Here is a 70,020-nt window from a genome sequence, read left to right as displayed (position 1 = left end):
ATAGGTTCATGACTCGTACGACCCCAATCAACCCTAGGGTCGACCTGTGAGTCTAGCGGCGTTCGTCCACAACTCCTCGCAGTCACGCTAGACTCACGGGAGAAGCTGGTACGCTTGCTTGCCTTCTTCCTCTTGTTACTTTGTTACATTGCTACATGTGAGCGGTCTTATAATCCGTCTCACATAGGATTTTTTATGATGTGAAAGAAAGAGAGAAAGATATCGTTGTTACGCGAAACAATTGTTTTTGTGAGTTAAAATTTAGGACTATGAAACAACCATTATATGATTGTATGAGTTATATTGTCATACAACTCACATTTTACTTTTGTTATGTATATAAATCGTTAAGGAAATGCGAGTTACTATAAAACAACTTAATAGACATCATTGTACAGGTTGTTTATTAAATCGTCTTAAAATTATGTGACGGGACACTATATGAAATCGTCTACAAGATAATATCAATGTACTAGCCCATTGCAGCGTTGCCGTTACGGGCATGAGGCGTCATTGTCAACTCGTCATGGTGGCAAAGTTCGGTGTATGTCTTTTTAGCTTGTAGCAACACAACTCAGATTCTATTTCTCAATAAGGAGAGATAAAAAAAACATGCTTATCGCGAGAAAGTAGGTTCTCAGCCTCGGGCTGGCCCAATAGGAGACCTTTCAGGAAAGGAGAGAACATTGGTCCGGGACGCATCAGGCAGGCATCGATGCGCTGTGCGCCTGTGTACAGTGCACTCAGACTCACGCCTCGACCTGAGAATACCAGATGCCAAACTGCCCAAATTGCGGCATGCTGCTACTCGTGTCAGGCTTGTATTTTGTTTCGACAGCCCACCTGCGCGGCCTGAATTTGGCCGAACTCTTCGCATCATTTGCGGAGGTATAGACACTGCTCAGGGAATGCCAAACTCTACGGGCTACGGCCGGTCTAGACACATGCAGATGCAGCAAACACCGGTCCTAATTTTTCCAAGTGCCCGCTGCATATACGTGCCATTCAGCCATTCTCTTTTCAGAGGGTGGGGCAGCACCGATTGTATTGATCCGATCCGATCCGATCCGATCCGATGCCTGCCGCCAACACGGACTCCTTTTTCGATCGGCATGGCTCACAGGATCAGTGCTCCATTTGGGAGAAAGGTAGGTCGAAGTCGGTGAAGATCTGATGATGGGCCTGGTTTACTCTTTCTCGACGACCAGCACCACCAAACGATGGACGACCAAAAGTGGCGTTGGCCAAGTCGCCCGCCAAATACCACTAGGCCACCACCGCGGAACTTGCGAACCTGCAGCGACGAAGGTGGCTTCTGCTCCAGCGGAACAAAATCGGACGGTCTCCGACGGCCTACCATATAGCTACCTAAACCCAAAATACATTGTGCACAAAAAAAACAAAATCCAACAGAGTAGGCATACCAAACACCTATTTTGCGTAGAAAGAGAGAGGGAACCCAAATGTGCGTCCACCCTCTGTCTTCTCTTTCCTCAACCCAAATCTCTGGCGCGTAGGAGGCGCCGGGGTGGGGCGGCCCGCGGCAGCAGCGGCGACGACCTCGATGGGGGCAGAGGCTTCTACGATATCGTCCTCCTCCTGCTCCGACTTGGCAGGTTCCGCGTAGTCAACCTCGACGGAGGACTAGAAGGTGGAGTTGGAGGCAGCGAGCGGCAGAAGGTGTGCGGAGCAGAGGCAGAACAGGCGTCGGGGCAGGGCCGACGCGAGGAGGACGAGGAAAAGGGAGGAAGGGGCGGGGCTGGGCTTAGGGAAGGGGGTGGCAGCGAGGGCGTGGAGGGACACCGCGACGGAGGAGGCCAGAGTGTCGCCGGCGCTGCGAGGCGGGTCCGCAGCGGGGCACGGCCGGCTCGCGCGAGGCACGCCCGTGGCGAGGAGCGGCCGGCGCGCGGTGGGGCGCGGTCAGGCGGACCACGGCGGGGAGGACTCCTTCGAGCCGGTGGCTGCGGCTGCTCCTCCACTGTGGGCCCTGCCTCGCGCGGATGCGGTCCGGTGTCGGCGTGGCTTGACCCGCTCGCACGGGGCGCCCCGGCGGTGATGCGACCCGCCTCGCTCGGATGGCGGCACCGATGGCCATGCTTCTCGCTGCTCGGTGCTCGACCTTCCCTAGTCCCCCCCCCCTCCCCGACGAATGCCTCGGAACTCTGCAGTGCCGAAGGCTTCAATTTCTAGTTCTGGGGGCTGGAAGGAGAGGAGAGGGAGGAGGGGGAAGCAAGCTTCGAGGCGCCCAAACTCGGCGAGGCGTGCCCGCGGCTCGGCGGGTCCATGGCGGCTCGGCGATCGGCGGGGAGGGAGGCGGGGTTTGGGGCTTGACTGCTCGAGGGCTCCTCTTTTTTTGCGTTGGCCGTTGGAGGAGGGACGTTTTGGGTGCGTGACCCTTTAGGTGACACAAACCATGAAACATGTCTTATATTTGGATCGGTGTTGTTAGAGATAGTCTGATATCTCATATGTGCACCCAAGTGCCAAAACCGCCTAAAGGCATAGAAAACGCTGATCATATTCGAAATACGGTGGCTTTTCAATTTCCCATCGAGGCTGGCAATGCCCAGAAAAAGGCCTGACGAAAATGTGCTTAAAATATCCATCTGCCCATGACTTCATGAGGCTGTGATGATTGATGCGAGTTATCCAGCGCATTGCTCGAAGACATCTATCTGTGAGGGACGCTAAAAATTTGAAGAAGGCCACAGGGGATATTATAGAATAGGAAATACGCAAACGTGCCCGCAGAGGTACGGCTGGAAGTTCAAACCGTTTCCCACCAACCGTGGAGTCTGAAATTTGATGGGAACTCGGATGAGCCCTTTTTTGCATAAAGGCCCCGAAACATACACAAAAGTTCTGCATCGGCCCGGTCCGCACGGAAAACGCGCTGCATCAGATAAGCAAACCATATAAAGCACAAACCGAGGGGGTGATATGTAATAACAGAGCTAAGATTGAACTAACCATAGTTAGTTGGCGTGGCCTCTCCCACGGGACCGAGACCAAACCAGCGTTCCTCAGACTGTCTCCAATACCTAATTCTGCACGCCTCGACCTAAAACGAATAGGAGATACTTCAACAAAATATTTATATATAAGATCTATTTTGAATTATCTGATAGACATAACTTAATCTAAATATGAGTATCTTCTCTCCTGAAAATCTATTTACACATAGAATTATCTTTTGAATCCTGAAGAAAATGTCAAATGAATATTGAACTTTTTATCCATAATGCTTAGAATATGTGTTGTATTTTGGGTGGTGTCGTTGGAGGAGATAGCCTCAAACGGAACGCGGGCACAGCACAACCAGACCACCACCTCGAGCTTCCCCCTCCCCCCCTTCCTGCTACAACCGCTTCGTTTCCTTGTCCAAATTCCTCCCCAAATCGAGCTCCGATTCGACGGCTCCTGCCCGAATCGCTCACCAGTTCCACCCCGAAATTCGCCGCCGGACTGGCCCCGCCGATGGAGTGACCAGTCAGGGTTCCGAAGCCGGCAATGGAGGCGCAGTGGCTCGCCGAGTATCCGCACCAGGGTGCCGACAAGCGGCCGCGCAAGCGGCCCCGGTTCGCCTGGGATGTCGCGCCCACGCTGTTCCAGGCCCCCAAGGTATGGTTCTGGCGCTGCTTGCTGCCTCGATTGGTTGCCAGTCTTGGGGTTGCGATGGTAGTTTTGGCTAGATCTGGGCGCGGTTTCCGGCTAGATTTGGAGTCGGTTGGTTCGATCAGGGGATGGAGCTCGGAGAATTGGGGATCTGTAGCTTTGTTGTTGCGGATCATCATGGAGGTTTGGCCAATTAGTCGTGTATATGGTCGGAGCAGGTCTCTGGTGACGAGCAATTTTTGAGAAAGACGGGGAAATTTTCTGACCTATGTCTATGTGTTACCTTGTTCTGGCTTTTGGAGCTTACTAACATAACTTTGGAATTGATAACCTTTTTTTTTCAGCTAGAATATATAAATGTTGCACGATGAATTTCTCAATTATAAGGACTAATAGAAATAAAATAGTTATTAAATTTAGGAGCTCAATATTATTGCACCAATAGCTTTTGTGGGAATATGCAAGAGCTATGTACTTCAGTTAGTGTCTACCGGATAATGTCGAATGACACTTCACATAATATCAAGTCATGTAACTGGACGCTAGCTAAACATTTCAGTACAAGAAATACAATATCAACCTTCTTTTTTTTCTGTTGAATTGGTACTTTCTATCCATATTTGTTGTCAGTATAAGAAGTTTACATGGCTTGGTATTTTTGTAGGCAATTCCGATGCTATATTGTGGGCAGGAACTAATTAATGGTAATTTCACGACTGCATTTCTTCCGCCGCCACCGATTTATTACACCGGGCCTCCACGGAATCTTTCGCCTCCTTGGAGACCAGATGACAAGGATGGGCACTATGTTTTTGTAGTTGGAGAGAATCTCACACCAAGATGTATATTTCTGCAACTCATTGATGTTCATTTATTCTCCTTGCATTAGGTTGCTTGTTTTTGGTTCGCATCTCTGAATAGTTTGTTTAGATGTATTTTCTTTTGAATGTTATATGTTACTGAAAGCTGAAGTCATGGAGTTTTCATCTATGTATTGTGGCTCTACATAAATAGCTTCATGCTTCATAAATTAATCACTGGTTGAATGCAAATTCATGAACGTTGGTTCAATGCCGTTTCATGTTCCACGTCCATCATTCATCGAATGCAAATTTTGCTGATGATTGTGTTGACTGCTGCTTGATCCTTGTGTTTGTCCTAACTGATACTTCATAATTTTGGTTCTGTTGGGTATGCCTAATTGTTTTTGTAATAATTATTACTAACACTGCTTTCCTGGTCATGCAGATAGGATACTTAGCAAGATGGGTGAAGGTTAGTGTGCTCCTTCTGGACTACTATATAATCTATATTCTATTCTGCAGTGATCTCTGTTCTTAGTTGGAATGCTTAGTTTCAATTTGAATTGTACAGGACAAGGATGTCATGATCTTTTATGCTCTCAGTCCTGACAATTTCATTGCTTGCATACCATGCTATATTTATTGTTTCAATCTGTGTCACAGGGACATTTGGACAAGTTTTGGAATGCTGGGACATGGAAAACCAAGAAACAGTGGCCATCAAGATTGTGCGCTCCCTCCAGAAATACCGAGAGGCTGCTATGATAGAAATTGATGTGCTCCAGAGACTTGGGAAGCATGACTTTACTGGCAGCCGGTAAGAAATCTACCTCCCTTGTTTCACTTATTGACCCTTTTGGCGAGTTGATGGATTTGCATCGATGGTTCTATGCCTGCAGTTGTGTGCAAATACGGAATTGGTTTGACTATCGTAATCATATATGTATAGTAAGTACATATGCGTCAAGAAGGTTATACTTTTCTTGTTTTTGATGATCAGGTTATGATATTGAATTGATGATCTCTTCAGGTATTTGAGAAGCTTGGGCCAAGCCTATATGACTTTCTGCGAAAGAATAGCTACCGTTCATTTCCTATTGACCTTATCCGAGAATTTGCCAGACAAATATTAGAGTCTGTTGCATGTGAGTACTCAGTTTACTCTGGCAGTCTGGCTACATTTCAATGCAATTATCAAGTCTTTTGAATTTCGAACAACATCATTAGAATTGCAATCATCAAGTCTTCTGAATTTCGAACAATATAATTAGATTAGATTATTAAACTGCTATGGTTTGGCATGATCTTGTTAAGCTGGGTTTGCTAGTTCTGGTGTGCTTCCCTAGTACCCTTCAAATGAAGCTGATGTTTGTTTTACCTCTACAGTTATGCATGACTTGCGACTTATTCACACGGATCTGAAGCCAGAGAACATTCTTCTTGTTTCATCAGAGTCTATCATGGTGCCTGATTATAAGGTTGTTACTGAACTCCTAACTTTTTGCTTACCGATTAAGGTTCTTTTTAGGACATATATCGATTATCAATTTTCTTTAGCAATCCCTTATTTGCCATTGACGTGGCAATGTCATGTGGGGACCACCTGTGTGGCAGTGACAAATAAATGATTATGGAGAACTGCAACAGCAGGAATTCCTCTGATTCTTATGTGCACAGGAATATGACTACTTATTTTATTAACGGATTATGCAGAATTGCAACTGCATAAATACATCTCTTTCTCTAAATTTTATTTTTATTTGCAATGAAGGTTTCTATACGACCACCAAAGGATGGTTCTTTCTTCAAGAACCTTCCAAAATCTAGTGCTATCAAGCTGATTGATTTTGGGAGTACGACTTTCGAGAGCCAAGACCACAATTATGTGGTGTCGACAAGACATTACCGTGCACCAGAAGTTATCCTTGGTATAATTAACATCTGCTGACCCACACACAAAGTAGCCAGTTTACCTTTATTTTCTACTCCCTCCGTTCCAAATTATAAGTCGCTTTGACTTTTTTGGTACATCAAAATGGATGTACCAAAAAGGTCAAAGCGACTTATAATTTGGAACGGAGGGAGTAAATGACACCATTTTTTTTGTCTTGTATTTGTTTTTTTAATCTTGGCTAATTCTTTTTTAGGTCTTGGGTGGAACTATCCATGCGACTTGTGGAGTGTGGGTTGCATTTTAGTTGAGCTCTGTTCGGTTAGTTTACTAAGACTCTTTGTATTGGAGTACTTGATTAACCTTATCCATCAGTTGCAACTTTGTGGTGCTTGTCCTGAAGTCTCTCTTGCATTTTTTGTTTTTTCATGATAATATTAGGGGGAAGCTCTATTTCAAACACATGAAAATTTGGAGCATTTGGCTATGATGGAGAGGGTCTTAGGGCCCCTCCCGAAGCATATGATTGTCAGAGCTGAGTATGTGTACAACTCCTTTGTTATCTTCTTAATCTACTTTTTTGACATTTTTTGTTGTTGCATGTAAATCCAAGATGAGGTAGCTGGTCAGTTTTGTCTTGGTTTCTGCTCATATTAACTTATTACTCACATTCATTGATTAATGCTGTTTTACAGTCGACGTGCTGAAAAATACTTCAAGCACGGAGTAAGGTTGGACTGGCCAGAGGGAGCGGCCTCACGAGAGAGCATGAAGGCAGTCTGGAAATTGCCTCGTCTGCAGGTACTTTCCTCTCTGATGTACTAATCAATTACTCATCGCTTTTGCCGACTGTTGTTTTTCAGATGGCATGCCTTTCGAAAAGTTCTAACCATTGCAATCCATGCAGAACCTTGTGATGCAACATGTTGATCATTCTGCTGGAGATCTAATTGATCTTCTTCAAGGACTTCTTCGGTATGATCCTAATGAGCGCCTTAAAGCACGTGAAGCTCTACGACACCCTTTCTTTACCAGATGCATCAGAAAATGTGGTTTCTGAGGCTACACTGACATTGAAAATGTCAATGCTGTATTTCTTCATTTTGATGTGTAAGAACTACAAAAAAAGTGGAGATGTTCTACGAAAAATGAAATATGCTAACTTGCATTCTGTTCAATGATTTGAAAGGTAATTGTTGTATATAAGCAGAGTTCTCTGACACTTGATCCATTTTATCTGGGTGTCATTTTCCAATTGATACAAATTCCTGTCTTTCCGATTCATACTAATTTTGCCAGACTCTCAGTACTAGCAGGTAGCATGCAGAAATCTCTAACCAGGTGGTGTCATTTGAGGATAAATGGGATTAAGTGGTTTCATAGAAGACTGGAACACTATATTTAATGGTGGCATATGGTGTTCTCTGGTCAACAGGTAATCATTTTGCATGCATTTAGAATTTGAGTATTTCTTTTGCAAGTTGGCAAATATATTTTCGACATGGCACTTTTGGTTTGTTCGTGTTCTTCTCTTGAATTTGTGATTTTGTCTAGAAATGAAACAATTGCACCCAACTTGTTTTGTATGGCGAGTACTGCTTGAGATTGGTCTTTATATTTTACAATAAGTCTCATGGTCAAGCTTGGTTTTCACTGAGAAGTATACCACTTGGTTCGAACAAGCAGACAAATTGTTGACATAAAAGCTACTCCCTCAGTCCCACTGTGAAAGCTTGGTTTTCACCGAGCTTGAGAAGTCAAACATTTTTAATTTTGACCAAATATATAAAGAGATTATTAATATTTATTGTACATAATAAGCATCATTAGATCAATTGTTGAATATATTTTCATAATATAAGCTTATTCGGAGATACAAATGCTGCTAATATTTTCTACGAACGTAGTCAAACTTAAGAAAGTTTGATTTCGACAAAACCCTAGGCGACTTTTATTTTTTTTGACGGAGTCAATGCTGGAGGTCAACCTAGATAACTTCTTGGCACTACCTAGTTCAAAAGTTACATACTACTATACTAGTAGACAGAGAAGAGGTGTGTGCGTGTGGTGGTTATTCTCATCTGTTACGAGTTATAATTGACCTACAAACAGTTTGACCAATGAAATCAAACCTGCCTGCAAATACTGCATTCCATGATCATAGCATGCAAGTTACTAGGTCATATGCCATCTTTATGTTTTTTTCTAAAGCTCATTTTTTACTATATATATATATATATGTATATGTATATATATATATATATATATATATATATATATATATATATATATATATATATATATATATATATATATATATATATGTGTGTTGGACTGCTTTCTATATGAGCTTTGGTGGCTGACATGTCTCGGAATGAAATCTCGATATTTCCTGGGTATTTTAATTGTACTTTTGTTTTTATATTTTCTGCTGGACCAATGGTCGTGTAATTCTCTATGTTCTCTTGCGATCACTAACCTGATGACCGGAAAAGCTTCCATGTACCTTCTAATCTAACCTTAACATGTGCAGCAAAAGTGGACGACACAATTTATAACCACGGCACACGTATCATGCAGTTTCTTATCCTATCTGGCAGTGTCACGTTTTCTTGCTTTTCCCACAGCGCTGTGTCACGCTACGCTGATACAACTGCTACGCTTTTATAATACAGACAAGCGTGAAGCGTCGCCTCTTTTCCTGTACATGATGCAATGGTGAGGCTGATCTGGGGACCCTGGGTTCCAGGAATTCCAGCTGGGACCGTTTGGCCACGTGATTCTGGAATCCATTTGTGGGGCTATCTGTCGTTGCACGAGCTTGGTTCGAAAGCAACATTACAAAAGCAGTGCCAAGTTTCCAACACGGTTGCGTCATATGCTGTCATGAATGTCTTGCTGCATCACCGAAGGTTTGACTGAAGCTGCTGCCTTCGTGGGAAATAAGGCGTATCTCGCTTTGATCACGTTATGACTGCTTATGCTCCTGGTATAACGTGTTTGACTGAACTACGAAGACCTGCTTTGATCACGTTATGATTGCATAGGATGGCGTCTGCAATTTGTTTGGTCAACAAATAGCTACTCTCTGTTTGCTGCCGGAAATACTTGCTAACCTTTGGATATGCTGCTGTGTTGCGCTGCTGGAGATGAGCAGGCTGTTCGCTCGGTCGTGTTTGGTTTATAAGTGGTTGAAAGTACTGTTGGCTGATTTGGTGTGAGAGAAAATGAAACAAGCCAAACAAGCCCGATCGAACTCCCGAAGCCAGACACATTCCCTGTGGACGCACATACGATGCATCGAGCGACATGTATACCCAGTAGCGGTCACAGGCATGTATGTACGTGCCTACGTGTCAACACCCCTTGGACCGGTTGCGTACTCCGTGCGCTCGCTAGTCGCTGCTGATGGGAGGCAGGCAGCGCTAGCTGCTGGCCTGCTGCTACCGACCAAACAAGCTAGACAGCACGTGCACGCCTGGGAATTTTTGCCATCCGTCTCCACGACGCGCGGCCGCCGTAGACGTCCTACTCAGAGGCGCCCGGCGCCAAAAGGAGCTAGGGTGGGGGAGAAATCTCGCGTGCTTTGTTTGGCCCCGGCCGTCCAGTCTGTTGGATCGATCGCCAAAGCACGTACGGCGAGGCGATCGATCATGCACTGGGACAAGAACGGCCTCTTTCTTCTGACAGTAACCAGCAGTGTCGTCCTTCAAACACGCATAGCTGGATGAATATTCGCCAGCCACGTGTGCAGGACCCCCACATGCATGGGGTTGCGTGTTGGCATCCTGGATTACTTTATCTCAGCACCGCAGTGGAAAATCAGCTCAACTTCACGAAATTTTGGCCTTGTTTAGATGCCATCCAAATTCCAAGTTTTTTCACTCTCTCTCCATCACATCAATTTTTAGCCGCTTGCATGGAGTATTAAATGTAGGTAAAAAAAATAACTAATTGCACAGTTTAGTTCGAAATCACGAGATGAATCTTTTGAGCCTAGTTGGTCCACGATTGGACAATATTTGTCAAATAAGACGAAAGTGCTACTATTCATCGGGTTGAAATTTTTTCGCAATCTAAACGAGGCCTTTGTTTGACTTCCACAGAACAGTCGGCAGCCCTCACCAACCAACGATTCTCCTTGCGTTTGTCCTTTCCCTCGTCCTCGCTCTCAGTTAACAGTAGCCCTGATTTTTCTTCTGTGTGCTACGAATTGTTCGTCTCCGAAGATACCCACGCAATTCACGTTATTCGCATCGCCGGATTGGGTCCTGCGCTCATCGGGTACGATGATCCTTCCGAAATCCAATCACCGTCGCTGTATGCCCCCGCCCACATGCTGACGGGGCTGGGAAATTCTAGTGCAGGTGCAAACGTCGGCTCGGAGTCCCAGTCTATCTTATCGACGCTCCATGGCCGCTGCTCTACCGCGCGGCCCCGCCGGCAGTTGCTCAAACGGCCGTGCTCGGCGATAGGGCCGTCAGCCCGTCACGCTCCGCAGGCCGCAGTCGTGGCGCTCGTGCACGGTTCCTTCCGTGGCGGACTTGTGTGGAGAAGCATGAGACCGCGCGAGCTCGGCGGATGAGCACGGGAAACGGGTGAAGGCTGAAAGCTACTTGGATGTTGACGCAGCGGGTCATTGTGGCCACACCGTACGTCTTCCATCTTGAAAATGGCGAGACCAGAGCCGTGCCAGTTTGTTTTTTACGGCTTGAACAGGCAGTCAAATTGAATGAAACGATGTGGGCTTGTTCGGCTGGCTGTAAAGCCGCTGGTGTTCGATTTGTATGGCTGATTTTTTGAGAGAGAAAAATATCGTATCATGGCTTATAAGCCAGTGAATAAGCTGGCTAATAAGACCAACCGAGCACTCTTAGTAAATCGATGCTTGGAAACGTTTGCCTTACCCCTAATCTCAGACATTTTGGTCTGGATATATTGGTGACTGGTGAGGTTCTCCTCCGGCTAGCTTCGTGCAAAATATATGCCATACGTGGCTCAGCCCTAGATAATAATGAATTTGTTGACCAAACTGTCATCATATGACTGAATTTTCTTATTGCAACGTTAAGTAGCACGAGTAGACGCTTGACGTTTTTTCAGTTTCTATAATGGTGGGGCCTGTTTCCTCGAGGAAATCATGTGCCGCTCGTTCAGTCGTGTCGCGGGATCCGACTCCCCTCAAATCATGCCCCTCCAACTGTGCTGTGTACCGGTAGAAAATTCTGGCCCACCAGTCCAGCCTCCAGGCCCACGAGCAGTCAGATGCCGGTTTCCGACGAGTCGCCTCTCCGGGCTCATCATAGGCTCGGCGCAGCCATCGCGCCCCCGCAAGCGACGAACTCCCCCGCACTTTCCTCGCCTGCCTCTCCCTCTTAAATCGCAGCCGCAGAGGACGGCGCACGCGGGGGCCGGGGGATAGTGCGTTTGCCCGCTCAGCGCCTGCTTGGCAACTACCAACTAACTCGGCCGTCAGTCTCCTCCTCCGGCTCCTCCTGGTCCTCGCCCGCCGCCGTGCCTCGGGAGAGCGCCACGTAAGCGCGGCACCCCAAGCTCACAGGCTGCTAGGGTTGCGGAATGTCTGCGGCAGCGGCGGCGGCGAACGGCGGGGAGGGAGAGGAGCTCCTCCTGCTCTCGGCCGTGGAGGCTGGCCGCGGTGGCGGCGCGCCCGCCGAGGCGGAGGAGTCGTGGCGGCTCAACTTCGAGGGATTCCGGCCGCCGGAGGTCCACCAGCAGAGGCCGCCGACCGGTCCGCTCCACCACTGCCTCGGCGTTCTTGGTCCCCTCTCTCTCGGCTGTATTCCTTTGCATCCATGTCTTTTTTTTTCTGTGTATATGTATATTTTGTGTTTGGTCGATCTGGTCTTACGCGCCCGTGTTTCGACAACTTGGTTTGTTTCGTACGGTAATAATTTTGTTTGCTTTCTGCGACTGGTGAATACCAAATTTGCCAATATTTGATTGCTGCGACTTTCAGTTGCCAATATTTGATTTCTGTGACTTGTGAATACCAAAGTTGCCAATTTTTGGGTTTCTATTAGTAAGAGCTAAGTTGACGCTAGGGCGGACTAGCTTGATTCTTTTTTTTAGTGCAGAGCTGGGGATCGAATTAGGATATTGGGTAGTGTTGGCCTAGATGCGGCCTAGTTCTTACCGATTTGCTATTACGCCACTTTGGAAACCCAACACAAATGTGCACTGTATCATTCCTTTACTATACTTTTAGCTTTGGGGTTCTGGAAATTCCGCTCCTGCCTATTTGAGGAAGGGCAGTCTCCATCACGTGAGGTACTCATTTCTTGGACTGCGCATGCAGAAGTTCTGGAAAATTATTATTATTATTTTTGGTTGGTGTGTGGTGGTGTGTAGTTAAGTGGCAACTGGCAGATCAGCATACATACAGGAGTAAAGGACATCTGGGTGTCACTATTTTTTTTTTTTTGTTGCTTTTCCAACATGTCGGCTTCTATAAGTAGTGGAATTGAATGACAGTCATATTCCCATCTCAGTTACTCCATTTATAGTCATGTTCTCCATTGCTATATGAGTGTGCCTTTTTTTTGCTTTAGCTGTCTGGGTTAGTTTTGTTTAGTTCCAGCAGTTCTATTCTATCTCCGGTGCTATATATTAGGAAAGGCAATTACAAATGAATTTTGAAGCGTGACTTTATAAAAACAAAAGAGCTATGTGTGCATGGTAATTTTGCTAGTCATACCATTTAAAGTCCTTTTGACATTCTTATTTTGATGAAACTTTTTCACATAACTTCCTTCTTAGTATAACATTCATGGTTCTATTGACAGCTCAAGGTCCTGAGGATGTTGTTGCTGAGTACTACCAACAGCAAGTGGAGATGCTGGAGGGTTTTAGTGAGATGGACACACTTACAGATCGTGGTTTCCTTCCTGGAATGTCCAAGGTATGTTATATATGAACTTTCTGTTCTAACATTAGGGAAGGTAGCTTATGTGGATGTTAATGATCAAATTTGCTTCGCTGCATTTGTTTCTACTTCTTTTTAATAGTGAGACTGCATCAATAAATGCCTTATAACCACTTTGTTGACCTTCAGGAAGAACGAGAAAAGGTTGCCAGGAGTGAAACATTAGCCATACGGCTGTCTAACATTGCAAATATGGTTCTCTTTGCTGCAAAAGTGTATGCTTCAGTAAGGAGTGGCTCACTTTCTATTATCGCATCAACTTTGGATTCTCTTCTAGACTTGTTGTCAGGATTTATCTTGTGGTTTACTGCCTTTTCAATGCAAACACCAAATCCCTACAGATACCCAATTGGAAAAAAGCGTATGCAGCCGCTGGTGAGTTTTGTTTTTGTCATGACCTGTACTTCCAAATTTCTTTGGATCATTCGTTCTTTACCATAGTTCATGCATTTGGTTCCACTGAACTTTGGAGAACACAGTTCCATTGAACTATCTCAATTGTCAGTACACACATATTTCAATTGCTTCTCGGGTGCTATTGGTAATTAAAAAATGAATACTCTCAAGGGCTGCGTATCATTGCATCAAGAATGGATCAAAAGATACAACGCACTCCACATGCCACAAAGCATGAAAATGTTACATGCGTGCCACTGACTGTAAACGACCTCAAACAAACTATGGGCAACCGGTTGGCAGCTACATCAAGCTGTGCCAAACCCTAGCACCTGCTAAACACCATAACTGCCCATCCTCCAAAATCTCTCGGTAATTTGTTATGGCAATATGAAAAGAAGCACAAATGATAATTAGTTCAGAAAGAAAACGTGCAACACTATAAATAAATAAAAAAATGCCTATTAAACGATCCATATAAATAATTGAAGGAAAATGTTGCGCGATGTAATATCTCTGTTCCAAGTTATAAGGTGTTCTGGCTTTTTTATTAGGTACATAGATTTTCCTATGCACCTAGATATACTTTATGTCTAGATACATAATAAAAGTTATGTATCTAGAAAAGCAAGAACAACTTACAATTTGGAGCGGATGGAGTATTAAGTAGAATAGTTACTCTAGATCATGTTCTTTCTATAGCAACTCTGGGTATTGCTGTAATGCTAAAATAAAACTTTGTTTGGAGGGCTTCTATCTATTTTACATAATTGTCAATCATATTAGTTTTTTCTTGTGATATAAGCAATCATGTATTTGTAGTTCCTTTTCCACTATACTAAAAGTCCACTAAAATATTTTGTTCAGGGAATACTTGTTTTTGCTTCTGTTATGGCAACCCTTGGCCTTCAGATAATTCTAGAATCAATACGCTCATTGGCGTCTGATGTAAGTCTCTCTCAAATAGATTTAATTTCCATTGCTCTTTGATGCATTACAATTTTTTTTCAGGTTGCTTTAGAGTAGATATTTCTATTGGGAGTTTAGATTTTTCTGTACCATAATTCAATGTTTCTTGTGAACTCTTGTTTTGTGAGTAACAACCATCAAGGCTATCAGTAGTGTATGCAATTTAGATGGCTTAGTTTTATCCTTCGCTGCAGAGTCAAATTACTTGCAGTAAACAAATATTATGTGCTTTGCATAGTCAAAAGTATTTTTTTTCGATATTTTCTTGTGCTTAAAAATTGAAAAAACTGTCATGTTGTCATGGGCAGTTAGTAATTTTCCTTGGTATCAGTCTAAGTGTCTAACTGTAGATCATATTATTGTTTGCCCGTTGATTATCTCATATGGTCATATTTCATTCTCCAGGGAGATGAATTCAGCTTAACAAGTGATCAAGAAAAGTGGCTTGTGGACATCATGCTTTCCGTGACATTGGTAAAACTTGCCCTGGTTATATATTGCCGCTCATTCACCAACGAAATTGTCAAAGCATATGCACAGGATCATTTTTTCGATGTCATCACAAATGTAATTGGCTTGGTTGCTGCACTACTTGCCAATTATATTGAGGGCTGGATCGACCCACTCGGTGCAATCATTGTAAGTACATGAGAAGTTCGATCTCACATTTATCCCGTATATCTAGTATAAGTAGCATCTTAGTATATTCGTTATCCTATATGTGTTTATTAGTTTGGACAAGAGTAGTTAGCATCATTTGTTCTACCATCATAATACTATGACTCATTGTTCTGTGGTAATACTTTGCATTTGCAACTTGCAAGAAACACTCTTTCACCATGATTGTCTTCAGAATTAACTGTCGTCCTCCCCTGCAGCTGGCAATCTACACGATCAGAACATGGTCGATGACGGTGCTGGAGAACGTGCACTCCCTGGTGGGGCAGTCGGCCTCGCCGGAGTACCTCCAGAAGCTGACTTACCTGTGCTGGAACCACCACAAGGCCGTGCGGCATATCGACACAGTGCGTGCCTACACGTTTGGTTCCCACTACTTCGTGGAGGTGGACATCGTGCTGCCGTCGAACATGCCGCTGCGGGAGGCTCACGACATCGGCGAGGCTCTGCAGGAGAAGCTGGAGCGCCTGCCAGAGATCGAGCGCGCGTTCGTCCACCTCGACTACGAGTTCACCCACCGGCCCGAGCACGCCTTGTCCCACGAGGAATAGCATGCAAGTACCGAGCTTATGCAGCAGGAGGAAGGACACGGGTTCGTAGCTGAAACTATTTATGTGTAGCGCAGAAAGCTTCTTCTGTGACCTGATGCTCGTCTCGTCAGCCGTCGCAGCAAACCAGTTGGTTACATGCGATGGGACTGAGCGTAAAGTAGTGCTCTCTGCGACTGCGATGGTGTCCTTGTAGAGTTGTAGATTACGTACGGCATCATGAACTACAGAATCTGATTCCTCCAGTGATGGTGATGAGGACCTATTTTATATTGGTCTTCAGCTCTTTAGTTTGGGGTTGCTTTGTTATCATTTTACCTGAAGACCGATGACTGAGCTCCGTATTTCTGTCAGATAATGTGCTCTCTCTCTCCCAAAATAACTGCACATTTCGCCTTTTTTTTACACAACACATCTCGCTACATCTTGCTTCTTAAGGAGTCATTTATTGACTAGACATACATAAAATTGTATCGGTATTCATATCTTCGAATGAGTCATTTTTTTGACTAGATATACAGAAAACTGTATCGGTATTCATATCTTCGAATAAGTATATTTCAAGATCAATCTGATAAAACTTATTATTTATTATAAATATTAGAGTGAATTACGTCGTGGGTCCATAAACTTTTCTCCACTTCTCACCTAGGTCTATGAACTTTTTTTTCACTCATCTGGTCTATAAACTTTGTCTATGTCCTAGTCATCATCCGAAGCAGGCCGTATAGGACAAAGCTGCCTAAATGTCCGTTGATGTGGCGCTACATGCTCTTTTTTTATTTCATAAATTGATTAAAACTTTGGAAAATAATATAAAATCATAGAAAAATTGAAAAAAGAAAATTCCACTTTTGTTAGCCTCCACATGAGTAGATCTTATGCAATAGATATACAATATGGCATGTTTTAGTTTAAGGTTTTTGCTATAAGTGTAGATCTATGTGTTTTTGTGTTTAATTCATAACTGCAACTCCTATACTCTAATTGTGGTGAAATTTGTATGATAGACTACACACATTGTATGCTTGAGCTACGGTAAAAATTTCAGCTTCAGTGAAGCATGTACGACTGAGTTACATTTGGGATTAGGAGGAGGGAGGAGCACAATAGCTGCACCTTTTTTTCGTTCCTCCAACTTTTGTGTCACCTCTTAGCAGCCCGTGGCGATCACCACAATCCAACTTTTCATAGCTAGTGGCCTGGTGCTGGAGCGTGGCCCAAGTCTTCCAACCTTGGCAGGCTGGGCCGATATCTGACATGGAGACTTACCTGAATGCTTGTACGGAAGGAAAGGTCCGGTCCACCCATATCTGCTGCAAGGCCTGGGCTAAAGTGCGCCAGGTGAGCATTTTTGTTTTTCTTTCATCAGGACCGGGTTGAACAGTTGATGCGCGTGTAAGACATGATGCAGATCCGGGCAACCCACCGACCCATTCCACCGGAGTTGGTGACCCACTACACGAGTAGAACGTTTTCGGTTTGTACACATGCGTGAGTCGTGGCTAGCATACCTGGCTGCTGTTGCTGTTGGAAATACAGGGCAGTTGCTCATGTCCTGTTCGGCTGCTCCATTACGAAAAAGCGATCCACTCTGTCTCTTAGCTAGCATGAGAAGCATGAAAACCCCGTGTCAGACTGTCAGTAGCTAGCTAGCTGGCTCGATTGGAGTAGCTAGCTTGCGTGCCTGAAACAAGGCTCGATTGGCCGGTAGGCGGTAGCTGAGAACGACGTATGCGTACATCGTACACCTGGGCTAAGCACGACACGACGGACGGAAGAGCAGCAGCCAACGATGCGAGCACGTCAGCGCTACCAGCTCCCGCATACGTCGCTTCTCTTCTCGCCTAGTTGCCCAAGCTGATAGCAGATAGCCCCTGTACGATCGAAACAAAGCTCCAATCCACATGTATACGCACAACACGTTGCCTCAATGCCCAACGCGCGCACTCGTCGGGCATCGTCCTAGCTCCTGTCGCCGTCGACAGCTGGAGAGATCGATCGGCCGCCGATCGAACTCCCGAAGCCAGACACATTCCCTGTGGACGCACATACGATGCATCGAGCGACATGTATACCCAGTAGCGGTCACAGGCATGTATGTACGTGCCTACGTGTCAACACCCCTTGGACCGGTTGCGTACTCCGTGCGCTCGCTAGTCGCTGCTGATGGGAGGCAGGCAGCGCTAGCTGCTGGCCTGCTGCTACCGACCAAACAAGCTAGACGGCACGTGCACGCCTGGGAATTTTTGCCATCCGTCTCCACGACGCGCGGCCGCCGTAGACGTCCTACTCAGAGGCGCCCGGCGCCAAAAGGAGCTAGGGTGGGGGAGAAATCTCGCGTGCTTTGTTTGGCCCCGGCCGTCCAGTCTGTTGGATCGATCGCCAAAGCACGTACGGCGAGGCGATCGATATATCATGCACTGGGACAAGAACGGCCTCTTTCTTCTGACAGTAACCAGCAGTGTCGTCCTTCAAACAAGCATAGCTGGATGAATATTCGCCCGCCACGTGTGCAGGACCCCCACATGCATGCAACGCAACCCCGGCCTACCCTGCTTGATACACCTGCGGTACGGCAGTGCCTGTAGATCCAGAATCTTCGATCGTCCTGAGTGCTACTAAGTTTAATCTACAGAAATCTATCTACTCATAATAATACACATGACCATGCAGGCCCCTACGTACTTATATTACACACATAATCACACTGGCGATGCTGATATATAGAGCTCTCTCGAGATATGTACCAGGCCATGCATGCATCGATCGTAGCCGCAGGAGCAACTAATTAATCGAGCGAGAGTTCTGGTTGTCGTCGTCGCCTGAGCTCTTGGAAGCAGCAGGATTCTTCCTCTTCTCCTCCTCCACGACGACACGCTGTTCCTGTTCGTGAGATGGATTCTTCCTGTTCTCCTTATTCTCCACGACGCGCTGTTCCTGTTCACCAGATGGATTCTTCTGCAGCGTCGTCGTCGACGCTTGTGAGCCGCAGCTCTGTTGGACGCGCGAAGGATGATGACTAGTAGAAGACGCTTCCTGGTTCGGGTTCGGGCCTCCTCCTCCCCGATCCTTCTTGTACGTCTCGAAGAACTCCCTGTTCTCCTTCTCCAGCTCCTTCCACACTAGCAATATATATATAAAATAATGCCAAGAAGAAATCAATGATACGGCTAGTAGTTTTGGTGAACTAACACTATACTCTTGAATAAAATTGATTAATCGATTGCAAGAATATAATGCAATGGAAACACAAGAGTAGAATTTAATTAGAAGTGAGGAGAAGAAGAAGAGAACACGCAGCGCTAGAACTCTAGAAGCATACCGGTGGATGTGATGACGGGCATGATTTTGGCGTGCTTCTCCAACGTCTCCATGCACTCCTCCTTGTTCAATTTGTAGCAGATGCACTTCTCGATCAGATGCTGCACCTGGATATCGATCAAACATGTGCGCAATTCGATCGCACAAAACAACAACCTTGCATCATCACCATGCATGCACGCCAACACAAAGGCCACCATCGAATCGTCGTATCTCAATGCACGGCGGCACAGATCGTCCGCGCGCGCACGCACTTACCAGTCTGATGTACGAAGCCGGAGACGAGGAGGCGTCGTCGTTCATGGCCGCCGCCGAGAGAAACCGGCCGGCCGGGCCCCGCTGTCGTCTATACGCGCGGATCGGAGATCGAAGCGAGCTAGCTAGCTTCTCTGACGGCGGAAGCCGCCGGCCGGACGTGTCCCTCTAGACTCTGCTGGAGATCGAGCTAGCTGGGCGATCGCGGGGACGGGGATGGTCGGATGGATGGAGAGCGGACGAGCGAGCGACCGGTGGAGAGCGCGACGAGTAGCGCCGGCGGGGAGGTAGAAATAGCGGCGCGGGAGGAGAGGGACAGGGCCTAATTTTTTTCAATCCGGCCCTTTTTTAAAAAAAATATATGTTTAGCCCCTTGGGAGACGTAAACTCATCTTTGACTCTGGGGTCCGCGCCAGGACTCATGGCGTCGAGGTAATACGTCTTGGCACCACAGATCTTAGCTCCGAGGTGGCTGGCCGTGCACAGCAGGGCATCCTAGGTGGCGTTGACGTGACCGGTACTTCGGCGCTAGAATATATGGCGCCGAAGTCGGCGCCAGGCGCCATATATCTTGGCGCCGAGCTCGTCGCCATGTATTCTGGCGCCGAGCATGAATTTAAAACCCACAACCAAGTTTTCCTTGCCGAGACTGCTCTCATTTCTTCCTCCTCCCTCTCAGTTTCTTCCGCTCCCTAACCCGCCCAATCTCTTTGTCGATGTTTCACCACCGGCAACCCGTCACGGGGTACCCGGGACGGTGATTTGTTCGGAGGGGTATCGGCGTTTGCAGGAACTCGGTAGTAAACGCAGGGAGACAACGATTTATACTGGTTCGGTACACCGGAAAATCACGGCGCCCTACGTCCAGTGTGGGGTGGATAGTATATTGCGCCCTGCGCTATTTGTTATGTTGCGAGGTATGTTGTGGTTGTGTGTTCTGTCGGTTATATGTGTCGCCGCCGATCTAGGGACCCTGCCCTCCTTTATATAGTCTAGGAGAGGCGGGAGTCCTAGTCGATTACAAAGTAGAGATCCTAGTAGGATTATGTGTAACTAGTTCTAGTAGGATTACATGTAGGGAATCCTAGTTGGACTAGGTCTTCTTCTCTCTTCTTCGTGGGAAACCCCATGGGTCCCGTATCGACAAGCCCCCGAGCATCTCATGGATGAGCTTCGGAAGCCTTCTTGTTCTTCTTGGTCTTCGTTGAGTTGTTGTAAATTCGTTCGAGGTTCTTCTTAAAGTGAAACCTTGAGATGGTCTTCTTTGTCTTTTCTTCGGCTGATGTGCACTTTTGGATAAAAGTGCACTCAGTGAGTGTAGCCCCTGAGCCTCTTGCTTGTTGGGACAAGAAGCCAGAGGGTCCCTTTAGTCTTCTTGGTTACTCCGAGTTCTTTTTCGGTGGGTGCAATTTTTCATAAAAATTGCACTCACTGGGTGTAGCCCCCGAGCCTCTTGCTTTTGCTTGCAAAAGTTGGAGGTTCCAGATTCTTGTCTTCAAAAAAATTTTGGGGTTATGTATCCCGCAGCCCCCGAGCCTTCTCCGAGTACTTTTCTTTAGAATAGAAATCGGATGAAGGGTCTTGATGTGTTGTCTTTGTTGTAGTCTTGAGTACTTATATTCTTGGTCTTTTATCCTTGAATTCGAGCCCCCGAGCGTAGTTGAAGCGAATGCCGAGCCCCCGAGCTTAGTGTTTGACTAAGCCGTGATGCTCTTCTAAGTTGTTTCTATTCATCCAGGTTATTTCTAGACTTCTCTGGTTCTTGATGTACCTCTTCCAGGTTGTTTGCACTTCGTCCAGGTTCTTTCTGAACTTGTATGTACCTTATCCGGGTTGTTTTCTGATTTGACTAAGTCGTGATGCTCTTCCGAGTTGTTTTTATTCATCCAGGTCGTTTTCTAGACTTCTCTGGTTCTTGATGTACCTCTTCTAGGTTGTTTGCACTTCGTCCAGGTTCTTTCTGAACTTGTATGTACCTTATCCGGGTTGTTTTCTGATCAATCCAGGTTCTTCCTGAATTTGTCTTGGTACTTGCAGCACCTCTTCGGGGTTATTTTATGATCGATCCAGGTTCTTTCTGGATTTGTCTTGGTACTTGCCGTACCTTGTCGGGGTTCTTTTTTGATCAATCCGGGTTCTTTCTGAGCTTGTCTTGGTTCTTGCCGTACCTCATCGACGTTCTTTGTTGATCAAACCAGGTTGTTTCTGGACTTGTCTGAGTAAAATAGCTCTCAAGAGCGTGTTTTCCCGATCTCATGGTATAGATGTAGCTCCCTTGGTTCGTGGCCGCGTTGTTGATCGCCGTAGCCGAGTTGCTGGGTATTTCGGACGAGTAGTTGGATACCACGTTCGAGCAGTTGGTTGTAGACACGTCGAGCATCCGGAATTCGTCACCGACTAGTTTGTTGGTTCTGAGTAGTAGTCGAGGTAGTCATTGAGCATCGCGGCGGAGTCGGCGGGTTGTTGTAGTGGTAGCCGGAATCCGTCATCGTCGTGGAGTACTCGGAGAGTGTTGCGCTATTACCGGGTTGTCGTAGTGGCCTGCTTGCTTCCAGTCGGATGGCTTGCTTGTTGGCCAGCTAGAACAGCTTGTCGACAGGAATGTACGTATCATGTACGAGCCTTGATATGTACGTGCGTGCACATACATAAATAGTGCACAAACGCCTTGGCCTTGCCTGCTTCTTTGGTCGTTCGTCTTGCTTCATGGTCAGTCCTCCGTATCCGAGTTGATCTTGATTTTGTACCGTTCATGCTGAGGTCTTCGTATCCGAGTTCATCTTAACTTTTTGCGTTCGTGCAGACTCGGTGTACTTTTATCTAGCCTGCAGCTTTGGGTTTTCTTGTGTGCCTTCCTCTTTTTGGCTTGGCTTCCGTATCCGAGTTGTTATGTAGATCGCGTGTTCTTATTGCTTAAATCGTATCCGAGTACTCAGACTCCTTGGCCGAGTAGTCAGTCTTGGCTTGCTTGTTATCTGTCTTGATGCACGGTTGGACATCTCGTGTGTTCGAAGTAGTCGGACATTCGAACGGACAGGTTGCTATCTTTGGTCTCGGACGGCTTGCTGCTCGTGGCTTGGTTCTGATTTGGCTTTGATATTTCAGAGTTGTAGATGTGATGACAGCCTGTATATGACTTGACGTGTGCTTGCACCTTGTTGGATCGTTCGTGTCCCATCATGATTTATGTGTCCAGTAAATTGATGGCTTCCTCATGCAGATCCGTATGTGCATGTGTATTCAGTGTATATATGCATATATCTTAATCTTTTGCTCGCTATTGCTTCCCGGACGTCATATGTGCATGTCGTGGTTGTACTCTGCCCTGTAAACAACTTTGTGCGTTATCCTGACGAAATCCCTCGATTTGTCGAGTACCTTTTTTTTTCTTCCTCTTTTGTGATCTGTCGAGTGCTTTGTCCGTGCTATGACTTGTTAGATGTAGATCTTTGTGTTGACAACCTTTCGCCTGCGCTATGTAAAACGACTCGGCATAGAATGTTGCCTTGACAAACTTCGGCATCCGAGTGCTTTCTTGAGTGACGCTCGTGCTTTTCTGAGGAAAAAGTATTCCTATCTGGATGTAGCCCCCGAGCCTCTTGCTTTTCGGAACGAAGAGCTGGAGGGTCTTTTTAAGCTTAATTTCGATCGACTAGTTTTAGGTGTTAGCTTTTAGCTACCCTCATCGGCGGGCTTAAGCGTCTTTTCAGCTATTTTGCTCTCGACCGGGATGCTCAGGCATGTTTTCAGCCATTTTGCTTTTTGTTTCGGGTGTCAGCTTTTAGCTACCCTCATCGGCGGGCTCAAGCGTCTTTTCAGCTATTTTGCTCTCGGCCGGGATGCTCAGGCATGTTTTCAGCCATTTTGCTTTTTGTTTCGGGTGTTAGCTTTTAGCTACCCTCATCGGCGGGCTCAAGCGTCTTTTCAGCTATTTTGCTCTCGGCCGGGATGCTCAGGCATGTTTTCAGCCATTTTGCTTTTTGTTTCGAGTGTTAGCTTTTAGCTACCCTCATCGGTGGGCTCAAGCGTCTTTTCAGCTATTTTGCTCTCGGCCGGGATGCTCAGGCATGTTTTCAGCCATTTTGCTTTTTGTTTCGGGTGTTAGCTTTTAGCTACCCTCATCGGCGGGCTCAAGCGTCTTTTCAGCTATTTTGCTCTCGGCCGGGATGCTCAGGCATGTTTTCAGCCATTTTGCTTTTTGTTTCGGGTGTTAGCTTTTAGCTACCCTCATCGGTGGGCTCAAGCGTCTTTTCAGCTATTTTGCTCTCGGCCGGGATGCTCAGGCATGTTTTCAGCCATTTTGCTTTTTGTTTCGGGTGTTAGCTTTTAGCTACCCTCATGGGTCGACAACTTGCTTGATGTAGTCGAACAACATGATGAAGTCGTCGGACAGCTCGTCCGAGTTGTTTGCTGATGAGTTTAACCAGACGAGTGACTGTCATGCTGAGTACTCGAAACAACTCGGAACGTGTTGCCGGGTTCCTAGAATTTGGTTGCTTGCTCGTGACTTGTCGGCTTGCTGTAGGTGGTCTTCTCTTTATTGACCGTGTAGCTTGTATTTCTTGACCTTCTCTCGTATGAGCATGTCGTATGTATAAATCAATGCACAAACACCTTTGGTTTTGCTTGCTTGCTTCCTTTGTTAGCTTCTTGCATGTCCGTGATGTATTCGTATACGAAGTTGTAGCAGTATAATTTGTTTCTGGATCAGAGTCATCGGACGGATCGCTCGCTTCAGGCTTGGACTACTTCCGCGCTTGATGTAGTCGAGTTCTTTTGGTACGACGTCGTAACCTGATATTCCTCTGTTCTGCACTGATTCGGTACTTGTCTTGGATAGAATTGGCTCTGGACTTGTATGAACTTCTGTTGCTTGTTCGAGTAGGAGTAGGACTTGTTTCTGGGTTGGACTTGAATCCGCGTGAAGATGAGCTGTATATGTGCATGTCGTATGGATGGTGACGTGTGATGTAATTCCTTTGGTAGAATACTTGCTTGCCGTGTGGTGCTTTCTTGCTTGCATGCTTCCTTCCTTCTCTTGCTCGTGGCTTCAAAGCAATTTGAAACGTATACGTATACGCAGTTGTATACGGTCTTGGACTCTTGGTGGTCGTATCCGAGTGCGGCTCAAAAACTATTTCCATAATTGATGCTTGCTAATCCCTTTTGGTTTGTACGGTGACTTGGTTGACTTTTGCAGGAAATCCTTGTTTCTGCGTGTTGCAAGCTTGCTGTTCGTAGCCTTACAGTGCTTGCGTTCCTTGACAGGTTCCCGTGCGGGTGCCACATCTATCTGTGGTCGTTGAGGCCGAGAACCCTGCATCTGGTGTTGATCGGAGTAGGACCGGTTGACTTTCTTCTTCGAACGATGGTGATGATGAGTGTGAACACGGCGAGTTGTTGACAAGATCGACTAGAGCTGCGGCGAGTTGTCGACGGGAGACGACGAAAGTTGCGGCATGTCTTGATCTTAAGGTCCACCGAGCTCTCGAACGCAAAGCGCCGAGAACCCCTACCTGGCGCGCCAGCTGTCGATGTTTCACCACCGGCAACCCGTCACGGGGTACCCGGGACGGTGATTTATTCGGAGGGGTATCGGCGTTTGCAGGAACTCGGTAGTAAACGCAGGGAGACAACGATTTATACTGGTTCGGTACACCAAAAAATCACGACGCCCTACGTCCAATGTGGGGTGGATAGTATATTGCGCCCTGCGCTATTTGTTGTGTTGCGAGGTATGTTGTGGTTGTGTGTTCTGTCGGTTATGTGTGTCGCCGCCGATCTAGGGACCCTGCCCTCCTTTATATAGTCTAGAAGAGGCGGGAGTCCTAGTCGGTTACAAAGTAGAGATCCTAGTAGGATTATGTGTAACTAGTTCTAGTAGGATTACATGTAGGGAATCCTAGTTGGACTAGGTCTTCTTCTCTCTTCTCCGTGGGAAACCCCATGGGTCCCGTATCGACACTCTTGAATCGACGAATTTGACCTTGGATACTTGATTTGATCCATACATCTTCGCGAGCAAGGTATCCTCTCTCCCCTTATCATTTTTTACGCATTGATTTGGTATATATTACCTCTATTTTATAACCCTAGGTACGTTATTACCTAATGTTTGAAGTGATTTTTTATTTTTTGTATTAGGTACCGGTAGGATGCCAAGGCGTGGTAAAGCTAGTAAGCCAAGGTAATCTTTTATCGCCGTGTTATATTATGTTTTCATTTATGTGCAACAAATAGAAAAACCCTAGCTTTGGGGTTTAATGTTCATTGCTTTCGGTTCTTAGAATAAATTTGGTTCAATTGTAGTTATGGCCGGATGACCAAAAATGTCTTCAACCCATTGCCTCTGCCTAGTAGTGTTCCAGTGCCCATGTGCTTTTGTGGTGATCCTTGCAAGGTAGCCAAGTCCGATGAAGAGAACACGTATATGCAGAGGTATTGTATATGTGCTAATTTTACGTTTGAGTCTACACTTTGTCAGCGTCGCATTAACAATATGGGTATAACTAAATTACATACACATAAAAGTTTTCGACTATCTACCTAAATAAATAAGTATCTAATCTAAACCACCTATCTATCTAACTACATCTACTACAAGTACTACCTATATAACTAAATTACGTAACTATCTATCTAAATTAGCTAAATAATTATCTACCTAAATTAGCTAACTAAATTATATCACTAAATCACTAAATCACTAAATAACTGTAATAGCACATCATCAGTAGAATAGAACTAACAATCTAGGATAGTTCAAATAATACAACAATACTATTCTCGATGTTGGGCTTATGCGTCCTAACAGCCACAAAAGTCTCCATTATATCGTCTTCATTCACACTGAAGAAAACATCTATACAAATTACTAATTGCTTGCGAATTTTACAAATTTGCATTCCTACCACATAGCTACCAATGTGCGTTCCTAGTTTGTCACATCAATGTGCAATGTGCTAGCACAGTCCTACGTTCCTAGTTTCCTACCATATGGCTACCAGTGCGCAAGGCTGCTGCAATTGAGATTAGCGAACTACCTCGCTGCTTGCCTGCCGCCTTGCTGCTGGGGTTGTCTACTTCGCCGCCGCTCCTCAGCTCCTGCTCCACTCTAGTGCGGCGGTACGCCAGGTGGCCGCCGCAAGCCGCGCCAGCGAGCCCGCCAACGGCCGGGTCGCTCCTTCTCCTGTCCGCCCTACCGGGTCGCTCCTCCTCCTGTCCGCAAGCCCAGCGGGTTCCTACCCGCACTCGTTGTAGGGCCTCGCCTGCTACTCGTCGGGCCTGGGCGGGACGGTCCAGCGGCAGCCTCGAGTGCCAAACGGGCGAGGGCGGATCGAAGAGAGAGGTGCGCCCGGGTTGCTGCCATCGAGTAGGGCTAGGCTCACGCCGATGTACCCACCGCCATGGCCGACACAGGAGGATGAGGAGACGGCGAAGAGGTAGGCTCGCAGCTGCAGGAGGAGGAGGCGGCGGAGAGGAGGGCGTCGTTTCCTGCGTCCGCGTCCGCGTCTGGTGCCCTCAGCGGCGGCGGCGTTGGGGCGCTCAATGGAGGCAGCGTTGGAGGCGGCGGCAGAGGAGGAGGAGAGGAGAGGGACGGGGAGGCGACCGGCGACCGGGGGACGACGGCCGGTGACCTGCTGTGGTGGAGCGCAGCCGGCGGAGGAGGCGCAAGCGACGGCGGGCTTGGTTGGCAGCGGCAGAGAGAGGGAGAGAAGAGATAGAGCGCGAGAGAGGAAGAAAGAGAGCGCGAGAGAGATCTGCGGCGGCCACACGCTTGAATCCATGCTCGGCGTCAGAATACATGGCGTCGAGGTCGGTGCCAAGATCTGTGGCGCCGACCTCGGCGCCATGTATTCTGGCGCCGAGGTACCGGCCACGTCAACGCCACCTAGGATGCCCTGCTGTGCACGGCCAGGCACCTCAGAGCCAAGATCTGTGGCGCCGAGACGTATTACCTCGGCACCACGAGTCCTGGCGCCGACCCCCAGGGTCTAAAAATGAGTTTACGTCTCCCATGGGGCAAACGTAAATTTTCTTTAAAAAATGACCAAATTGTAAAAAAATGAGGGGACAGGACGCATGTTAGGGGTGTGGGGGCGAGCCGCTCACGTGGGTGCCGCCTCCCCATTCGCCGAGAGGCGGGGGAGGGGATTCTTGCGGCCCCACGCCGCCCTCGCCTTACCCTTTTCGTTTGTGGTGAAACCTTGGTGCCATCCTCCGCCGTTCCTTTCATTTCAGCCGATCACGGAGGGCGTCCACTTTTGGACCGTCGGATCACCGCGCCGGAGGGGTTGGGTCGCACTAGGCGACAAGATGATTTGAGCGTGCGCGATGTGAAAAAAAAAGCGCGTGTTCTGTTTGGATTTGAAGAATGGTGAATGGACCTTTTGTTTTCCTGATTCCTAGGATAACTGAACCGTTTATATACCTTCCTAGTAGCACATCGCTGTAAATTTAAAATTTAACTACTAGGGTTCCAAATATATGATCTCCTAATATATGGGTTTCCTTTAATTTAACACAAATATACAGTGTAGAGTGCGGGAATAGTGGTGAGAGGTTTTGGCTATGAAAAGCTACCTTTTAGCATGCATGAATAGGGCCGGGAGACAACACCACCTATGTCACTACTCCTTCCAGATATTCTCTCTCTGGCTTGCCTATGCAGCGAGAGAGAGATTCATGCTTCCAGGCCAGTCCTAGCAGATGACTAAACATTATCGTGCACAAGCATAAGAACCTACCGATGCAGAGCATATTAAAGTGGACACCAGCTAGGTAAGCAAAGCTGCACTCTCAAATCAAAGTTTCGGTAGTGGGAGGCCCAAAGGTTACTGTACGTAGTACTGTAGTACATTATTATGTACATTGTACTTACCATCGGTTCTAGTACTGCTTTATGAGTCACCACTTTTTTTGCCCGGCGAATGGCTAGTGGCTACTTTATGGATCACGGATAAACAGCATTAACACAAATGCCTCTTTGATTGCAGGAGAAACGTAGGAAAATCACAACATTACTATAGAAATAGTTTTTGGAGTAAAAAATATATATAGGAAGCTTTCCTTTACAATCAAATTTTTTGTGTGAACTTTACAATCAATTTTTAGTAGAAAAGTAAGAAAAAAATAGGAAGAATCCACTCCAAGCTCGTGGCTGCTCCGGCTTTCTTTCGCCACTCGCCCACGCTCATCAACTCGTCATCACATCGGTCGGCCCTTGCTCCCGAGATCTCCCGCCACTATGGCGCCTCCCCATTGGCGGGCCAAATTGCGTCCGTACAAATAATTGGACGCGCCGCCCCCACCGGCAGTACGGCACAGTGTACCCGCACTGTTCGACCGAATAGGCAGGCACGCATCAACCGGCTCGCTCGCCAGATTCCATTCACCCCCACCCCAACGTACTCCTAGTCCGCAGGCCGCCGCTGATGCCACCGTCCGTCTCTTTCTCTTGGCGCGGCGGCACCGGGACCGGCCGGGAGGCCAAACGGGACAAACCAGCTCGCCCTCTTTCTCGCTAGGTATGTGCAAATGCAATCATGCGACCGGAGACACGGAAGGCGCAAACGGCCAAGGCGCCATCCATGTTTCTATGCACGCACGCCACACAAAATGGGAGCGGTCGGGAGAGCGAGCGAGAGAGAGGAGAAAAAAAAAGCAGAGGCTAATTAAAGAGCAAAGGGTCCTGTCACCTACTGTGCGTGCGTGTCTGCGTGAGATATTTCGAGCCCCCGCTGTGCTACCCTACCCTATCCACGGTCACCGGCCCGTCGGGCGCGGCGACGTGCAAACAAAAGGCTCCCGAGACTTTGGCAGTCCGATCAGGCGATGGAGAGCGATCCCGGTCCCGGAGCGGCAAGGTGCAATGCACCCAGTACGAAAGCGTTTTGAAATCTTGGTGATGTCAAACTCCAACGGCCCCAACTCGACGAATGAACCTGCTGTTTTGCTTGGAGGACACGAAGCTAAAAGCTACTCGTACGTACGCGCGAGCGATCGGAGTCAGTCATGGCAGCCGGCGAATCAGCTGATCGATTTCGATTCGATGTGTGGTGTGTTATCTGGCAGCCCGGGGGGGGGGGGGAGCGTGCGGCTGTGATGCGGGGCGGGCCGGCCGGGGCTGTCGCGTTGCAGGCGAATTGGTGTCAGCGCGTGCGTCATTTCCCGCTCCTTCCCTGGCGCCGTCGGCCCTCTCACGTCGTTGTTGCCGCGGCGATCAGTCCGATCGGCGCACTGCACCGGAATGATGGAGCGGATCGAGGCCGTGAGGCGGGCGGCGATGCCGTGCGAGGCCCCAAGTGCTCTTGGGTCATGGAATGCCACGGCGAAGCTTTTCGCCGCGCACGCCACGACCACCAATGGCATTGCACATGTGTTGCTTTTCTTTCGCCGCGCCGGTGCTTGCAACTGGCGTCGTCGTGGCGAGGATGGAGAATATCTGCGCGTACCCCGGCTACGGAACGGGTGATTCCCGGGAGGGGGAACCGAACAGCCTCCAGGCCGAGGGAACCGAACAGCCTCAGGCCGGGCAGCAGCATTTCGCTGTCTGGAAACGGACGTATGCTTCGCGTTGCCGCAGGAAATTAGGAAAACGATGGCCAGACCAAATGGAATGAGACAGTACGTGGCGCGATATCAGCTGTGTTTTGAGAAATAGCAGCAGAAAAAGACTGGAAACAAAAATTTAGGTCCAGAAGAACGTTCCTGGAACAAATGCAGTCATTTTTTTTCCTAGAAGGTCCTCCAGGCGAGTCTTTCTTTCTCTAACCTTTAATTTAGATTAGACACTAGACAACTGTACATGCATGCGCAAGTTCACCTATGAAACATAAAATTTTATTTTATTCTAAAGATTTTCGTTATGCTTTATGATCACTTAAAAATAGGGCCATAAAAGTTGCACTCAATGAATCCTATACATGGTTAAAAAGGGTCACGATCAATGGGGACCAATACAACTCGTGGGTGCACAGATGGTCAATCTACTCAGTGAACAGTATGTGAACAAGCCATACCTATTCGCTTGTCTAAATTCTGAAGGAATCTGGATGGTTTGAAGAAATGCTGGAGGAATTTGTGAGAGAAAAATACTGTTCCGGATGAAAAAATAAGCGGATAAGCCAGGTTTAAGGGCACGCGAACGGGCCCGGCACTACAAAAATAATTTCCCCCAAATGTGCTCTCGGAGACTAAATAGACTATGAACCTGTAAAGCAGATCGATTCAGTACATGGCCTTGAGCTGGCAACTACATTTTCTTCGAGCTTTCTACGACAGGAAAAATCTAGGTGATGTATCTATCTTGTTGCTCCTGGAGCAGATGAGCCGAGGATTTGGCATCCAAATAGAGACCACTAACTTCTTCAAGATCAGCCTGATAGAGATCATAAGCTCAGAGATATAAGCTTGCAAGACAAGAATCAGAGAGGGATGAAAGCTCGGTAGATATACCTTGCAGATCTTTTCTCTTCCATTAGTCTTTGCAACCACATGAAGGGCAGGCCTGGTGCAAGCGGTAGAGTCTTACCGTCTGTGACTGGAAGATCCCGGGTTCGAGTCACGATCTCCTCGCATTGCACAGGCGAGGGTAAGGCTTGCCACTAACACCCTTCCCCAGACCCCGCACAACGCGGAAGCTCTCTGCACTGGTTACGCCCTTTAGTCTTTGCAACCACGCCGGCTGGTGATAGTAACTGAATACCATGTCTGCAAAGAGAAAATGATCTGTTACCATCATTTCTCACTAGCTATCAAGGGAGGGAAGGCAAAATCAGCTTGTGATATCGAACACTACAGTGAGATCAATTATGAAAGTAAAGGAAATCATACACATCACAGATCAGATCAATGAGATACATGCCTAACTTCCAAGGACTTGCGTCTTTGAACTCATATTTGAAAACTAATCCATGGAATGCGTGGAAAATACCAAAGAACAACACAAAAATCTAACCTCAAAGATGTCTGCTGTCCGATCTCGCCTAAATAAGCAAGACTTTCTTCATCGATATCAATCTCTTCCACTTGTGCTCGGATTGCCAATATCTGTAAAGGGCAATGAACAAAGATTAATGCAAATTCTGGACAGGAACAATCCTACAGAAATTATGCCCAAAATAAGAACCTGTATCATCTCAGTAGGTCCATATGTTTCTGTCCGAATAATCACCAACCTATCTAGAAGGTCCACTGGTATACCCTGTGGACTTGTCATATCAGTTCCTCTGGATAAAACCATTACAAGAATTATTAAGCAAGTATTAGCTTAATAGACAAGTGTGGATTCATTCTGGTATTGAAGTTAGCTGCAGAGTAATGTGGCAAATAAACTGCTTACCTTACATTACATATTCCCCTATTCGTAGCAAGTATCACAATTGGTGATAAAGGGCTCTCCAGTGCACGGTTAAGATAAGAAAAGCATTCAATATCCAACATGTGGACCTGAAAAACGTTATTTTATTAATTCATTTTGAATAAACAGAAGACAGTCAAGTTCAAAAATGGGACACTGCACCATGAGGCAGATAAAATATGTTTAGCAATTAACAAAATCAACGTGCTTGCTACTTAGTTTTTTCTTAGGCCATGACAAGTGTATTTTTTCAATCACAAATGCAATAAAATAGTACCTCATCAATGAACAAAACACCAGGTACAAGCTCTGCAATTCCTTCCTCAATATATCTGTTTACCACCTGTCACCATATAAAATTAAAAATCAGGTAAAGATTCTTATATGATTATCCAAATTTGATACTTCTTAGAAAACTAAAAAAATGTCAGTAAAAAATGAAAACCTTATTGATTTCTTGCTGTAGCTTTTCGGTGATTTCAGTCTTTCGTGGTTTCATCATCTGGCCCATAAGGGATAAAATATCTTGGCCTCCTTGTGGCTGTGCATTTGCTGCATCAAGGTCATGAAGTGTGACATCCTGCATAAAAGGATGAGAAGGTTATTTCCTCTTCAGAACAAGAACATAGATTACAGGAAGCCTCCATGTTTAGATGCAAATCCGAGCATTAATTATTATTGTATATTGCATTAAGGAAAATATCCTCCGCATGATAACAGACAATCAGGTAATCTAACAACAAACTTCCAACTGTTTATTTACTAAGTACTAGTAGCAGCACCAGCAATGATAGAACCAAGTTAATCAACTCTAAGAGATTCTTGTTGAAAGGATTTTGGATGATGGCCGACGTTGATGCACATAACCCTTGTTTGAATTAGCAATGATGGCCGACTCTTCAATATTTGTTCTTCTAGACATCTGGTGTGCTCAGCTAATGTCAAGGGCAGTGACGCCCAAGATAGCTGGACCTCGACTGCGAAGCTCGTAGTCACGATCCGTCGTCGCCGGCAGGGTTATACCCCCACGCCGCCGCCGTCTTCGTCAACCGGGTTATGCCCCCTAGTTGCCGGCTTAGAGAGAAAGAGGTAGGAGATAGGCTGATAATGTTTAATTGATTTCCAACGTGTGGTTACAATAATATATGGCAAAAGGCCCAACTAAAAGGAGCAACAATCTCCTTAATCTTAGGAACAAATAACAGAAAGCTATCCTACTTTCCTTCCTAGCCACCAGCGTTGCTTATGCCCTGTGCCTCCTCCTGCGCGGCTGCTGCCCGCTCTAGGGCGCGGCGCACGTCACGGGCCCGACGCCTTCTCACATACGTGCTCCCGACCATGACATCTCCCTCTCCGTCGAGAGTCAGCTCGTCCTCGAGCTGGAAAGAGGGGAACCTGGCGCGGAACGTGTCGGTGTCCTCCCAAGTAGACGACGCCGCTGAACAGTCTTTCCACTTGATGAGCACCTGCGGAACGCCGCGGGCAAGACGGTAGCGCACCGCGCGCTCAGGCTCCGGCTCGATGGCGCCATGACGGAGCGGGGGTAACGGCGGTGTCTCAACTGGTGGAGCTCCTAGGAACTTCTTGAGGAGGCCCACATGGAAAACATTGTGAATACGAGCGCCCGTCGGAAGAGCAAGACGGACGGCGACATCGTTGATGAGCTCAATGACGCGGTATGGCCCGACGAAACGAGGCTTGAGCTTGCCGCCCACAGCTTGAGGCAGCGAAGACGCCGAGCGTTGCCGGAGACGAAGTAGAGCCCAATCACCGACCTGGTAACTGACTGGGCGATGGTTGCGGTCGTAGTACAGCTTCTGCGTGGCCTGCGCTTGCTCTAGGCGGTAGCGGACGTCGGCCAGGAACTCCGCGCGCTCCTCCATAGTCTTGGCGACCGCCTGCACCCTGGTGTCGCCCGGCTCATAGGATCTGATCGAGGGCGGGTCGCGCCCGTACACCACGCGGAAAGGAGTGTCCCGCAGGGATGACTGGTACGCCGTGTTGAAGAGGTACTCCGCCCACGGCAGCCAACGGACCCATTGGCGAGGCCGATCCCCCGTCAGGCACCGCAGGTACATGATGATGACGCGGTTGGCCGACTCGGACTGCCCATCTGACTGGGGGTGGAACGCCGTCGTCATGTGTAGCTTGGTGCCCATCAGTCGCATGAGCTCTTGCCAAAAGGAGGATGTAAAGACCGTGTCCCTATCAGAGACGATGGACTGAGGAACGCCGTGTAGACGAACGATGTCGGTGAAGAAAGCTTGGGCAACGGATTCAGCGGAGTACGGATGCGCCAACGGAATGAAATGGCAGTACTTGCTGAACCGATCCACCACGGTGAGGATCACTGACTTGCCGCGGACGCGAGGGAGGGCCTCCACAAAATCGAGCGCGATGTCCGTCCAGACACCCTGTGGCACCGGCAGCAGAAGGAGCAGGCCCGCCGGCTGAAGGTGCTCTGATTTGTACTGCTGACACACAGCGCACACTCGCACCATGTCCTGCACCCGTTGCTTCATGTTGGGGAAGTGGAAGTCGCGCCGTAGCCGGTGCAAGGTGCGCTGGACGCCCTCGTGGCCGTCCGCATGGACCGCCCCCATGATTTCCTGGAGCAGCGGAGAGGTGGGCGGGATGTACAGCTTGCCGGCGAACTGGACCATGCCGTCAACAAGCGTCCAAGGCGCCTGGCGAGACCCGGCTGTGATCTCAGCCTGGAGGGCGACGAGGGCCGGGTCGTCGAGCTGGGCTTGGCGCAGGCGGTCGATGAAGTCGAAGCGGGGGGCCGAGAGAGCGAGCAGCGCCCCGTCCTCAGTGTCCCGCCTGGACAGCGCGTCTGCCACGGCGTTCGCAGCGCCCGGCTTGTACTCGACGGAGAAATCGAAGCCCAGCAGTTTGCCAACCCAATGGTGTTGCGGGATGGTGGCGAGGCGCTGGTCCAGCAGATACTTTAGACTGTAGTGGTCCGTCTTGACGCTGAAGCGGCGTCCCCAGAGATACGGGCGCCAGTGCCGCACAGCCTGGACCAACCCGATGAGCTCGCGCTCATAGGCCGCAAGAGCGCGGTGTCGCGACGCCACCGGCCGACTAAAGAAAGCGATCGGGTGCCCGTCTTGGATGAGCACAGCCCCGAAGCCGTGGGACGACGCGTCACACTCGACCACGAACGGCTTGGCGAAGTCGGGCATGGCCAGGACCGGTGCTGCAGTCACGGCGGCCTTGAGGTCTGCGAATGCCGCGGCGGCCTCCGGACTCCACGAGAAGCCCTCCTTCTTGAGCAGGCCGGTGAGTGGTGCCGCCAAGGCGCCGTAGTTGTGGATAAACTTGCGGTAGTAGCCCGCCAGGCCGAGGAAGCCCCGTACCGCCCGCGCCGAGCGAGGCACCGGCCAGTCGTGTATGGCCTGTACCTTGGCCGAGTCCATGGCCACACCCGCCGCCGAGATCGTGTGGCCGAGGTAGGCGACCGAAGGCACCCCGAACGCGCACTTGGAGCGCTTGACGAAGAGAACATGGCGACGTAGCTCCTTGAGGACCGCGCGGAGGTGCCGGAGGTGGTCCGCCCATGACTTGCTGTAGATCAATATATCGTCAAAGAAAACGAGTACAAAGCGACGAAGGAAGGGACGCAGTACGTCGTTCATGAGGGCCTGGAATGTCGCCGGGGCGTTGCACAGCCCGAACGGCATCACCAAGAACTCGTAGAGGCCGTCGTGTGTGCGGAACGCCGTCTTGTGGATGTCCTCCGTCCTCATGCGCACCTGATGGTACCCGGAGCGTAAGTCGAGCTTGGTGAAGAACCGGGCACCATGAAGCTCATCCAGCAGCTCGTCGACGACGGGGATGGGGTACGCATCCTTCATCGTGAGCGCGTTCAGCTCGCGGTAGTCGACGCAGAATCGCCACGATCCATCCGGCTTTTTGACGAGGAGGACCGGGGAGGAGAAAGCGGAGTCGCTGCGCCTGACGATGCCTTGGGCGATCATTGCGTCGCACTGCTTCTCTAGCTCATCTTTGTGTGCAGTCGGGTACCGGTACGGGCGGACCGCCACGGGAGCCGCGCCGGGCTTGAGGACGATGCGGTGTGTCCGGCCCCGCTCCGGAGGCAAGCCACTCGGCGCGGCGAAGACGTCGGGGAAGTCGTCCAGGAGCGCGTCGAGGAGTGGTTCTGCGGCCTCAGTAGCGTGTAGACGGGCAGGAGCCTTGGGGGCGATGCCGTGCCAGCAGACAGACCTGCTCGCATGCTGGAACGCCATGGTGCCATCCGCCAGGTTCCACACGATGTCCCCCAGTGGCGCCATCCAATTGGTGCCCAACACCACGTCATAGCCTGCAAGGGGCATAATAAATAGATCGACCTGGAACTCCAAGCCATCGATGAGCACTGGAGCGTGGCGGAGCACCCCGGGGCAGGAGACACGTTCGCCGTTTGCCACGGTTGCCGTGAGCCGAGGGCGCGGTTCGATGGGAACACCGGCGCGTCGGGCGGCGTCCTCCCCAATGAAGCTGTGCGTGGAGCCGGTGTTGATGAGCGCGATGAAGTCGGCCACTCCAACTCGTACCCGGAGCTGGATCGTGTTGCTGCCGGGAATGCCTGCGACCGCGTGCAGGGAAAACACCGGGGCTTCCTCGTCCGCGCCTCCCTCGTCCAGCTCGACGCCGTCGATGTAGAAGATACGACGGCATGTGCGGTTATGGCCCCGCGAGTACGGCTCGTTGCAGTTGTAGCAGAGACCAAGGCGACGCCGTTCCGCTTGTTCCTCGGCCGAGAGACGCCGCACCGGATTGGCTGCTCCTCCTCGGATCGGCGGTGCCGGCAGGGCCTGTACAGCGGGCGCCGGTAGTACGGGTGCCGCTGGAACGGCGGCAGGCGCGTGGCGGATCGCCGGGGCCAGCAGCACCGCGCGCGGCGCGGCTCGGGCTGGAGCGGCTGGCACCCGCTCGAGCTCCATCAATTCGACCTGGCGGGCGAGGCTCATGGCCGCCGCGAGCGTCTCCGGGTTGTGGATGCGGACGGCGTGGCTGAGCGGCGGAAGGAGGCCGCCGGTGAAGAGTTGGACGCGCTGCGCTTCGTCAAGTCGGCCGGCACGCGGGAGGAGGGCCTGGAAACGGTTGGCGTACTCCTCCACTGTCCCGGTGCGCCGGCATTCGATGAGCTCGAACATCGGGGCGGATCGGAGAGGTGGGCCAAACCGCAGATTGAGGTCCTTGAAATGACCCCACGGCGGCGTGCCCTCGTCATCCTGGAGCTGGGTGAACCACAACTACGCGATGTCGTCCAGGTAGTACGACGCCATGCGCACGCGCTCCTCCCCCATGGTCCGGTGTTGGCGGAAATAGGCCTCGCACTTGTTGAGGAAGAGCATTGGGTCGGTCGTGCCGTCGAAGCGGGGAAAATCCCACTTCCTGTGTTTTGGGTGGAAGTCTTGATCACGTGGCTCGTCCGGGCGACGGTTGTCGCTGCCGCCGGAAGACGACGAGGACTTGTCCTTCATGGCCGCCATGTCAGACTTCAAGGTCGTCAGCTCGGCGTTCATGGCCTTCAGCATGTTCATGACCTCGGCGAGGGTGGGTTCGGACATGGTGGCTGGACTGGGCGCAGAGGCGGTGGGCGATGGGGGCGAGGTTGCGTCGGCGGCGGTGGTGGGCGGGCTGGAGCGAGTGGGAGAGGATCGGCGTGACCGTGATACCAGGTTGTCAAGGGCAGTGACGCCCAAGATAGCTGGACCTCGACTGCGAAGCTCGTAGTCACGATCCGTCGTCGCCGGCAGGGTTATACCCCCACGCCGCCGCCGTCTTCGTCAACCGGGTTATGCCCCCTAGTTGCCGGCTTAGAGAGAAAGAGGTAGGAGATAGGCTGATAATGCTTAATTGATTTCCAACGTGTGGTTACAATAATATATGGCAAAAGGCCCAACTAAAAGGAGCAACAATCTCCTTAATCTTAGGAACAAATAACAGAAAGCTATCCTACTTTCCTTCCTAGCCACCAGCGTTGCTTATGCCCTGTGCCTCCTCCTGCGCGGCTGCTGCCCGCTCCAGGGCGCGGCACACGTCACGGGCCCGACGCCTTCTCACATACGTGCGCCCGACCATGACAGCTAATATGATCATTCAAACAAATCTACCTCTCGTCTGTATAATTGTCCTGTACATACCAGAACCTATATAGGGTATATATACCATATACATAGAGTATAAATCAAGCATCAAGATTGATGCAGAAAATTAATGAAATATTAAGGTTACGATTGCATCAGAATGATACCTGCACTATTTCCTTTTTCTTATGGACTTCACCTTTGGGGATAGGAACATACTCTTCAGCTTCAAGATCGTATTCTGTAGCAAAAGAATCACATCTACCAACTCTTTTCACTGCACCACTATTTGCTTCAATGTATATAACATCACCCACTGCCACCTATGTCCATATGCAAACAGTGAGTAACCTAAAGAAACAAATGCAGATAGCACAATAGATACAATAACCCAGAAAGCAAATATAGTGCATGATTTCTCAATGCTTAAGGAGCTACTCAGCACCAGGACTAGTCAAAAGACAACAGGACATCATCTGCCAGCGAGTTAGCATAAATTTTCCCAGTGAGTAATTATAAATAGGCATAGGGCATGGCAGATTTAAAATGTTCATGAAGACATTATTTTGAGTAAGAAACAATTAGACTGCCATTTTTATTGTAAGAGTAAAATTTAATCCAAAATTCTATCACCAGCAGGATAGGTAAGGAACCAGGCACCTTTTCCTTGATCAAAGCATCATAAACTGAAGGATCTAACTTCAGTTGCTTAGTCCCTTTAACAGTCTTTAGGCCAATGATTACATGGCTAATCTTTTCGCATATCCACCAGTTGTACTCTCAGCCTCTTCTGGGTAAAGTTCCGTAACCTAGGAACAGAGCAACATTGGTAAGTCTATACTTTATTCAAGCAACAAGAAACGATCAAAGCGATTATGAAAACTGTTGATAAATAAGGAAACCACTAATCTAATTATAGCCTAGTATTTGTTTAACTTGAACATGGGCCGCATATATGCATTGCATTGCTTACCTCTCCTTCATAAACTTCTTTGTTTTCCTTTATACGCAAACCTATAGCTCTACGGAAATTTTCCATCAGCACCTCTAGTTTTCTTGACCTCTGAGGAGTAAACTTCTGATCCTACCATAGGACAGAAAGGGACCTGCATTGTAGTTACAGGGGAAGGAAGCATTAGGTTAGAACATTATAAATCTACAGTGAATTCAGCAAGCATAATACCGTAGCAACATCAATAACATTTTACTGGGTAAACTGTCCCTTTAGAACACCAATTCAGCTAGTTGAACATGAAACTTAAACCATGCAGCTAAAATGACATTAAGTATGCTAAAATACCTCAAGATCCCTATGCCTATGAACTAGAGAAACAGTTTTTTTGGTGCCCATCCAGACCTTATTCACCAAACAGGGTAATCTATAAACAGAAAACTGATTGAAGAAAGCCCACAGTTATCAGAACCTAACTTCACCTCCACAACAATGTCCAATAGAAGAATTGAGTAGATAAAAATCTGGTACTATCAGTCAATATAGAAAACTAGTAGATTAAATCCGGCCCTCTTCCTTACAAATGTGCTGAGCACAATTCAAATATTATTACAATGCCAGGGTATTGGTAGGAGACATTATCCCCCTCAGCGAAGGAAAAGGGGAAGAAATAAAACCCTAGCTTTACCACCAAAATGAATAGCTGATTTCTGTGAGGAAAAGGAGCAATTGGAAGCACCGACCTTGCTGCCGAGCGCTAGCGCCGTCTTGCCCGTGGCGGGCGGGCCCGCAAGTAGCAGCGCGCGGCCGGCCATCTTCTTCTGGCGAATCATGTCGACCACCAGCCCGGCCGCCTCGCGCGCAGCCGCCTGGCCCACGAACCCCGCCGCCAACGAAATCGCCATGCCATTGGCCTGCTCCCATGAGAAAACGACAGACAAAGCAGTGAGCATCTACTGATCTCGCAAACACACACAGAAGCTAAAACCCAAGCAAACCCCTCCCACTGGGGAAGGGGGAACGGAGAAGCTGGAGTGGGCAGCTACGTCGAGACCGAGTCCCTTGATGTGGGTATGGGTGGCGATGCGCTGCTTCTTCGACGTCGACTGCACCTCCTCGATCCTCATCACCGCTACCGCCCGCCGCCGCAACAAATTTGGGAGCGGGAACGGGGAGGAGGCGAGGCTAGGGTACGACCTGCAGGAGGAAAAGGCTGGAATGGGCTTTTACGCATTTTTTTTCCGATCAATTACTCATCTTATTACGTATTCGAAAACTTTTGATGCACACAGACACATTGCAAAGCAGATTCTGAAAGTTGTTTCTACTAACCCAATAATCGTAAATTCCTAATGGAAAAATTAGTTTCATAGCATCAAAGATCACGACATTCGAAAAATATCATCAAAAGACGTCTATCACGTAAAATACCACCGAAATAACGAACGGTTACCTTCAAATAGCATTTTATCACGATGACTGTTGTTGCCGTAAATTGCTCCGTCGAGACACCTTTCTTCCTCAACCCAGTTGCCTGGTTGAGCATGGACACACTCATAGACAACAACACATGCCCTACGCCGCGTGGCTACCTCGCACGGTCTAGCAGCGCCGGGTCCGCACGGCGGCAGCCGCAGCCGCAGCCGCAGCTGCCTCACGCCCTCACCTCCGTGGACACTGCCAGGAGACCGGTGCCCTATCAATGAGCTCGCGGCACATACAAGAGCAATCGAGTTTGCATGCATGCATATAGGAGTACTCGCGATGGCTGGGACCTAGGACAACGGCTGCCTGTGCCTGGTCCACTCGCATGTGCTTGTGCCTGGATGTCAAGCTCGGAGCCGCCGATCTGCTCTCAGCTCTCACCACCACCGTTCCCCACCGTTGGCATCACTGTACCACTGCCGAGCCGTGTGTCCCACCATCTCCGCCAGCATGTTTTCACCCCTGCGCACGATAGCAAACAACTCCGGGCCGTAGCCACGCCATGTCGCCAAAACTGCTACTGTCCGCCGCCATGGCCGGCTCTCGGTTCGCCGTCGCTGTTCCCATGGGTGCAGATCACCAGCGTCTCGGCCGAGCGTACCACCACGTCCGTCCGGACTTCTTCCGACCGTGGCTCACCTGAACTGGGCAAATCCGCTCTGGGACGCTGGATCCTGCCACCGCCAGGTGCGTTGTTCCTGCTGCTCGCCATGGGCGCCGCGCAGGGAACTCTCGCGGACAGCTCCAATCGGAGGCGCCTCCACCAAGCCAGCTACACTGCCGCATCCACCACCACCGCGTGCACCTTCTTGGGCCGAAACTCCGCCGGCAGCCCTGCTTCCCGGGGCGCCTCCGTCCTGCTCGACGCCGACCGTAGACGCTTGTGTGTTTTCCGCATGGTGAGCCGCCCCATCGCTCTTACTCAACCCTCGCACAAGCCATGCCCAGAACAGCCCCTCTAGCACCCCCACACACCTGACGTATACCCGCTTCGACCTTGTAGTCGCCGGGTTCGCCATTGCTGTATGCCGCCGCCGTCTCCCGTGTTGCATGCTGCGCGGGCACGGGACCATGCTCCTATGAGCCATATCAGGCCACGCCACTGACGTTGATAGGTGCGGCCGGCCACCGCAAAGGCCGCCAGCTATTCAGTCACGGCTGCGGTGCCCTCTCCAGGGGCGAATCGGGCTGTGCCCGTACGCCGTCGTGTGTGCTTTGTTTCTCTGAAATGGGAGAACAAATGTGCCTCAACGGATGAATTCACTGCAAAAGCGGCCATCGTGACGGAATGCTATTTGAAGATAACAGTCCATTCTTTCGGTTGCATTTTACATAACGGATGTCTTTCAATGATATTTTCCGAATATCGTGATCTTTCGATGCTATGAAACCAATTTTCCAATTCCCAATAATGGAATAGTTTGGCTCATCAACCAACTCCCCTGATCCTACTTGTTTACTCATCTGCCCTCTTGACCACCTAAACCAAATCCTTGCAGGCACCACTTAAACAAACCCCGATCAGACGCAAAACATATATGCACGGCGGGGCCAAGATGCACGCACAATCTCGCACTCGCATCCTCGAACAAGCCTGCACTGCTCTCGCGCTCCTACTCGCCATGACGAGCACGGTAGCCAGCGCCCGTCCGGCACGTCACAGTTCCCCACCCCCTTCCCACAGCTCCGGCCAGACGATCACGCTGTACACCACCGGCGTCTCACCGCCGAAAACCACAGCTCCTTCCACGCGGTACCCCGTCTTCACGAACCAGGGGCCAATCGGCCACTCCGGCAGCTGGCTGCGCGCCTTGACGAGGCCAGACGCACTCCGGCCCGGCGCGGTGACCGTGATCGACGAGCAGCTCCGCGGCAGGAAGGAGTTGGGGCTGCCTCTGGATGGGAGGCTGCAGGGCGTCCTCGTCACCGGCTTGGCTGACAACAGCAGCCACATGGTGGCCGTGAAGGCCTCGTTTGCCGGCGATGGCGCGGACGACAGCCTCAGGTTCTTCGGCGTCCGCCGCGACGATCAGGAGTCTCACATCGCGGTTGTCGGAGGGACGGGGCGGTACAGTGACGCCACCGGCTTTGCCGTTGTCAGAGTTGCTGGTGTACCAGAAATGGGTGGGAATGTCAGCTCGAGCAGAGCACTCAGTTTCAGTGTGCATCTCAAGTAAAGGCCATAGAAATTGCGGAAACACCTACCATGTTGCAAGTAAGCTTCGTTGATGTTTTTGAAATCAACATCTGATGACAAATGTATCCAGAAAATTGCTCAGATACTGTATATAAGACTATGTTAGTTTTGACTTTATCTGTCAAACATTTTGAAAAAAAGGGGAATTTGTGGACTGTCAGTTGAATATACAAGAACAAAAGTGAGCTGGCAAACACATTCAATTACTTTTTTCACATGATGAATGTTCTGTGTTACAAAAGTTCCTGAAATACAGCATTGTATCCTATCTCTCACCACCCACAATTCTGGAATCTCACACATGCACAAAAAATAATTGACTGCTTCTGTTCTGCCTCACCAAGATACAAAAAAAAAAATTAATACGAACTTCCCATGAACTTTTCAGCTATTTCACAGAACTTGTACTATCCCGTTGAAATACTATGGATTCCCCACATTCCAAATGGGGCCTGCGTGATTCTACAGTCTATTGTGTACACAGTACATTGTACTGCATGGCTCCAATCGGTAAAGAGCTTTTGACTGTATTTGCAGCATCGTTCAGACTCAAACCGGTCACCAGTATTGTAGGATTGCTTTGATTACTCATCCAAGATCCTTTGACGGAAGTCTTTTACCATTAACGGAAGGCCTTCTTTGAGAGAGACCTTTGGCTCCCAATGTAGCAGTTGCTTAGCCTTGGTGATATCTGGCTTTCTCATATGGGGATCATCAGCTGTATTGGGTTTGAATTCAATGGTTGCCATTGGGTCAATTGTTTCCTTCACAACCTGGGGAAGGTGCGTTTGTCATTTGTGCACTTTAAGGATATTTTTTATTGCGCTCAAAAAAGGATATATTTTTTAAAACAGATTGTCTACAAACCTGTGCTAGCTCCAACATGGTAAACTCTCCTGGGTTACCCAAGTTGAAAGGACCAATATGATCACTCTCCATTAGAGCCATCAACCCAGCAACCTAAGAACATATGGTGCAGGATTACGAACAACTTAAATAAGAGGCAAAGGTATGTGAAGCCATGGGTGAGCATTCATCTCATATGTATAAACAAAGCTCAATAAGATTTTAGTCGCAGAATATTCTCTCTCCAAATTGTAAATAAGTGGCAACAATATGAATGGCTAATTCCCTGGCCCCTCTAGAAAATTGTTGCTGGCAATCTATTACAATGAATCTAGGACTGAATAGTAAAAAAACTTTATGGTAGAAAGAAGCATAACAAAGTTCTGTACATTTTGTATTAATTCTTAAGATATGCAACTGGAGAAGAGAGTGTTGCCAAGTGAAATTGCAGTAGGGAACAACAGCACAGAAGATCCGCAGGTAACGATCACAGTTCACACACCAAAATGCATAATAAGACTGTTCAGTGCTTACCAGATCAGAAACATATTGGAAACTTCGAGTTTGTTTCCCGTCACCATAAACTGTCATCGGTTGTCTTCGCAGTGCCTGCAAGGACAATTGTATGGATGCTTACATGCATAATAAATCACAACTACGAAAAATAGAGTCCATAATATGTAGCAAACAAACCTGTGCAACAAAATTGCTGACGACACGGCCATCATCGAGGCACATACGAGGACCATATGTATTGAAAATGCGTGCAATACGCACCTGTCAACTATTCAAGTTAGTAAAACATATTCAAGAACATAACGATTTAAAGCTAATAAAGAGCTGCAGTATTTTGTTTTAATCCACCAGAAGATTAATTGAACAAGATTGTATATACAACATATTAATGTAAATAATGAATCATATTGGTCATAACTTGTCTCATGAAGCAGTATAATTGATATAACTGTTAATGGAATAAATCCAAGATGCCGATCACGAAATTGAAATATTATAATGTTCAAGGCTGCTAGCTTCCCACAATAATCCATCCATAACAAACCTATGTCATTCCATATCTTCTCAATAATTAAGAACCAAACCTAATAGATCAGTTATGAAGGGCGGGCCTGGTGCAAGTGGTAGAGTCTTACCGCCTGTGACCGGAAGGTCCCGGGTTCGAGTCGCGGTCTCCTCGCATTACACAGGCGAGGGTAAGGCTTGCCACTGACACCCTTCCCCAGACCCCGCACAGAGCGGGAGCTCTCTGCACTGGGTACACCCTTTTTAAACCTAATAGATCAGTTATGATACATTAAGAAGTTTAGGTTGTGTTTCATTGAGTTTCCTTATTTTGCCACTTAAGTAAATGAAAAAACATAGGTGCTGTTTGGTTGGCACATTTCGTGATGTGATCCGATCTCACCGCCAACGGACTGCGTTCATTGTTGTCTGTTTGCCGAACTGTGTGATCGGTTGCCAAGGGATCGGATACGGGCCTTCAGCGTGCGGCTTACGCTCGATCGCGGACAGTAAGCGTTTGCGCTCGCGTCCGGTAACGCCGCAACGAGAAAAAGAACTACCTTGGCCGGAACCAAACAAAAATAGAAAGTAGCGATTTCCTTCCCATTACCGTCGGGGAAGCGTTATCTTTACATTAACGTTGTCACGTGTAGAACCAAACAGCACCATAAAGGCTTCAATAGCCTATATAAAAAAATATTGTCCAATGACAAGATACCACATTTGACCACAAAGACTAGAGTATTACCTCAACACCACCACCACGATGATAGTCCATAGTTAAAGTCTCTGCTGTTCTCTTCCCCTCATCATAACAGCTCCTAACACCTGAAAAGGATAACAAATTGAATTTCAGAAGTTGAAATGTGACGTATAGAACAGAAATAAGAGACTTAATAACTAGGAGAGCACATCATTAATTACCTATAGGATTAACGTGCCCCCAGTATGACTCCTTCTGTGGATGCTCAAGGGGATCACCATAAACTTCACTTGTGCTAGTCAACAAAAACCTTGCACCAATTCGCTTTGCCAGACCCAACATATTCAAAGTTCCCATGACATTTGTCTTGTACAAAGTGTTAAGAAGTCCAAATTTGAGACAAAAGAAACACAAAACATTTATATGGATACTGAATGGACACAAGCTGCAAAAGTGGGCGACAACCTTCCCCTCATATCCGTGCATATAACTGAAGTCATATACTGAGAAACAGAAGTAATTATTTCAAGAATCTACAGCAAGGCATCCTTGACCAATTGATATCTATCTGTATTCAATTAAACCAAATCAAGCAAATGATCTTTATCTAAACGGATCTTTAGCCATATTCGTTTTAACTTTTTGGCTGCTTTAAGAAAGAAAGAAAAAATCCAGTTTGAGAACATATAGATGCTGCATTCTGGGTGATCGCATCTAACAAAACATTATCCTTCCTTACGGATCCCCAGTTTTGCTCCATTTCCTATCTGACACTAATCCGCCCGCCACCCACCCACCCACAACCAAAAATACAAAAAGAGAAGAGGCCAATGGGATCAGAACAAGTCGCTTTCAATGTAAGAAAAATCAACCGGTGAGATCCAGTCATGAAGGATATGATCGTCTTGATTGGGTTATACTTATAGTGCACGGGCGACGCGGGGCACGCGAGGTGGTAGATCCGGTCGACCTCAAGGAGGATTGGCTCGACCACATCGTGGCGGAGCAGCTCGAACCTGGGGTTCCGGAGGTGGTGCGCAACGTTCTCCTTCCTGCCGGTGAAGAAGTTGTCGACCACGATCACGCTGTCCCCCTGCTCCAGGAGCCGGTCGACGAGGTGGCTGCCGACGAACCCTGCCCCGCCGGTGACGACGACGCGGTGCGGCGGCGGGCGGAAGCCGGCGGGGACGCCGGAGCGGGCGGCGAAGGAGAAGAGCGGGCGGGCGTCGGGGAGGTGGGAGGACGGGGAGAGCGACAGGTAGGGCCGGAGGAGGAAGAAGGTGGAGGCGATGAGCGCGCCGAGGAGGACGAAGAGGAGGCGCTGCTCGCGGAGGACGTACCCGATCCAGGAGCGCGGGCCGGGGCGCGCCGGCTTGGCGGCCTTGGGAGCCGGCGCGTGCGCCGACGATGGCGCGTGGGTGGGGGAAGACTTGTGGAGCTGCTTCATGGCGGGAGAGCGCGGCCAGGCGGAGGCGGGTGCGTGGTTGGTGACCTGGTATGGTGGTGGGTTAGTGTGGGAGGTGGGCAGGGGGTGAAGGAGAAACGAGCGGAACAGTGCAAGGTTGCGTTTTTCTTCGTTCCTTGCAAATTGGCCCTCCGATGATTTGGTTTTTCGTTGATCAACTATACAATCGTGTTAGCAAATACTCCTGCTCTGAGATTTTGCTTAATGAGAATGAGATATCAGACCGATTCAAACAAAAAATGCTCAAAGGCATGAGTGAACAGCGACAACACGACGTCATACCTTTTTTTAACGAGTCAGTGGCCCCGTTCGCTTCACTGAAAAAACAAACCGAAACACTATTCCGACTGATTTATTATGAGTGAAAAATACTATTCCGGCTGAAAAAACAAGTTGAAAAGTACGGATTATAAAAGAAACGAATAGTGTAACGTAAAAGTAATCAGACTTCCGTATTGTTGAGTGTTGACAAATATCTCACGGCTAATTCCTACTCTCTTATCTAAATTGGCTTGCTCCATTCTAAATTATAAAATATTTTATTGTTTCTAGATATATGAATTTTGTTATACACTTAGGAAAATAAAAAGACCAAAACATCTTATAATTTGAAAATGAGTGTGTAAGATGTTTTGACTTTCTATTAAATACATACATGGATTTTAGATATAACTAGGGGGCATATATATATATATATAGTAATAGTAAAAGTTATTAATCTATAAAACCATAAGGTTTTGCAATTAGGAATGAAGGTTGTCCCTAAAACCACAGCTTATTTGGCGATGGCGATGGTTTACTCGTGAGACAGGACGAAATAAAGGAATAGATAAGAGATATCAGTAGTGTGATTTTATTATTTAATGACGCGAGCACTATAATAACAATTTTTAAAAAGGACATAGCTAAACAACGGCCGTGCTACGCACGACCGTCTTCAACCTCACCCTCCCCCTTCTTCCACCTCGCCGGTACCTCGTCCTCGCCCCCGCCGCTAGCCCCTGCCCCGCCGCGGAGCAACGGCCAAGCCGTAACATTGCCCGTCGCGGCCGCCTCCCCCCCTTCGCAGGAGCTCGCCCTCGCCGAATGTAACACCCTCGGTGTTACACTGTACAACTTTTTGTTAAAACACTGCATGCGTATCGTACTTATGTGTAAATGTATGAAATATAATGTGTAAATAAATTCCTATGACTCGAAACGTTCATCGGAAACGCGAAACGAATGTTACAATTCATGTCGCATTATATCGCTTAGAGTTCTAAAGGATTTTTTATTGAGCAAGAATGCTATAGAACGCATATACGAAGCTTTGATAAAGTTGTAGTACAAACTTCGTAGGTGGCGGTGAAATACTTGCGGTCGAGAATGGGGTTCGCTAGATAGCATAGTTGGTAGCTTGGAAATCGAAGTTGACGCGAATCCGAACAAAAACTTAGTCGATTTCGTAAGTCGAAAAATGGTTCGACGAAGCTAAGTTCGACAATTTTTATAGGGGAATTGGGTTAAGTAGTGGCATGGTCTTAAGGTAGGTTTTAGTAGATTGATACACCATCTCGAACGTAAAATAGTTGGTTTAGCTACTGGGTCATCGGGTTGGATTTTTAAGCAGCTTTAAAAAACGTGCAAATCACGTTTTTGAACGATGTCAGCGCCTGGGCGTGGTCACCATGCCCGGCTCTCGGCGTTGCCGCCCCGGCCGCCCGACGTGCATGCGCACGCACGCCCACGCGCATGGCTCCATGCTGCTGGCCACGCCCACTGTCGTTGCTGCGCCCTGTGAAAGGTCCTAATATGGCTAGAGGGGGTGAATAGCCTATTAAAAAATCTACAAAACAACTAGAGCAATTTAATTAGTATGACAAATAGCGTAATGCAAACTTACTCTAGCTCTACAAGGATTGCAAGCCACCTATCCAACAATTCTAGTTGCAATGATTACTTAGGCACCTAAACTTGCTATGTAACTACTCACTAAGAGCTCTTAAACTTGATACTCTAAAGAGCTCAACTAGATAAATATAAATAATAAAGCAAGCTCTCAATTCTAATTACACTAAAGAGCTTGTATCAACTAGTTTGCAAGAATATAAATAAGTGAGTAGGGTGATTATACCGCCGTGTAGGGGATGAACCAATCATAAGATGAAGATTAAGCCAATCACCGGGAGAATGCAAATGACAAGAGACAACCGATTTTTCTCCTGAGGTTCACGTGCTTGCTAACACGCTAGTCTCCATTGTATCGACCAACACTTGGTGGTTCAGCGGCTAAGAGGTGTTTCACAAACCTTGTCCACACGATAGGACACCGCAAGAACCGACCCATAAGTGAGGTAACTCAATGACATGAGCAATTTACTAGAGTTACCTTTCGGCACTCTACCGGAGAAGATACAACTCCCCTTACAATCACTGGAGATGGCCACAAACAATCACCAACTCATGCCAATCCTCCACCGCTGCTCCAACCGTCTAGGTGTTGGCAACCACTAAGAGAAACGAGCGAAATCCGCAGCGCAACACGAATGCCAAGTGCCTCTAGATGCAATCACTCAAGCAATGCACTTGGATTCTCTCCCAATCTCACAATGATGATGGATCAATGATAGAGATGAGTGGGAGTGCTTTGGCGAAGCTCACAAGGTTGCTATGTCAATGAAAATGTGCAAGAGCGTGAGCTTCAACCGGCCATGGGGCTTAAATAGAAGCTCCCAAGAAATAGAGCCGTTGTACCCCTTCACTGGGCACAACGCGGGCTGACCGGACGCTCCGGTCAGGTTGACCGTACACTGGACCCAGCGTCCGATCGCCCGATGTAAGCCACGTGTCATTCTGAGTTAAACCTGAGCCGCCAGATTTCAACGGCTATGAAGCGACCGGACACTCCGGCTCAAGTGATCGGACGCTCAGACCCCAGTGTTCGGTCGTTTCCAGTAAGCTCCCAAAACTGTCTTTTGCCAACCGGACACGTCCGGTCATACTTGACCGGACACAGACCAGTGTCTGGTGCTTAACCCTAGTCACTGTACCATCCAACAACTTGACCGAACGTAGCCCTTTAGCGTCCGGTCGCTGGGTGATCCAACGTCCAGTCAGTTGACCAACGCCAGCATCTTTGCGACCAACCCCATTTCACTTTAAACTTCTTCACCCTTGCTCATGTGTACCAACCACCAAGTGTATCACCTTGTGCACATGTGTTAGCATATTTTCATAAATATTGTCAAGGGTGTTAGCACTCCACTAGATCCTAAATGCATATGCAATGAATTAGGGCATCTAGTGGCACTTTGATAACCGCATTTCGATACGAGTTTCACTCCTCTTAATAGTATGACTATCTATCCTAAATGTGATCACACTCGCTAAGTGTCTTGATCACCGAAATAAAATGACTCCTACAATTTTACCTTTGCCTTGAGCCTTTTATTTTTCTCTTTCTTCTTTTCCAAGTTTAAGCATTTGACCATCACTATGCCATCACCATTGTCATGATCTTCGTCATTGCTTCATCACTTGGAGTAGTGCTACCTATCTCATAATCACTTTGATAAACTAGGTTAGCACTTAGGGTTTCATTAATTAACCAAAACCAAACTAGAGCTTTCAATCTCCCCCTTTTTGGTAATTGATGACAACCCTTTCACAAAGATATGAATTGAGATTTAATTGAATTCACGTTGCTTGCCCAAGCATATCTACCATGTGTAAAAGAATATGGACAAGTTTCATGAACTCCAAATGGTAGTAATTGCTCCCCCTATATATGTGCTAAGAGTTTGGATTGTAGCTTACACATATGCTTAGATAGGAAATATAGGAGACAATTTCTATCAAATGATGCTAAGGTATAAGAGATGGATCTTTGAAGCGTGATACCAATCGGAGTGCACCAATATACCATCCTTAGCATCATTAATAACTAGATATACACAAAAACTAGAATACCCCGTGAGATCAACATTATATGCAAGGGTCTAGTTTCCATAGAATGAACATAAGTCTAGTTACTTTAGCCTATGCATGCTAGTTTTTTATTTCATCATTCAAACCTATAACTAGCATACACCACACAAGCATGGATGTTGAAATTTAAAACTTGTGCTATGCAAGCAAACATATGAAATGCACATCAAAATGCAACATACAAGTTTATAAGCTTGCTCCCTCTACTTGTGTGCTCAAAATTTTAATTAATCCCTTTCCTTTATCATATCTCTCCCTCTATGTCAAATACTCCCCTATCACTCATATCTTTGTTTTCATTCATATTTTCACTCATATCTTTGTTTCTCTCCCCCTTTGTCAACAATTAGCATAAAATGTGAGCTCAAATTATAGATATGTTGGGGTGAAATCATGTGAAATAAGGATCATTGTCCCAATTTAGTTCAATCTAGATCACTTGCAAAAGATATTTAACTCAGTTTGATCCAAGGACAAGCTTCTTCACACCTCAAATAAGGGTTATCTTGTACCATGTTGAGTTAAACACTTATAGCTCATTTTCTAAATCAAACACTAGGTTTACAAGCCCATAAACATGTCATATGCTACCACTATATCATTTCAAACATACAAGCAATAGTGGTACCATACAAGCATCAAATTCATTTGTTTTTCATAAATGAGCCTAGGACATGATAGGAATGACTAGATGCATTAAACAAGTCCTTAGCAATGGATGGATGATATGTCAATCAACTTTACCTTGTCTGGCTCGAAGGAGAGGCATGTCATATAATGGGGGTGAATCAACACATATTGGAGAAGTTAAGTATGTTCAATTCATTCCTTAGCTTGCAAAACCTCTTCTCATCAAGTGGGTTGGTGAATATGTCAGCAAGTTGATCTTTGGTGCCCACACTCTCTATGCAAATGTCCCCTTTTTATTGGTGATCTCTTATGAAGTGATGACAGACATCTATATGCTTTGTTCTTGAGTGTTGAACCAGGTTGTTGGTGAGCTTTACGGCACTTTCGTTGTCACATAGCAATGGCACTTGCTTGAACTTGATTCTAAAGTCACTCAAGGCAGCCTTCATCCAAAGTAATTGAGCACAACAACTACTGGCCGAAATGTACTCCGCTTCGGTGGTTGAAAGTGCTACACTATTTTGCTTCTTTGATGACCAAAACACAAGTGATCTTTCCAATAGTTGACATGTGCCTGATGTGCTCTTTCTCTCAACTTTGCATCCCGCATAATCGGAGTCCGAATATCCAATCAACTCAAATCTTGCTCCTTTGGGATACCATAATCCAACATGTTGTGTATGCTTCAAGTATCTTAATATTCTCTTAGTTGCCTTCAAGTGACTTTCTCTTGGTGAGGCTTGAAATCTAGCACACATGCATACACTAAACATCACATCCAGCCTTGATGCGGTCACATAGAGTAGGCTTCCAATCATAGACCGATACATCTTTTTATCTACCATGTTGCCACTAGCATCACTATCCAAGCTTCCACTTATCCCCATTGGTGTACTAATAGCTTTAGCATCATCCATTCCAAACTTCTTGAGCATGTCCTTGATATACTTGCCTTGACTCACAAATGTGCCATTCTTCATTTGCTTGATTTGAAGACCAAGGAAGTAACTAAGCTCTTCAATCATAGACATCTCAAACTCACTTGCCATCATCTTGCCAAACTCCTCACAAAATTCTTGATTTGTTGATCTAAAGATGATATCATCAACATAGATTTGCATTATAAATAAGTCATTTCCAAGCTTTTGGTGAAGAGAGTGGTGTCAACCTTTCTCATCTTAAATCTCTTAGAGAGTAGGAAATTCCTCAATCTCTCATACCATGCTCTAGGTGCTTGCTTCAATCCATACAAAGCCTTTCTCAACTTGTACACATGGTTGGGTTTCTTTTCATCCTCAAAACCAGGAGGTTGCTCAACATACACAAGCTCATTGATGTACCCATTGAGAAATGCACTCTTCACATTCATTTGATACAACTTGATGTTGTGGGCACAAGCATAAGCTAGCAAGATCCTAATTGCTTCCAATCTTGCAACCAGGGCATATGTTTCTCTAAAGTCAAGACCTTCAACTTGAGTGTAACCTTGAGCCACTAATCTTGCTTTGTTCCTTATTACTATCCCATCTTGATCTTGCTTGTTCCAAAAGACTCACTTGGTTCCAATCACATTGTGATCCTTAGGCCTCTCAACTAACTCTCATACTTAATTTCTTGTAAAGTTGTTTAGCTCTTCATGCATAGCATTGACCCAATCAACATCTCTCAAAGCTTCATCTATCTTCTTAGGTTCAATGGATGACACAAATGAGAAGTGCTCACAAAATAAAGCCAATCTTGATCTTGTTTGCACACCTCTTGAAATAATACCAATTATAGTGTCTAATGGATGATCTCTTGCAACATTGGTTAGTTGAAGCACTTGCACTTGATTGCTAGCATTTGATTGATCACTAGGTTGAGATGATGAACTAGCCATTTGTTGATCTTGCACATTGCCATCACTAGTGCTTACTTGGATTTTATCATGAGAACCACTAGCTTGCACATTTGAGTTAGAGAGCACTTGATTCTTGTCATCTTCAATATCAATCACCACTCTAGGCCTTAACTCACCAATGTTCATGTTTCTCATTGCCTTGACCAATTGAGTGCCTTTCACATCATCTAGATTTTCATCTTCCTCTTGGGAACCATTTGTTTCATCAAACTCCACATCATGAACCTCCTCAAGAGTACCACTAGCCAAATTCTAAACTCTATAAGCCTTGCTAGTAGTGGAGTAACCAAGCAAGAAACCTTCATCACATTTCTTTTCAAATTTGCTCAATCTAGTGCTTTTCTTCAATATGTAGCATTTACAACCAAAAACCCAAAAGTATGCTATGTTGGGCTTTCTTCCATTCAATAGCTCATAGGGTGTCTTCTCCATCATGGGGTGACAATAGAGTCGGTTGCTATAGTAGCAAGCCGTGTTGATTGCTTCGGCCCAAAATGAATGACTCATATTATACTCACTCAACATTGATCTTGCCATGTCAATCAAAGTTCTATTCTTCCTTTCAACTAAGCCATTTGATTGAGGAGTATACTTGGCCAAGAATTGATGTCTAATTCCAAATTTATCACACAACTCATCAATTCTAGTGTTCTTGAATTCACTACCATTGTCACTTCTAACTTTCTTGATGGTTGTTTCAAACTCATTATGAATTTCCTTGACAAATGATTTGAATGTTGCAAACATATCACTTTTGTCAACAAGAAAGAATACCCATGTGTGTCTAGTGAAATCATCTATAATCACAAATCCATATTTATTTCCACCAATGCTTGTGTATGTGGTTGGTCCAAACAAGTCCATGTGCATCAACTTAAATGCCTTAGATGTGCTCATTATGCTCTTCTTAGGATGTGTGTTACCAACTTACTTTCCGGCTTGACATGCACTACATAGTTTATCCTTCTCAAATGTGACATCTTTTAAGCCTCTAACTAAGTCATGCTTAATCAACTTGTTCAATTGTTTCATTCCAATATGACCAAGCCTTCTATGCCATAACCAACCCATGCTAGACTTAGTGATCAAACATGTTGTCAATTGAGCTTCTCTAGCATTGAAATCAACTAAGTATAGATTCTCATATCTAAATCCTTTGAACATCAAGTTAGAGTCATCTACACTTATGATCTCTACATCATCCACACCAAATATGCATTTGAAACCAAGATCACATAATTAAGCTACCGACAATAAGTTGAAGTTCAAGCTCTCTACTAGTAGCACATTAGAAATGCTTAAGTCATTGGATATTGCAATCTTACCAAGCCCTTTGACCTTGCATTTGCCATTGTCACCAAATGTGATACTATCAATCCCATTGCTCTTGTTTTCATTGATTGAATTGAACATTCTTGGATCACCGGTCATGTGTTGTGTGCACCCACTATCAAGCACCCAATGCCTTCCTCTAGTTTTATAATTGACCTATAAAAAAAGATCAATTCTTTTTATGTACCCAAACTTGCTTGGGTCCTTGTAGGTTAGTCACCAAGGTCTTTGGTACCCAAATGGCCTTTTTCTTTGGGCCCATAATTGGTGTACCAATAAACTTAGCCTTCACACCATTGGCACCCTTATAAAGCATGTAACAATAATTAAATTTGATTGAGGATACAATAGGTAGCTTGTTCTTGTTAGTCTTGCAATTTTGCTCTATATGCCCAACTTGCTTGCATCTATTGCAAAACCGGCCATTGCCCTTCACAAAGCTAGCTTTGGGAGTGACAAAGGTCGTCTTGCCTTTCTTGGGGGTATAGCCTAATCCCTCTTTATTGAGAGAAAATCTTTGGCTACCCAAGCACTTTAGCAAGTGGGCTTCTCCACCATAGGCATTGCCTAAGGCACGAGTGAGCTCATTCACCTCCTTCTTGAGGTTCTTATTTTCCACCATAAGTGAGGCATCACAAGTGAGACCATCACTCAAAGGTAAAGTGGAAGTTGTAGTGCTATAAGAAGTGTTAGTGGGAGCAACAATAATGGGTTCATAAAAAGATTCATCAATAAGATCACATGTTAGTCCCACGTCACATGTTACTATCACTTGCTCCTTCTTGGCTTCCTCCTTCTTGACTTGCTCAATGAGAGAGGAGTGAGCCTTTTCAAGCTTAGACTGAGCTTTGCCAAGCTTCTCACGGGCTTCCATTAGCCTCTCATGAGTAGTATTGAGCTCATCAAAGGATTGCTCAAGAAATTTTATTTTCTTGCACAATTCTTTGCACTCCTTTCTCTTCATCTCATTTTAAGCGTGCACTCGCTCACACATGTCCAAGAGCTCCTCCTTGGAGTACTCCTCATCATCATCATCATTTTCATTTCTACAAGAGTTACTTTCACATTCATCATCATCACTCTCATCATATTTTACCTTGGTAGGCTTTGCCATGAGACATGTCAATGGAGTGTCGAAGATGGAGAGCTTCTTGTTGATGGCGATGCTTACTAGTGCTCTCTTGATAGATTTCTTGTCATCATTACTAGAGCTATCACTATCCGAAGAGCCATCACTATCCCATGTGACCACATAACCTCCATCCTTCTTCTTCTTTTGGAAGGTCATTCTCTTCTTCTTCTTTTCCTTCTTTTCCTTCTTGTCTTTCTTGTGCTTCTTCTTCTCATTTTCATCATTATCACTATTGTAGGGACAATTTGCTACAACATGATCGAAGCTCTTGCAATTGTAGCATCTTCTCACATATTTTTTGCTCTTGGTATGATCTCTTCTCTTTCTTGCACCATAGCCCTTCTTCTTTATGAATTTGCCCATCTTGCGCACAAATAGGGCCATGGCTTCATCATCAATGTCACTAAGATCATCATCGTCACTTGATTCTTTCTTGGACTTGCCCTTGTTCTTTGATGATGATGAGCTAGCCTTGAATGCTATACTCTTCTTCTTCTTCTTCTTGTCCTCTTCTTCCTTCTTGTCATCCTTGTCATCCCCCTCCCTTTCCACACGGTATGTCTCTTGTGTAATGATATCACCTAGTACTTGGTTGGGGGTAATGTCCTTCAATCCTCCTCTTATGAGGAGCAATCTTAACATCTCAAATCTTGGAGGTAAGCACATCAAAAATCGATGGGAGACAACATCATCCTTGATCTTCTCTCCCAATACCTTCAAGTCGTTGACAATGACTTGCAATCGATGGAACATCTACGGAATGCTCTCATCATCCTTCATCTTGAAACTTGTCAACTTATCCTTGAGGGTGTACAACTTGGCACTCTTCACCACTGGTGTGCCCTTATATGTTTCCTCCAATCTCTTTCACACCTCATTTGCTCTTTCACAATCCTTGATTTGCTCAAACACCTTGGAATCAATGGCATTGTATATGGTGTTGAGAGCCATTGTATTGCATTATTTGTTGATCTTATCTTGATTGGTTGGATCATCAGGATCAATGATAGCATAGTCATTCTCGGTCACTTCCCATACTTGATCATTGATTGAACCAAGATACATCATCATCTTTCTCTTCCAATAACCATAGCATGTGCCATCAAAGAACGGTGGTTTGCCCCCCACATGGTTGAACATAACTTGAGCCATAATTTGACACTAAGGTTGTTAAGCCTTCAATAAACGGTGACCACGGCTCCGATACCACTTGAAAGGTCCTAATATGGCTAGAGGGGGGGTGAATAGCCTATTAAAAAATTAACAAAACAACTAGAGCAATTTGATTAGTATGACAAATAACGTAATGCAAACTTGCTCTGGCTCTACAAGGGTTGCAAGCCACCTATCTAATAATTCTAGTTGCAATGATTACTTAGGCACCCAAACTTGCTATGTAACTACTCACTAAGAGCTCTCAAACTTGCTACTCTAAAGAGCTCAACTAGATGAATATAAATAATAAAGCAAGCTCTTAATTCTAATTACACTAAAGAGCTTGTATCAACTAGTTTGTAAGAATGTAAATAAGTGAGTAGGGTGATTATATCACCGTGTAGGGGATGAACCAATCACAAGATAAAGATTAAGCCAATCATCTGGAGAATGCAAATGACAAGAGATAACCGATTTTTCTCCCGAGGTTCACGTGCTTGCCAACACGCTAGTCCCCGTTGTGTCGACCAACACTTGGTGGTTCAGCAGCTAAGAGGTGTTTCACAAACCTCATCCACATGATAGGACACCACAAGAACCGACCCACAAGTGAGGTAACTCAATGACACGAGCAATTTACTAGAGTTACCTTTTGGCACTCCGCCGGGGAAGGTACAACTCCCCTTACAATCACCGGAGATGGCCACGAATAATCACCAACTCATGCCAATCCTCCACCGCTGCTCCAACCGTCTAGGTGGTGGCAACCACCAAGAGAAACAAGCGAAATCCGTAGCGCAACACGAATGCCAAGTGCCTCTAGATGCAATCACTCAAGCAATGCACTTGGATTCTCTCCCAATCTCACAATGATGATAGATCAATGATGGATATGAGTGGGAGTGCTTTGGCTAAGCTCATAAGGTTGCTATGTCAATGAAAATGTGCAAGAGCGTGAGCTTCAACCAGCCATAGGGCTTAAATAAAAGCCCCCAAGAAATAGAGTCGTTGTACCCCTTTACTGGGCACAACGCGGGCTGACCAGACGCTCCGATCAGGTTGACCGGACACTGGACCCAGTGTCCGATCGCCTGATGTAAGCCACATGTCATTCTGAGTTAAACCTGAGCCGCCAGATTTCAACAGCTATGAAGCGACCGGACGCTCCGGCACAAGTGACCGGACGCTCAGACCCCAGTGTCCGGTCATTTCCAGTAAGCTCCTAAAACTATCTTTTGTCGACCGGACATGTCCGGTCATACTTGACTGGACACAGACCAGCGTCCGGTGCTTAATCCTAGTCACTGTACCATCCGACAACTCGACCGGACACAGCCCTTTAGCGTCCGGTTGCTGGGTGATCCAGCGTCCGGTCAGTTGACCGACGCCAGCATCTTTGCGACCAAACCCATTTCACTTCAAACTTCTTCACCCTTGCTCATGTGTACCAACCACCAAGTGTATCACCTTGTGCACATGTGTTAGCATATTTTCATAAATATTGTCAAGGGTGTTAGCACTCCACTAGATCCTAAATGCATATGCAATGAATTAGGGCATCTAGTGGCACTTTGATAACCGCATTTCGATATGAGTTTCACTCCTCTTAATAGTATGACTATCTATCCTAAATGTGATCACACTCGCTAAGTGTCTTGATCACCAAAACAAAATGACTCCTAAAATTTTACCTTTGCCTTGAGCCTTTTGTTTTTCTCTTTCTTCTTTTCCAAGTTTAAGCATTTGACCATCACCATGCCATCACCATTGTCATGATCTTCGCCATTGCTTCATCACTTGGAGTAGTGCTACCTATCTCATAATCACTTTGATAAACTAGGTTAGCACTTAGGGTTTCATCAATTAACCAAAACCAAACTAGAGCTTTCACCCTGGCACACGTTCGCACACGCACCGCGCCGGTGGGCTTGGCTGCTCTACCCGCCATCGTGTCCACCTAAGCCACGCTGCTCGCCGTCGTGTCGAGCTATGCCCTAGCCGCGTTGCGTTCCGATCGCCGCCTACATGGTCACTGTTGCCGCTGACCTTCATGGCTGCACGCGCATAGGCCTACCACCTGACTTCGCCATCACATCCGTGCTCAACACCATGCCACGTTGTTGCCTCCCCAAACCGGTGTTAGTCTCTATAGAGCGTTGTGCCATGTCGCTGTTGTCTTGCAGGTTGTGGCGCTACGGTCACACATCGCTGTGCCAAACTCGTATGCACCCATGGAGTCTTCACCGTCGCGCTGTCGTCCTTCCCCATTTAGAAATTGCGCCATGCCAAGCCGCCGTCACATCTCCTTCAATGGCATTGCGGCGTCCGAGCCGCACCAAGGCAGTAACCGTAGAGCTGGCCCCATCCTTGTAATTGCGCACGTTTGGAGGTCGAGTGGGAGTCCAGCTTTGCACCAAGCTCACCACTGTTGCAGCCATACTGTGTTGGGGCTTCAATTGGAGTTTTCTCCCGCTGTTGACCCCTTCGAAAGTCGTCGTCCATCCAATTGGCCTTGCATAGTCCATCTCCATCCAATTAGCCATGCACCCAACTAGCTCTGGTAGTTAGCTCACGATTGGAGTCATCCCAACGAGCCGCCATCTTCTAGTGAGGTAATGCGGAGCTTTTCTCTGTGGCGGCCCGCCATGGCCGTCGAGGCGGATGCTCGGCTAGGGTGTCGCTCATTGCTCCATTGTCTCAATTGAGCAACGCTTTGGCATCTCCTTGACTTGGTGCCTCGCCCGTGTAGCAATTTCACCGGTGGAGCAGCAGGTCACCGGGGACGTCGTTGTCACACTTGCCGTGAACCAGAGTTGCCCCGCGCTTGTGGCCAACCATCTTGCCGAGCCTCATGACTTCATCTAGTCTACCCTACATGTATCTAGTGAGGTCCTCTTGCTCCTAGGGTAGGTGATTGAGACAATTAGGGCCAAGGCTCATCGGAGCATGTGGTCGCCTCCAACGAACGTAGTGTAGGTGCGGTGTACGTGGCCGGCTCGTTTGGGAGTAGAATGGGTAGGTCTAGGACCTCTAGGATGTTACCAGTACGCTAGGCATAGAGTATAGGTAGTGATGGTAGCATGGTGTTAGGTGATTTCGCTGGCGTTGGTGTTGCCATGGCCAGACCCCGCCGCGGTGCATGGCCACACCTATGTGCTGCACTGTTTTTAGTGTATGATACCTCTATCGATGGCGCTTTGCTCGTAGAGTGCTAGGGAGGTGTTGGTTGAGGCTGAGGAGGCTCACGCTCGTCGGTGTTTGGCCAGAGATGTTGCGACCTCGGTTGAGTTCTGGCCAGGGACTTTGTAACGCGAATTCGAAGTGAACCGAGGGGTTAAGTGCGAGAGTCAGTGAGAGAGGGGAATCATGGAATGGACTATGGCTCCATTTGATTGGAAGCCGAGGGCTCTTTTGCAAAAGAGCCAGCGCGCGTGTGGGTCTCCCCGCGTTGGGTCTCTGTCGCGCTGGTGGGCCACGCGCGTGGGCTGTGCCGGGGTGCTGAGCATGCGCAGAAGTGGGCCACGCCGCTGGCTCTTGGGCCGCACGAAGAGGAATTCAGTTTTCAGTTTCCAGCGAATTATTAAAGATTTATTCAATATAGTTTCGAGCTGAACTTTGAAATATGATAGTAAATATTATAGGTATCCAAAAATAGTGAAACAAAATTTATTAGGTTCACAAAAATGCCATCTATCTGTTAGTATAGTTAGTTAAATTGGTAAATAGAGTAGCTAGTACTCCATGTTTAATCATATTATTAAATTGATGATAGCTTAGCCAGGAAATTTTTACACTAGGATCATTAGATTATTAGGTACTCACTATAATTTTTGTAGCCCTAAAGTAGATTGGTAAATAGAGTAGCTAGTACTCCATGTTTATTCATATATAGAGTAAATCGGTATTAAAAGTAAGAATACGTATAGTTGCTAAGATAATATATGGCATGCTTCATATTTGTTAGTGGTAACAATAGGTAGCTTAGCATCTTAGTCGGTAGAACTCTCTTAGTACCTTGATGGATGTATTTTATTTTAAGAGCTGCTGTTGTCGTGTTATTAAGTGTTGCATCATCATTTCATGCATGTAGATCATGAGTTGATAGAGTTCATGCCCGTGGATGAACATAATTACGAAGAGGTCATTGAGGAGTATGAAGAGGAGATCCTCGTGTAGGAGGGAGCCCCGGAGCCTTTTGGTGCTAACTTTGTTGACCCACCGCCTGCCCAAGGCAAGCCCCGGTGCATAACCCATATTTTATGATCACTGAATATATATATGATGTTCATTTACGTATAGGCATTTTATGGAAACTACATGCATAAATATATCTACCTATGAGTCCTACTAGTATAAGTCGAGTAGCTGCTATGCTCAGGATTTCGATAGCGTGAGTAACCTGCCGTTACTCACAAATAGGTGATAATTATGATCACTCATGATAAAATGATGGAAAAGAAAAATGGTGACCGAGCAGGGATATGATTTGGGTACTGGTGGGTGTAAGAGGTTTGTGTCTTGTGGCCAACAGGGCATAGCTTGGCTACAGTTTTTCCCTACCTGTGTCGGTTAAGGACCGGTCGTTGCAATGGATGCTAGGCAAGTCACAGATCTATTATCCCGAGCACATACTTGGGTATGGGCATAGGGAAGACTTGTTGCTCTCTTGTCGTGGGTTTTGGCTCTTTCCGAACCGACTGATTGGAGGTGGGGATGGTGGAGGTCCTTGCACCGCACTAAGTCCAGGACTTAAAAGTGGGGGCTTGAAGTCCAAGTTTGGACGGGGACCTAGACCCCTTGATAGGAGGGTGATGGGTTGGTCCTGCATATGCCTTGGGTACAAGCAGGGCATGTGTTTTCAGGGTACCCAGCTGGGCATAGTGGGTCATGAATCGCCGCCGAGTCGGTACGACTTGTATTAACTCTAGCATCGTAGTAAGAACTAAAAGATGGAAGGTGATGAAATGGAACTGATTGCTCAACTCTTGCTTGAAAATAGAACTGGTGCTTACATAGAATGGATAGATAATAAATTAATATGGCTAATAATAATAACATCAATATGGACTCACTATTAGTATTGCTTTCTACAAAAAGGAAACCAGCAAACCATAAAGCTTTGCATATCCCTTGGAGTCGGGAAGCTATTCCCACTAGTCGGATAAGTCTTGCGAGTATATTGTGTACTCAGGGTATATTTACCTCTATTGCAGGTAATGCTTGAGGAGTACCTTTGTGTGAAGGATTCTTCTGGTGGGCATAGACGAATCCTTATTCATTATCGCTAGATGTTTATTTTTAAATTCACTGTTTAATATTTCGCACTCTGACATTTGGTAATGTAATAATGAATTTCTAAGAACTCTGGATGTATAAAATGTATTAAGTATTGTAACTCATTCTCATTATTGGATCCTTGGGGGAAAATGTGGATCTTTTGGGTTCTCCCTTGAGGTGTGCCTGACGGATACCGCCCGCTGTAACTTGCTTTCGGGGTGCCTAGTGTCTGGTGGAAGACGAGCGCCTCCGTAAGTATGTTATTTTGGGCCTTTCTGCCACACCAAAGCTCCCCCGCCCCGACCTGTCTCGACCACCTCCACTGCCACAAGGGCCCCTAACTGCCCTCCAACCATCCCCTCCACCTAGCCGGCCTTCCTTTCCCTAAACCTTCCCTTCTAAGCCTGCTGGAGTTGAGAAAAATGAGAGAGAGAGCTCGCTGGACCCCTAGTGTCATGGAGTCGAAAAAGCGACAAGCATGTTGTTTGAGTCGGTGTAAGAGTACGAGGTCTCCGGTGGCTCGGGTGGACTCTGGAATATAAGAATCACATAGAGAAGATGCAACGATTTATCCTAATTCGGGTCAATTCGGTCCCTATGTCCAGCAGCTGATGATCCTTATACTCAAGAGCACCCAAAATCTAAGAGGTTATAATAGAGTGTAAAGGAAGAATATTTGGTAGGGGGGTTCGATCGGTGCTAATCCTAAGGTTGCCTCACCACCAATGGAGTCTCCCCCTCATCGGAGAGGAAGGAGATGACAGGATGTAGTGGAGGAAGGGCTCTCGGTGCCCCTCTCCAGGTTGCCCTGCTCTCGGTGCAGAGTGGAGGTAGATGGAATGGAATAAAGTGTCTGGTGATCGAACTAGGATCCTCCCCCCTCTAGGTCCGACCTTATCCCTTATATAACGAGATAGGTCTCTACGCCCCCGGGTGATCCTGAAGGAGTCGGTCGAGGGGTCTTCTTCGTTCAGGAACTATTGGACCCAAGGCTTAACATACATGTATGTTAGGATCTCGTCAGGAGCCCCCAAGCCCTTCGCGGCCTCACCTGGCATGATGGTGACGAAGGGCTGAATTTGATCTTCTGGTGACTGAACCTCCTTGGTAGGGATGGCTTCCGCTGGCGAGAGTGTTGTGCCCTGCTTGGGGCCTTCTTCTCTAGTGCGATGGATGGTGCATGGCTATCGAGGCCGAACGGAGATGATGTTGATCCCTTCGTGAGTCCATGTCACATGGGTCTTCGACTTGAGCGATAGCTCGTCGGATTCATCTGGGAGTCATTGATTGTAGGCCCAGGGGCGCCCTCCTTTCTGATCAGAGCCTACCATGGGCCGAATGATCAAGAGCGTTGGGCTTTGGCTCAGGGCCATCTGATCATCCAGAGCTCTACGCCCTTCTAAGGGCTACGATAATAGGTTTTGATCCTCTCAAGCCGACCTTCTGGGGTCGACCCTCTGCAGCCATAGATCGAGGAAGTGGGAGCGCTTTGAGGCTTGGATGGAGGCCCTCATTAGGCCTACAATTCAGTGGCTCTTGACCTAACTCTGAGGAGTTGGTTGGTTTTTTGGGGGATATGCCACCCGAGTGCTCGTTGATTAGAAGGTCGGGCTACTCTATCTAGGGAGACCATTGTGGGGCCTCCTTGCTAGTGAAGGGGGCGACTTCTAGGTGCGTCCCATCCGCTGACGCCTTGCATAGGCGGTTGATGGTGTCTAGGAGTTATGACACGCGTGCGCCCGCGCTGTCCAGTCTCATTGGGGAGATGGGGCGTCAGGGCCGCATGGAGGAGGAGCTGTGGCACTTGGTGCGTGTGGATCTGAGTCATCGATGATAGCCGGTGGGCCCAGGGGAGGTGGATCCCCCATGTCCTGCGAGGAGGCATGCGTGGAATGGGGGGTGTGCCTGGCCCGACCCATGTCCACACCCACATGCTCGGGTTATAGAAAGGGCTAGATTTAGAAGAGAGTGGGCATACCTTCCTCTCCTGCTTCCTCATAGCTTCTCCATCCAAGCGTCGCCGCACCTATTTGCACCTGCCCCAAGGTCAAGCTTCAATGGAGGAGTCAGACACGTTAAAGGCTGAGGGCAAAATGTTGGAGGTGGCCCGGGTGTGGCTAATTCTTCCCTCCTCCAGATGGGATCTGCTGAATTCGGAGGTGTTAGAGCCCACGCCTAGAGAATCGTAGGTCGTCTCCTTCGCCCCCTTCCACCTTGCCAGGTTAAGGCTCCCTGCGCATCCGTTCGTGGGGAGGTTCCTTCAGCACTTCGAGCTACAACTTCATGACTTGACGCCGCACAGGGTGGTGCACCTTGCATTCTTCATCACTGTAACAGATTCGACCAAATCATAAGAACGTAAGTACAAAAACAATCACCGAAGCGATCAAATTCTTGTACTTAAGCTCCCATAATCCCAGTAGTCCGGAAATCACGAAGGATTTCAACCAACTCTCGACATACAAACCAAGATCATAGTGATTCAACACAACACATTATTCGTTACAATATTTCACAAGTAGCATTCGAATTACATCCATCAGAGTTCAAATAACATATTACAAACCAAGTTTGAGTGTGCGGAAGCAACATAGTTTAGTATAAAACATCATAGTTTTTAAATACATTGCCAAGTCTGAATCATGTCCCACAAAAGCATTATCAAGTACGAGAACTAGTAGAGACCCTGCCCAACGGTCTAGTCTTCATCCCCAGCTGGGAGAAGGCAGTACTTGTAGCAACCAAAGTAGAACTAGTCATCTGCAATAGGTGGGAGATAAACCCTGAGTATGAGAAGGTACTCAGCTAGACTTACTCGTCAAAACCAGAAATAAAGGACACCAAGGATCATGCAAGGCTTATAAGGTGGGCTAGCTTGACACAGTTGCATAAAAGAGCTTATAATTATAGTAACCAATTTAAACTTAGCATCAAGCTTATCATCATTTACCTGTCCACTAGATTAGCACCTGTACTAGAGCACTCACTTATTAGGAGCAAATAGTATTAACCATAGCAGGTATAATAAGGCTATCATCATCATATCATCATTTCTGAACCATTATGTTATTTAGTGTATCTACTTTGGAGATAAGCCCGTCAAGTTCTCACTAACCGGGAGAGACGGTGACTCGAATCGAATTACAACTCAGCTGAGGGGGTATTCCTAACTCTCACCCTAGCATACTTAGCAAGGGTAGCCATGGGTCACCTTTGGGACAACTCAGGAACCAAATTCACGGGTTTGATCAGTGCCAGCACTCTCAGGGATTACCCTTCTGCCAGGACGATTAGGACTTTTAAATCACCTGCCCTTGGACTCACGCCTACGGCTCCCTTCCGAGGCGCACTTTATACTTATCGACTCCCGGCCTGAGGTGAGCTACTCGGCTTCGTGGTCGGTCTCTAGACCTGGCCAACTAAGAGAGAGGCATGCGTTCAACATGAACAGGAAAGGCTCCAAGATTCAGTCCTTAATCGACATAGACGGAGTCACTGCAAACTGGCAAGCCTCCGCCCGGTCTTCATTTCAAATTAAGACTAGTTCTTTTCTACGATAGCAAATATAGCCAACCGTGCTACATGTATATTCCTATATCTCGCAGGTGACAGGAAATCACCCGACTTCTACCACGTTTAAGCAGGGCTAGGCACTATGCGAACCTGAGCTACATAGGATTCAGGGTAACAATATCAGGACAAGGATTGGATAACTAATGCAGCAATTGTTTGCATCCAACACCTAAACTTAATGCAACAATATATATATGTAACAATAATACTGTAACTGCATTTCGGAAATTAGGAGGCTTAATATGCTCCGGGGCTTGCCTTTCACAAAGTTGCAAGGACGGCGATCCGAGCACTCAACGGCGACCTTGTCTGGCACTTCTCCTGAAGGCTGCACCTCCTGAACCTCCGGTGTCGGCTGCTGCTGCTCGCTCGGTTCCTCGAATTCCAGCAGTGTTACTCCCTTCAGTACACCTATTACATGCCGATGCATGAGATAAATATCATAGATGCATAAGGAATGACATGATGCTCATGATGAATGAATCACAGTAAGTGTTTACGAAAGCATCACTGGACACTCGTTTACTGAGTAAAATAGCTCTATTCAAATCACTTTAAGCACGTATCTAACTTAACTTAAAGAACAAGATCAACTTACCTAACTTACATAACCTAAGATAAAGATGCTCATCTTCAGTTAAAGGCCTAACACCTAGGAATATTACCACAAACTTAGAAATAGTAAAGGCATACATAAATTAACATTTAAAGTTTCATATGCACACAAGTAGTCCCTTAATTTAAGCACAACCAAAGTTCTACAATTCCAATTGGCTTGCATGAGGACATTCTAGAAAGCTTATGAAATTCTCTACAAATCAATTGTAAACAGCAAAGCATGATTCTTACGTTAACCAAATCGAATTCCAGTAAACCTAGAATCTGTCCAGAAATGGCAGGGTTACTAACTTAATTATTTAATGATGATGCAAAAGCCTAATTTGACCAAACCAAGTTTACCAACTTGTTGCACATACCAGAGGAACACTAGAAAGTATAGTGCTAACTTCTAAATAAATTATTTAATACCCTTTTCCAATTTATTTAGTTAATTAGGTGATTAAAGCAATATATAGTACAACTATTCATAAAAATCTACAAAAATTACAGTAGCTATCTCATGCTTCACATAGACTACCATAAAAATTTCAAAGCCATTGAGCAAGCAAAACTTGCTGTACCCAAAATAACAGGTGGCATGTCCATTTTTAGCATAATTAGGAAACCCTATTGAAAAGTGTCAAGCAACAGATTTCTCATTTTTCCTAGCCTTATTCTAGCATAAGAACAGCACTCACCAATTTTTACCTTTACTGGATCTATAGAAAAATTATGAAAATTCACTCAAGATCCATCTATGCAAACAAGATAATTTTCTATCTCCTACAAACAGTGTCCAAAATTTATGAAAATTTAACTACAAGCTATTCATGATATGAGCAGTACACCATAAAAATTTCATGCCATTTGGAGCTACCTAGAAAAAGATATAATTACCCCTATTTCTTGCATGATTAAAAGAGATAAATAGAAACTCCTATTTTCATAACAGACATGGCATGGATTATATTTTTAATAGAAACTAGACATTATCATGAACTCAACAAAAGTAGAACCACATCATTTGGATCTATATACTAGGAGATACATATTTTTGAATATCTATACAAATCTGTAAAAAGAATAAAACAAAAACACATTTGAAAACCTATCAGCTACTGGTGGGCCGGCCCGAAGAAATGGTGGCCCACGAAGCAAGCACTGGCGCGGCCCAAAAGCGGCGTGGCCCAGCCAGGCTCCCGCCCGAGCCTCAGCTGCTGACAGCCGGGACCCACGTGACAGAGAGACAGGCAGGGGAGGAGAAGGAGACGGCGGCGAAGCCCATCGCCGATGACTCCTCCAACAAGGTCGGCGGTGCTACGACGTTCAATACAACATTGCGCATCTATTGGTGCCCTCAATTGAAGCTAGTACTGTGGCTACAGGGTTGGCGACGAGCAATGGCGGCGCACGGCCACGGCATGGCCGGCTTCGGCGAGTTGACGGTGTCGTAGCCCCTAATGGTGACCCTACGAGCTTTAGCAGCGCTCCTAGGACCTAGCGCGAGGGAGAGAAGAGGATGGCAAGGATGCGAGGACAGTTGGCCACGTGGAGCAACAACGCCGACGAGGTCAGCCATGGCGGCGGTGGAAGGAAGCTGCGATTTTGCCCTTACCACGGCGCAATTGGATCGACGGTGGGGTGGAGGAGGTAGGGGAGATCACTGCGAAGTCATAGGCGAGCTAGGCAATGCATTTTCACGGTGGCGAGCGCGCACGGCGATAGCGAAGCCCGGTCGGAAATGGAGAAGCCGCTGCGGCTCGACGCTGCGCGCTGTGGAGGCGAGAGAGAAGCAATGGGGCTGTGAGCGCGTTCGGGCAGGCGCTGGCCCTCTTCTGGAGCACGGACGCGCGACGTGGAGGCCTCGGCAGCGCATGAATGCCACGCGGCGAACAACTTCTACGTCGGTCGGCCATGGTGACACTGAACATTTTCAGAAACGTTTCGATTCAGTACTCGATGACAATGACTGTCAGCGACATTTCGACGTGTCAACACGGCTAATCCAATGACCCTTTGCAAAAACTATGTACATGAAGATTGTAGGTCTACCATCCATCTACAACTTCTTTTCAAAGACCATCCCCTAATTCACCCTAGATCAGCAGTTACATCAAGCTAAAGTGAGCTTGATGCAACTGAAAATGTAACTACGACTTAGAATATTTTCTAAGTGTGAAATCAGCATGAAATACTGACTTGTGGGCCATGTTTCAGAATGTTCTAACCAATTTCATGAAATGATCATAAAAAAACTTTTGTTCTTTAATAAATTAGCTACAACTTTGGTAAAGAGTGCACAACCATGCAAAGTCTCTAAGTTGGTCTTTTGAATCAGTCAAACTGTGACACTCCAAGGGTTATTAAAAGTCAAACCTTCACTTGAGGTCATTTTGGTCATTTTGATCTACATGAACAATGTCCCAACAAGTAACCTAAGTGTAGTTAAGGTGTATTAGACCATGATCAACCACTTTACACAATTGTTATACCAATTCAAATGATCACATGTGATGAAACAACAAAACAAGCATTTCACCCAATTGTTGCAATGCAATGTTTCACATGTTGCATGACTTTGTTGTTATTCTATACTTGTCACATTACTACCCTGTTGCCATGTTTCAAGGTATGAGAAATTCATGTTGCATTCATATGTTGCACTACTACCATTCATAAGCAATCAAGTACGAAACAAACAGAATATGCGAATGTTGCATATGTATGTTCCAGTGATAATGGCATGATGACATAGATGATGCATATGTTTATGAAATGACATGCAATTTAGTGGAAGCCAAACACCTAGGGTGCTACAGTCACTCTCTGTGAGTGCTACTTGGGCATTGAGCCCCACTTTGACTTATGGAGGCGGATCTTCTGGCTAAACCTAAACAAGGACAGCGGCGGATCTATGCAACGGATCGGTGCTGCCACCATCTAGCTGCATAATCTAAAGTCATGGTACCTAGAGCTTTTCATCCCTACCTCAGAGAAGGGGTGGTACCGAAAATGGTTCTATCTCTTTGACCCCTCTAGGTCCCTTCTGACCTACTCCCTAGACCGCATAGGGCCAGCGACGCCTCCATCTTCGAAGAACTTGCCGGACGGGCCTGCCCTCGAGGTCGCCGAGGGGCTGCTGGGCCAGATCACCTCCCTGAAGGACGCTAGGCTAACGAGCAGGGTGGTGCTCCAGGAGTTACTATTCTACCAGATCCTCCCGTTGATGGCGAGGCTGACCCTAATGTGGGAGAATATTAGGGGTGGGGACCCATCTACGGTGGTGGAGGGCAATCTTATGGCAGAATCTATGGTTAGAGTGGCATGGATGTTGACTTGTAGGGAGTCTTCCTTAGTGGGGGCTTTGGGCAGTGCGGCAGCTCTGGTCCGACCGCTGGTGCGGAAGGTGCATCGCCACCCACTGCTACCGCCTTGAGTGAACGGGGCGACTGCGCGCGGATGCCATGGTGGTAGGACCGGTCGCCTTGGCCCCAGTACGCCAGGTGAGATCTGACACTATAGGGGGAGGCCCCCATTTAGGGAGCTTCCCCTCCGAAGCGAAGGTGGACCCGGTGGAGGCCAACATCACCGGCCTCCCCTGCCCCCAGTGTGTGAGGAAGCTAGCTCTTCATCGGTGGCTACGCTGACTCCTTTTGCGCTACCGGGCAGGGGACATGTTCTGGATGATGGCCCCAAGGCAGATGCGTGGCTGGAGTTGATCAAGCGATGCGACACCTTCTTCATTGACTCCTTCACGGTGATGGCAGGCAGCATGGGGAAGTTCTTCGGCCTTCAACAGGGGATGTATGACTCCTGTGGGGTGAGTGTTAGTTGAATGAGCCCAGTGTCGTGGCCAGTGCCGTGATCTTGCCTAAGCTCCTTTGTTGTCGTTGTCGTAGGCAC

The 70,020-nt window shown here is 47.1% G+C and overlaps 5 protein-coding genes and 1 pseudogene across 10 annotated transcripts; 3 read left to right on the top strand and 3 right to left on the bottom strand.

Moving 5' to 3' along the window:
• The first annotated feature begins 3,286 nt into the window (after nucleotides 1-3,286).
• LOC136450707 (serine/threonine-protein kinase AFC1-like) lies at nucleotides 3,287-7,543 on the top strand. The gene is made up of 12 exons (XM_066451286.1): nucleotides 3,287-3,621; nucleotides 4,280-4,457; nucleotides 4,864-4,890; nucleotides 5,082-5,235; nucleotides 5,318-5,366; nucleotides 5,449-5,563; nucleotides 5,805-5,896; nucleotides 6,190-6,346; nucleotides 6,566-6,630; nucleotides 6,751-6,848; nucleotides 7,005-7,110; nucleotides 7,217-7,543. The coding sequence occupies exons 1-12, from the start codon at nucleotides 3,511-3,513 to the stop codon at nucleotides 7,367-7,369; spliced, it is 1,305 nt and encodes a 434-aa protein (XP_066307383.1). The 5' UTR covers nucleotides 3,287-3,510; the 3' UTR covers nucleotides 7,370-7,543.
• LOC136450708 (metal tolerance protein 5) lies at nucleotides 7,480-16,113 on the top strand. 6 transcript variants are annotated; one of them, XM_066451292.1, is made up of 7 exons: nucleotides 7,480-7,498; nucleotides 7,626-7,744; nucleotides 13,113-13,228; nucleotides 13,382-13,627; nucleotides 14,516-14,596; nucleotides 15,023-15,256; nucleotides 15,496-16,113. In XM_066451292.1, the coding sequence occupies exons 2-7, from the start codon at nucleotides 7,714-7,716 to the stop codon at nucleotides 15,844-15,846; spliced, it is 1,059 nt and encodes a 352-aa protein (XP_066307389.1). In that variant the 5' UTR covers nucleotides 7,480-7,498; nucleotides 7,626-7,713; the 3' UTR covers nucleotides 15,847-16,113. The 6 variants fall into 6 exon arrangements, with proteins under 6 accessions (XP_066307389.1, XP_066307388.1, XP_066307387.1 ...); XM_066451291.1 differs by lacking the exon at nucleotides 7,480-7,498 and having other exon boundaries at nucleotides 7,617-7,744; XM_066451289.1 differs by lacking the exons at nucleotides 7,480-7,498; nucleotides 7,626-7,744 and adding an exon at nucleotides 11,459-12,058.
• Nucleotides 16,114-16,343: 230 nt separating this feature from the next.
• On the bottom strand, nucleotides 16,344-19,670 carry LOC136450710 (uncharacterized). The gene is made up of 3 exons (XM_066451293.1): nucleotides 19,426-19,670; nucleotides 19,169-19,274; nucleotides 16,344-18,968 (listed from the first exon to the last, which is right to left on the bottom strand). The coding sequence occupies exons 1-3, from the start codon at nucleotides 19,468-19,470 to the stop codon at nucleotides 18,631-18,633; spliced, it is 489 nt and encodes a 162-aa protein (XP_066307390.1). The 5' UTR covers nucleotides 19,471-19,670; the 3' UTR covers nucleotides 16,344-18,630.
• Nucleotides 19,671-30,453: 10,783 nt separating this feature from the next.
• Nucleotides 30,454-40,050, bottom strand: LOC136453514 (ruvB-like protein 1; annotated as a pseudogene).
• Nucleotides 40,051-41,765: 1,715 nt separating this feature from the next.
• On the top strand, nucleotides 41,766-42,660 carry LOC136450705 (dirigent protein 16-like). Its single transcript, XM_066451284.1, has one exon. It carries the CDS (start codon nucleotides 41,857-41,859, stop codon nucleotides 42,493-42,495), a length of 639 nt encoding a protein of 212 aa, XP_066307381.1. The 5' UTR covers nucleotides 41,766-41,856; the 3' UTR covers nucleotides 42,496-42,660.
• Nucleotides 42,661-42,697: 37 nt separating this feature from the next.
• LOC136450706 (UDP-glucuronic acid decarboxylase 1-like) lies at nucleotides 42,698-46,609 on the bottom strand. Its single transcript, XM_066451285.1, has 7 exons — nucleotides 45,983-46,609; nucleotides 45,306-45,453; nucleotides 45,130-45,209; nucleotides 44,055-44,138; nucleotides 43,896-43,970; nucleotides 43,383-43,475; nucleotides 42,698-43,288 (listed from the first exon to the last, which is right to left on the bottom strand). The coding sequence occupies exons 1-7, from the start codon at nucleotides 46,529-46,531 to the stop codon at nucleotides 43,100-43,102; spliced, it is 1,218 nt and encodes a 405-aa protein (XP_066307382.1). The 5' UTR covers nucleotides 46,532-46,609; the 3' UTR covers nucleotides 42,698-43,099.
• Between the last annotated feature and the right edge of the window lie 23,411 nt (nucleotides 46,610-70,020).

This window comes from Miscanthus floridulus, chromosome 5, assembly GCF_019320115.1.
Source record: "Miscanthus floridulus cultivar M001 chromosome 5, ASM1932011v1, whole genome shotgun sequence".
Classification (NCBI taxonomy): Eukaryota; Viridiplantae; Streptophyta; class Magnoliopsida; order Poales; family Poaceae; genus Miscanthus; species Miscanthus floridulus.
The sequence above is the reverse complement of the archived record's forward strand: the minus strand, read 5'-3'. Positions and strand labels throughout refer to the sequence as shown.

What these genes read in the sequence shown, in the direction of transcription:
- LOC136450707 (XM_066451286.1), top strand. Translation starts at nt 3,511, where the DNA reads ATGGAGGCGCAGTGGCTCGCCGAGTATCCGCACCAGGGTGCCGACAAG. An exon ending in CGCTGTTCCAGGCCCCCAAG is followed by an intron (nt 3,622 to 4,279) that starts GTATGGTTCTGG and finishes GTATTTTTGTAG; the next exon opens with GCAATTCCGATGCTATATTG. An exon ending in TGCACCAGAAGTTATCCTTG is followed by an intron (nt 6,347 to 6,565) that starts GTATAATTAACA and finishes ATTCTTTTTTAG; the next exon opens with GTCTTGGGTGGAACTATCCA.
- LOC136450708 (XM_066451287.1), top strand. Translation starts at nt 11,887, where the DNA reads ATGTCTGCGGCAGCGGCGGCGGCGAACGGCGGGGAGGGAGAGGAGCTC. An exon ending in TGGTCCCCTCTCTCTCGGCT is followed by an intron (nt 12,107 to 13,112) that starts GTATTCCTTTGC and finishes TTCTATTGACAG; the next exon opens with CTCAAGGTCCTGAGGATGTT. An exon ending in ACCCACTCGGTGCAATCATT is followed by an intron (nt 15,257 to 15,495) that starts GTAAGTACATGA and finishes CCTCCCCTGCAG; the next exon opens with CTGGCAATCTACACGATCAG.
- LOC136450710 (XM_066451293.1), bottom strand. Translation starts at nt 19,470, where the DNA reads ATGAACGACGACGCCTCCTCGTCTCCGGCTTCGTACATCAGACTG. An exon ending in CGGCTTCGTACATCAGACTG is followed by an intron (nt 19,275 to 19,425) that starts GTAAGTGCGTGC and finishes ATCGATATCCAG; the next exon opens with GTGCAGCATCTGATCGAGAA. An exon ending in GCCCGTCATCACATCCACCG is followed by an intron (nt 18,969 to 19,168) that starts GTATGCTTCTAG and finishes ATATATTGCTAG; the next exon opens with TGTGGAAGGAGCTGGAGAAG.
- LOC136450705 (XM_066451284.1), top strand. Translation starts at nt 41,857, where the DNA reads ATGCACGGCGGGGCCAAGATGCACGCACAATCTCGCACTCGCATCCTC.
- LOC136450706 (XM_066451285.1), bottom strand. Translation starts at nt 46,531, where the DNA reads ATGAAGCAGCTCCACAAGTCTTCCCCCACCCACGCGCCATCGTCGGCG. An exon ending in ATAACCCAATCAAGACGATC is followed by an intron (nt 45,454 to 45,982) that starts ATATCCTTCATG and finishes AACACTTTGTAC; the next exon opens with AAGACAAATGTCATGGGAAC. An exon ending in TCCAATATGTTTCTGATCTG is followed by an intron (nt 43,476 to 43,895) that starts GTAAGCACTGAA and finishes ATATGTTCTTAG; the next exon opens with GTTGCTGGGTTGATGGCTCT.